General features: G+C 45.5%; 1 protein-coding gene across 1 annotated transcript; it reads left to right on the forward strand.

Annotated features, from left to right (window-relative positions):
- The first annotated feature begins 9911 nt into the window (after positions 1 to 9911).
- Positions 9912 to 55804, forward strand: LOC138666445 (oocyte zinc finger protein XlCOF6-like). Its single transcript, XM_069754668.1, has 7 exons — positions 9912 to 9962; positions 11893 to 12072; positions 12358 to 12446; positions 18559 to 18862; positions 20561 to 21377; positions 55227 to 55612; positions 55727 to 55804. Exons 1-7 carry the CDS (start codon positions 9912 to 9914, stop codon positions 55802 to 55804), a joined length of 1905 nt encoding a protein of 634 aa, XP_069610769.1.
- Positions 55805 to 72089: the final 16285 nt, after the last annotated feature.

Genomic DNA, 72089 nt, shown 5'->3' on the forward strand with positions numbered 1-72089 from the left:
CATCTTAACTCACAGTCATTATATGTGGGGGGCTGCCTTTTCCTTTGGGGAATTTCTCTGAGGCAAGGTAGGCTTATTTTTCTATCTTCAGGGCTAGCTAGTTTCTCAGGCTGTGCCGAGTTGCATAGGGAGCGTTAGGCGCAATCCACGGCTACCTCTAGTGTGGTTTGATAGGTTTAGGGATTGCGGTCAGCAGAGTTTCCACGTCTCAGAGCTCGTCCTATGTTTTTGATTATTGTCAGGTCACTTTGTGTGCTCTGTACTTCAAGGTCCATCGTGGTTCTGAATTACCTATTCATAACAATTAGGGTTAGGTTTGAGGTTAGGGTTGAGATTAGGATTAGGGGTGTGTTGGATTTGGGGTTTTGATTAGGGTTATGGTTAGGGTTGACATTAGGGTTGTTTTGGGGTAAGGGTTGTGATTATCGTTATGGTTAGTGATTAAGATTATTGATCGGGTTGGGATTAGGGTTAGGGGTGTGTTGGGGTTAGGGTTGAAGCTAGAATTGGGGGGTTTCCACTGTTTAGTTACATCAGGGGGTCTCCAAACACGACAGCCAATTTTGCGCTCAAAAAGTCAAATGGTGCTCCCTCCCTTCTGAGCTCTGCCGTGCGCCCAAACAGTGGTTTACCCCCACATATGGGGCATCAGCATACTCGGGATAAATTGGACAACAACTTTTGGGGTCCAATTTCTCCTGTTACCCTTGTGAAAATAAAAACTTGGGGGCTACAAAATCTTTTTTGTGGAAAAAAAAAATATTTTTTTATTTTCACGACTCTGCATTCTAAACTTCTGTGAAGCACTTGGGCATTCAAAGTTCTCACCACACATCTAGATAAGTTCCTTGGGGGGTCTAGTTTCCAAAATGGGGTCACTTGTGGGGGGGTTACTGCTGTTTAGGTACATCAGGGGCTCTGCAAACGCAACATAACGCCCACATACCATTCTATCTAAGTCTTCATTCCAAAACAGCACTCCTTCCCTTCCGAGCTCTGCCGTGCGCCCAAACAGTGGTTTACCCCCACATATGGGGCATCAGCATACTCGGGATAAATTGGACAACAACTTTTGGGGTCCAATTTCTCCTGTTACCCTTGTGAAAATAAAAATTTGGGGGCAAAAAGATCATTTTTGTAGAAAAAATGTTATTCTTTTATTTTCACGGCTCACGTTATAAACTTCTGTGAAGCACATGGGGGTTCAAAGTGGTCACCACACATCTAGATAAGTTTCTTAAGGGGTCTAGTTTCCAAAATGGTGTCACTTGTGGGGGGTTTCCACTGTTTAGGCACATCAGGGGCTCACCAAACGCGACATGGCGTCCGATCTCAATTCCAAACAATTCTACATTGAAAAAGTAAAACGGCGCTCCTTCACTTCCAAGCTCTGCGGTGCGCCCAAACAGTGGTTTACCCTCACATATGGGGTATCGACGTATTCAGGAGAAATCGCACAACAACTGTTGTGGTCTAATTTCTCCTGTTACCCTTGTGAAAATAAGAATTTGTGGGCGAAAAGATCATTTTTGTGTAAACAAATGCGATTTTTTATTTTCACGGCTCTACGTTCTAAACTTCTGTGAAGCTCTTGGGGGTTCAAAGTGCTCACCACACATCTAGATAAGTTCCTTAAGGGGTCTAGTTTACAAAATGGTGTCACCTGTGGGGGGTTTCCACTGTTTAGGCACATCAGGGGCTCTCTAAACATGACATGGCGTCCAATCTCAATTCCAGCCAATTCTGCATTGAAAAAGTCAAACGGCGCTCCTTCACTTCCAAGTTCTGTGGTGCGCCCAAACAGTGGTTTACCCCCACATATGGTGTATTGACGTATTCAGGAGAAATTGCATAACAAAATTTATGATTACATTTCTGCTTTTACACTTGTGAAAATAAAAAAAATGGTTCTGAATTAAGATGTTTGCAAAAAAAAGTTAAATGTTCATTTTTTCCTTCCACATTGTTTCAGTTCCTGTGAAGCACGTAAAGGGTTAATAAACTTCTTGAATGTGGTTTTGAGAACCTTGAGGGGTGTAGTTTTTAGAATGGTGTCACACTTCGTTATTTTCTATCATATAGACCCCTCAAAATGACTTCAAATGTGATGTGGTCCCTAAAAAAAAAAGGTGTTGTAAAAATGAGAAATTGCTGGTCAACTTTTAACCCTTATAACTCCCTAACAAAAAAAAATTTTGTTTCCAAAATTGTGCTGATGTAAAGTAGACATGTGGGAAATGTTATTTATTAACTACTTTTTGTGACATATCTCTCTGATTTAAGGGCATAAAAATACAAAGTTTTCGCCATATTTCCGTTTTTTTCATACATAATCGCAAGTAATATCGAAGAAATGTTACCACTAACATGAAGTACAATATGTCACGAAAAAACATTCTCAGAATCAGCGGGATCCGTTGAAGCGTTCCAGAGTTATAACCTCATAAAGTGACAGTGGTCAGAATTGCAAAATTTGGCTCGGTCATTAAGTACCAAATTGGCTCTGTCACTAAGGGGTTAATGCAATGTCGCGGCGACCAAAAAAACGTAATTTTGGCGTTTTGATTTTTTTTCTCGCTATGCCATTTAGCGGTCAGGTTAATCCTTTGTTTTTATTGATAGATCGGGCGATTCTGAACGCGGCGATACCAAATATGTGTATGTTTGATTTTTTTTTAATTGTTTTATTTTGATTGGGGCGAAAGGGGGGTGATTTGAACTTTTAGGGTATGTTAACACGTTCCTGATTTCCATCCTTTTTTTTTCAGGACTGAAACCGCAGCTCTTGGCAGAAAACGCAGGTCCTTTTTTTGGTCCTTTTTTTGTGCTTTTTTGGTGCGTTTTTTGATGCGTTTTTTTATCCTTTTTTTTATGCAGTTTTCTATGCAGAGTCTGTGTGTTTTCTAGGAAGTTTTTTAGGGTTAAAATGGCTGAAAATACCCTAACCCTACCCCTAACCCTAACCCTAACCCTACCCCTAACCCTACCCTAACCTTAGTGGAAAAAAAAAAAATTCTTAATTTTTTTATTGTCCCTACCTATGGGGGTGACAAAGGGAGGGGGGGTGTCATTTACAATTTTTTTTATTTTGATCACTGAGATATAACCTATCTCAGTGATCAAAATGCACTTTGGAACGAATCTGCCGGCCAGCAGATTCGGCGGGCGCACTGCGCATGCGCCCGCCATTTTGCAAGATGGCGGCGCCCAGGGAGAAGACGGCCGGACGGACACCAGGAGGCCGGGTAAGTATAAGGGGGGGAGATTAGGGCACGGGGGGGCATCGGAGCACGGGGGGGGGCATCGGAGCACGGGGGGGCATCGGAGCATGGGGGGGTGGGATCGGGGCAGCCACACTCCGCCCACGCACTTCCGCCCGCTTCCCCGCACTTCCTGCTGCAGCGGTTCGGCACCACAAACCGCAATAAAACCCACAGATATATTTTTGATCTGCGGGTTTTACTGCGGGTTTGACCTCACAATGGAGGTCTATGGGTGCAGAACCGCTGCGGCTCCGAAAAAAGAAGTGACATGCTCCTTCTTTTTTCCCGCAGCTATTCAGCGCGGCTTTTTTTTTTTAATTCAGGATCATGTGCACAGCGGTTCCTGTTTTCCATAGGGTACATTGTACTGTACCCTGCATGGAAAACAGCTGCGGAACCGCAGCGGCAAAAACGCTGCGGTTTCGCAGTAAAAAACGCACTGTGTGAACATGGCCTTATATATTTTTTTTTTATATATATATTTTTATTCACTTTTTTTTTTTAATTTTGGCATGCTTCAATAGCCTCCATAGGAGGCTAGAAGCATGCACAACTCAATCGCCTCTGCTACATAGAGGTGATGCACAGATCACCTCTATGTAGCAGAAATGCAGGGTTGCTTTGAACGCCGACCACAGGGTGGCGCTCAAAGCAATCGGCCATCAACAACCATAGAGGTCTCAAGGAGACCTCTGGTTGTTATGGCAATGCACTGCTGACCCCCGATCATGTGACAGGGGTCAGCAGTGCCAGCACTTCCGGCCACGCGGCCGGGAGCGCTAGTTAAATGCCGCTGTCAGCGCTTGACGGCGGCATTTAACTAGTTAATGGGCGCGGGCGGATCGCGATTCCGCTCGCGCTCATTGCGCGCATATGTCAGCTGTACAAAACAGCTGACATGTCGCGGCTTTGAGGTGGGCTCACCGCCGGAGCCCACCTCAAAGCAGGGGATCTGCCAGCTGACGTACTATTCCGTCAGCTGGCAGAAAGGGGTTAAATAAAAATGAACATTTAACTTTTTTTCACCAAAAATTTACTTCAGATCCAATTTGTTTTATTTTACCAAGGGTAACAGGAGAAAATGGACCCCAAAAGTTGTTGCACAATTTGTCCGGAGTATGCCGATACCCCATATGTGAGGGTGAACCACTGTTTGAGCGCATGGGAGAGCTCGGAAGGGAAGGAGCGCCGTTTGACTTTTCAATGCAAAATTGACTGGAATTGAGATGGGACACCATGTTGCATTTGGAGAGCCACTGATGTGCCTAAACATTGAAACCCCCCCACAAGTGACACCATTTTGGAAAGTAGACCCCCTAAGGAACTTATCTAGATGTGTTGTGAGAACTTTGACCCACCAAGGGCTTCACAGAAATTTATAATGCAGAGCCGTAAGAATAAAACAAAAAAATTTTCCCCAAAAAATTATTTTTTAGCCCCCAGTTTTGTATTTTCCCGAGGGTAACAGGAGAAATTGGACCCCAAAAGTTGTTGTCCAATTTGTCCTGAGTACGCTGATACCCCATATGTGGGGGGGAACCACCGTTTGGGCGCATGGGAGGGCTCGGAAGGGAAGGAGCACCATTTGAAATGCAGACTTAGATGGAGTGGTCTGCAGGCATCACATTGCATTTGCAGAGCCCCTAATGTACCTAAACAGTAGAAACCCCCCACAAGTGACACCATTTTGGAAAGGAGACCCCCTAAGGAACTTATCTAGATGTGTTGTGAGAACTTTGAGCCCTCAAGTGTTTCACTTCAGTTTATAACGCAGAGCCGTGAAAATAAACAATCTTTTTTTTCCCACAAAAATTATTTTTTAGCCCCCAGTTTTCTATTTTTCCAAGGGTAACAGGAGAAATTGGACCCCAAAAGTTCTTGTTCAATTTGTCCTGAGTACGCTGATACCCCATATGTTGGGGTAAACCCCTGTTTGGGCACACGGGAGAGCTCGGAAGGGAAGGAGCACTGTTTAACTTTTTCAACGCACAATTGGCTGGAATTAAGATCGGACGCCATGTCGCGTTTGGAGAACCCCTGATGTGCCTAAACAGTGGAAACCCCCCAATTATAACTGAAACCCTAATCCAAACACAACCCTAACCCTAATCCCAACGGTAACCCTAACCACACCTCTAACCCAGACACACCCCTAACCCTAATCCCAACCCTATTCCCAACCGTAAATGTAATCCTAACCCTAACTTTAGCCCCAACCCTAACCCTAACTTTAGCCCCAACCCTAACTGTAGCCTTAACGCTAGCCCCAACCCTAACCCTAACCCTAGCCCTAACCCCAATGGAAAAATGGAAATAAATACATTTTTTTAATTTTTTAATTTTTCCCTAACTAAGGGGGTAATGAAGGGGGGTTTGATTTACTTTTATAGCGGGTTTTTTAGCGGATTTTTATGACTGCCAGCCGTCACACACTGAAAGACGCTTTTTATTGCAAAAAATATTTTTTGCGTTACCACATTTTGAGAGCTATAATTTTTCCATATTTGAGTCCACAGAGTCATGTGAGGTCTTGTTTTTTGCAGGACGAGTTGACGTTTTTATTGGTAACATTTTTGGGCACCTGACATTTTTTGATCGCTTTTTATTCCGATTTTTGTGAGGCAGAATGACCAAAAACCAGCTATTCATGAATTTCTTTTGGGGGAGCCGTTTATACTGTTCCGCGTTTGGTAAAATTGATAAAGCAGTTTTATTCTTCGGGTCAGTACGATTACAGCAATACCTCATTTATATATTTTTTTTTATGTTTTGGCGCGTTTATACGATAAAAACTATTTTATAGAAAAAATAATTATTTTTGCATCGCTTTATTCTGAGGACTATAACTTTTTTATTTTTTTGATGATGATGCTGTATGGTGGCTCGTTTTTTGCGGGACAAGATGACGTTTTCAGCGGTACCATGGTTATTTATATCTGTCTTTTTGATCGTGTGTTATTCCACTTTTTGTGCGGCGGTATGATAATAAAGCGTTGTTTTTTGCCTTGTTTTTTTTTTTCTTACGGTGTTTACTGAAGGGGTTAACTAGTGGGACAGCTTTATAGGTTGGGTCGTTATGGACGCGGCGATATGTGTACTTTTATCGTTTGTTTTTTTATTTAGATAAAGAAATGTATTTATGGGAATAATATTTTTTTTTTCTTTATTTAGGAATTTTTTTTTATTTTTTTTTTTTACACATGTGGAAATTTTTTTTTTTTTACTTTGTCCCAGGGAGGACATCACAGATCGCTGATCTGACAGTTTGCACAGCACTCTATCAGATCAGCGATCTGACTAAGGGTACCGTCACACTGAAACGACGCTGCAGCGATACGACAACGATGCCGATCGCTGCAGCGTCGCTGTGTGGTCGCTGGAGAGCTGTCACACAGACAGCTCTCCAGCGACCAACGATCCCGAAGTCCCCGGGTAACCAGGGTAAACATCGGGTTACTAAGCGCAGGGCCGTGCTTAGTAACCCGATGTTTACCCTGGTTACCATCGTTAAAGTAAAAAAAACAAACACTACATACTTACCTACCGCTGTCTGTCCCCGGCGCTGTGCTTCTCTGCTCTGGCTGTGAGCGCCGGGCAGCCGGAAAGCACAGCGGTGACGTCACCGCTCTGCTTTCCGGCCGCTGTGCTCACAGCCAGAGCAGAGAAGCAGAGCGCCGGGGACAGACAGCGGTAGGTAAGTATGTAGTGTTTGTTTTTTTTACTTTAACGATGGTAACCAGGGTAAACATCGGGTTACTAAGCGCGGCCCTGCGCTTAGTAACCCGATGTTTACCCTGGTTACCAGTGAAGACATCGCTGAATCGGCGTCACACACGCTGATTCAGCTATGTCAGCGGGAGATCCAGCGACGAAATAAAGTTTCAAACGATCTGCTACGATGTACGATTCTCAGCGGGGTCCCTGATCGCTGCTGCGTGTCAGACACAACGAGATCGTAGGGATATCGCTGGAACGTCACGAATCGTACCGTCGTAGCGATTGAAATGCCACTGTGAGATGGTACCCTTACAGCACTGCAGGCTTACCAAGCGCCTGCTCTCAGCAGGCACTTGGTAAGCCACCTCCCTCCCTGCAGGACCCGGATGCCGCGGCCATTTTGGATCTGGGCCTGCTGCAGGGAGGAGAGGTAAGAGACCCTCGAAGCAACGCGATCACATCGCGTTGTTGCGGGGGTCTCAGGGAAGCCAGCAGGGAGCCCCCTCCCTGCGCAATGCTTCCCTATATCGCCGGCACACCGCGATCATGTTTGATCGCGGTGTGCTGAGGTTAATGTGCCGGGGGCAGTCCGTGACCGCTCCTGGCACATAGTGCCGGATGTCAGCTGCGATAGGCGGCTGACACCCGGCCGCGATCGGCCGCGCTCCCCCCGTGAGCGCGACCGATCGCGCTGGACGTACTATTCCATCCTTGGGAAGTAAGGCCCACCCTACATGGACGGAATAGTACGTCCAATGGCAGAAAGGGGTTAAGCTGCGAAAACAGAAAAAACCCATCCGAGAAATTGCTACAATATTAGAAGTGGCAAAATCTACAGTTTGGTACATCCTGAGAAAGAAAGAAAGCACTGGTGAACTTATCAATGCAAAAAGACCTGGGCGCCCACGGAAGACAACAGTGGTGGATGATCGCAGAATAATCTCCATGGTGAAGAGAAACCCCTTCACAACAGCCAACCAAGTGAACAACACCCTCCAGGAGGTAGGCGTGTCAATATCCAAATCTACCATAAAGAGAAGACTGCATGAAAGTAAATACAGAGGGTTCACTGCACGGTGCAAGCCACTCCTCACCAGCTCCTGCTGGCACTACCACAGCTCCTGCTGCAGTTACAAACCGCCAGCACCTCCGGGTGCTGATCACAAGCCGCTGCTGCTGCAACTGCAGCTCCTGCTGCTCCAGAACCTCTTGCTGCAAATGCAGCTCCTCTCCGCAAGGCTCTGCATGGCTCCGCACCGCAGACTTCATGGAGCCGCCAATCCACAGCAAACTTCGTAACCCCGCCGAGTTACAGCTAGATGCTTGTACTCTTCGTGACCCCACCAAGCCACAGCAAGCTGACTTGAGAAAAACAACTTTGTGACCCCGCCGAGCCACAACAAACACCTCACACGTGCTTTCTGAACCTTTGCCCGCAGTCTCGCACCAAATGTGGCGTTACACCTACTGTTTGTATTGGGGAACACTCCGTGGCAGCGGAGTCAGGCAAGGTTTTCACACAAAACAGTCCATACGGTTTATTTTAAACGTCATAAACCATACCGTAAGCCAGGTTACACATCAACGGCTTACACATAATCCATTACTTCATCAGTTATGGCTTTACAAAGCATTCACTAGTCAAGCCTTACTCTCTTCAGTCACCAGGTGACCGCGCAGTTCAGTAACTGTCCTTTGCCAGTGCACATAGTTCTTTCCCCATAGCCGGTGTTACCTTTCAGGAGCTCCTGCTCCACAGGTGGACTCCAGATCAGTCCAAGGTCCTCAACAGGATGGCGTCTTTCTCAGTGTGGGGCCGTCCAGGCTCTGCACACACATGTGGCCTGACCGGGTGTTATTCAGGACATTCCTCCAACACCCAGGCCACCAGTACCAAAACCCCACCATGTGCTATTCAGGGAGATAGCACTCCCAACACATAGGCTTCCGGGACCTTGCATATGGACCAAACAGATCCATACACTCCCCACCATGTGACCAAACCCTGGTCACATTATGTAGCTGTAACCACCCACATAGGTGGGAGGTGTATGTGTAGTTATCCAATTCCCGCTCAGCTCTTTGACTAACCCTATAAGCCTCCCTTATAAGTAAACACAGCAAACATTGGTGGAACTATAAGTCCCAGCATAACCATATCATTTTCGTCTTTCGTCTGCGACACATACCGGCCATTTACAATAATGCCAGTCCCTAATTCACCATCATAATTATGCCTCCAAGTGCATCCTGAAGCGCAAACACAGCGCCCCCTGGCTGTAATATGGGTTACTGCATCACAGAGGATAAAAGAAATAGAGGCAAGAGGTTCATGTTCAACAGGCCCTTTGACAACAAAAAACAACCCCAATGAAGGTGTTCCCCAAGTCAAAGGAAGGTTGGCTTACTTTCTCCCGGCCTGGGAAAAGATATACAGAAGTATGTGGATCTTGGATATAATAAAACTAGCTAAAGTTTCATTCTCCCCCACCCCCTTCCTTCATAATAAATCCACAAAGGTCAGCAAAGGATGAACAGTTAGCCTTGCAAAAAGAAATTCTAGGTCTAGTAGAGAAGAATGTGCTTCAAGAAGACCCCACCCAAGAAAGAGGCAAAGGGTTTTACTCCCCTCTTTTCTTGAGGAAGAAACCGGATGGGACATTCAGGGTAATCGTAAACTTAAAAAAGTTTAACAAATTTCTGGAAACTCAACCCTTCAAAATGGAAACAATAAAATCATCTGTAAGAATGCTATTCCAGCTTGTTTTATGACTGTGTTAGACTTGAAGGATGCCTACTACCATGTACCCATCCACAAGGACCATCGCAAGTTTCTCAGGGTGGCAGTCACAATTCAGGGGGAGTTAAAGCATTACCGGTTCAGAGCTCTCCCTCGGCTTGGCCATTGCCATGAGGGTATTTACCAAGATAATGGCGGAAGTTATGGCCCTCATACGAGAACAAAATGCTCTGGATGACCTGGTAATAGGTAATTCCCCTCATCACTGCAAAGAACAGCTAGACAAAGTTATGAGAACACTGACGAGTCTAGGCTGACTATTAAACTTACCCAAATCCCAAATCATACCGAGTCAGGTGCAAGAATACTTGGGAATAATTCTAGACTCAAACAAACAAGAACGTCATCTCCCACAGGGAAAAATTCAGAACATGATACAGCTGACGTCATGTATGAGAGACTTCCCTGTCACCACCTTACGGAGGGCAGTGTCACTGCTAGGATCAATGACAGCTTGTATTCGGGTGGTCCAGTGGGCTCAAAGGCATATCCAAGAACTACAATGGGAAATATATAACAGGAGAACATGAGCTCGTTATCTTATCTTACTGAGGGATGAATCACAACTCCTGCCCAGCAGCTGACAGCTCCTTTTCTGATAATTCTAATGGTACATTCCTCCTTGATGTTTCTGATATTCTGCCTGTACTTTTCTCCTGCATTTTATTTCCCTCAGCCGTCAATCTAGGATCTATTCTGCTGGAAGCAGTGCTGCTTATATTAGCAGATCTGAGGGCTCCATGAATATGGCAGCAGAATAGTGATGAGCGAGTATACTCATAGCTCGGGTGATCTTCGAGTATTTGTTAGTGTTCGGAGATTTAGTTTTCATTGCCTCAGCTGCATGATTTACGGCTTCTAGCCAGGCTGAATACATGTGGGAATTCCCTAACAAACAGGCTTTCCTCACATGTATTCAGCCTGGCTAGCAGTCGTAAATCATGCAGCTGAGGCGATGAAACCTAAATCTCCGAACACTAATAAATAATCGGAGATCACCCGAGCAGTGCTCTGGAAAACCCGAGCAACGAGTATACTCGCTCATCACTACAGCAGAACACTCCCACTACTGTGAATTGTGAAGCCCACAGAGGCGTGCCCAGTTCACAGCAGTGACAATTTTATTACAATAGATAGGGTCCGCATCAGTCTGTTCTCTCCTATGACCGTGGGATGCTGTATTATGACACTGAAAGTGTCGTTCTGCTACTGTGAAAGCAAGATGTCAGCCTCAAGTGCCTTCTTTAAACTCCTATAACACACAAAATATATTTCAAATGCAATCAAAACTTGGTTATAACAGCATGTTATGCTACATTACATTGATTTATTAATGATCTACAAACGCAGTACCTTCCCTTTAATATCTTTTTTTTCTGGTGTTTTTCTTGTAATATAGGAAATCCTAAGACCAGAAATAAACCCGACAAAACACTGTACTTGGAGACTTTGAGATCAGATAATATCTGTCCGTTGTGTTTGTGGAAACAAAAAAGCTTTTATAAAAGCCTCATCATGAAGTAGTTATTTCTCCTGTCACGTGTAATGAATATCTCCTTCAGTATTGCTAATGCCGATTCCAGTGTCGGTAAATGAGACGAGAATTAGCGTTATGGAAGATGAGTCTATGAGGAACGTATTCAGCTGCCGACTCCGAGGAAGAAACTGCTTGTTGTCTGTGGCCTAAAATATACAGGTTTTATTAGTAGATATAAAGAAGAAAACTAAATACTGTAAAATAATAAATCTCCTCATGTTTCCCTTATTATCTCCAGTAATTGTATTATTACACAGGATTTTTATGATGTTACATCTTCTCATCTTCTCATCCAGGTCTCTACAATATCGGATCCTCTCAGTGAAGATCTTCTATATAAAGGCATTTTCCTGATTTACCCAACAAGGATGGATATGGACAGAGACAAGATGGTAGAGAGGATATTACACCTCACCCTAGAGATCCTCTTCCGTCTTACTGGAGAGGTGAGAGATTCTGATGACGTCACATTACATCATTCTTATCTATGGGAATAACACATGGACAGAACTGGAGAGATGAGGACTCTGGAAATGTCTGTAGTGAGATTTATTAATGTGTCTTTCCATAACCAGGATTACACAGTAGTGAAGAAGACCTCTAGTGAGCGCTGTCAGAACCCTGTGTCTGAAGGATGCAGAAGACCCCTGAGCCCAATCACGGGGCCTCCACCTTACCCCCTGTTATATGAGGGCATCAATGGTCAGAAGATCCTAGAACTCACCTACAAGATGATTGAGCTGCTGACTGGAGAGGTGAGACTGCTGGGAATGCTGGGACATTATACAGTAACGCTATGAAGGGATCGGGGGGATGACGGTATCATTGTATGTGTCAGGTTCCTATAAGGTGTCAGGATGTCACAGTCTATTTCTCCATGGAGTAGTGGGAGTATTTAGAAGGACACAAAGATCTTTACAAGAACGTCATAATGGACATTCCCCAGCCCCTCACATCACCAGGTAATAGACAGGACTAAATACACATATAATTATCTGTATATAAAGAATGAATTCAGTCCCTGTTTCTATTTCCTCCAGATCTATCCAGTAAGAGGACAACACCAGAGAGATGTCCCCTTCCTCTTCCACAGGACTATAAACAAGATCCCAATGCTCATGATTGTCAGGTAGATGGAGAGAAGGTGTTATGCGATCTCCCCTTTGATGTGTAGACGGGAATGAAGGTCTTGTGCTCAGTTTTGTTTTATTCACCAGTATTATGTCTTAAGGCCCCTTCACATTAAGCGACGCTGCAGCGATACCGACAACGATCCGGATCGCTGCAGCGTCGCTGTTTGGTCGCTGGAGAGCTGTCACACAGACCGCTCTCCAGTGACCAACTATGCCGGTAACCAGGGTAAACATCGGGTAACTAAGCGCAGGGCCGCGCTTAGTAACCCGATGTTTACCCTGGTTACCATGCTAAAAGTAAAAAAAAAAACAAACACTAGATACTTACCTACCGCTGTCTGTCCTCCAGCGCTGCGCTCTGCTTCTCTGCTCTCCTCCTGTACTGTCTGTGAGCCGGAAAGCAGAGCGGTGACGTCACCGCTCTGCTTTCGGCTCACAGACAGTACAGGAGGAGTGCAGAGCACAGCGCTGGAGGACAGACAGCTGTAGGTAAGTATCTAGTGTTTGTTTGTTTTTACTTTTAGGATGGTAACCAGGGTAAACATCGGGTTACTAAGCGCGGCCCTGCGCTTAGTTACCCGATGTTTACCCTGGTTACCAGTGAAGACATCGCTGGATCGGTGTCACACACGCCGATCCAGCGATGTCTCCAGGGAGTCCAGCGACGAAATAAAGTTCTGGACTTTGTTCAGCGACCAACGATCTCCCAGCAGGGGCCTGATCGTTGGTCGCTGTCACACATAACGATTTCATTAACGATATCGTTGCTACGTCACAAATAGCAACGATATCGTTAACAATATCGTTATGTGTGAAGGTACCTTTATACTTGGGCAATGAGAGCAGTGGAGATGGCAGGATTAGATCTGATCATAGATGTGACTTCTCCATCTGTCTGTGACTTTTACAATATTTGTTTTAGAGTGAAGACCTGACCCATATTAATACTTTACAGACATATGTGAGGGGTGATGAGCAGTGTAAAGTGGAGATTCCTACATATGACTACCCAGGTGAGTAGTAACCACTAAATGCAGAGAAGTCACAGATTCTTCTCAGTCATCGGCTGTGGCTAGTGATGAGCGAATATACTCATTACTCGAGATTTCCCGAGCATGCTCGGGTGTCCTCCGACTATTTTTTTAGTGCTCGGAGATTTAGTTTTCCTCCCCTCAGCTGAATGATTTATATCTCTTAGCCAGCTTGATTACATGTGGCAACCCTGACATGTACTTATGCTGGCTAACAGATGTAAATCATTCAGCTGCGGCGATGAAAACTAAATCTCCGAGCACTAAAAAATACTCGGAGGTCACCCGAGTATGCTCGGGAAATCTCGAGTAACGAGTATATTTGCTCATCACTAGCTGTGGCTGCTTTATCGGTGGTGTAGTCCGGCCGTATCACAATCGTGCGATCACCATTTTGCCTCTAGACCACAACATTCTCCTCCACCCAAAACTGTTCAAATGACTTTGGGCATTGAAAGCCCTTTTATATATAGAACTTACCACCTGGAGGATTCACCTACCCCCTTATATTAGAAGATGCTGACCATTACCTGCCCAGATCTGTAAACTACAAAGCCAAATGACAAAGCACATAGAATGTGCTGATAAGTTAGAAAATCACTTGAAGAAAAGTATTATGGGCCTGTAAGAGAAAGCTCAGGGTAATTAAGCAGTTGGCTTCCTAGAACCCTGATATCTTATTGGATGAATCTACCTTCTCCCCCTCCTGTGCTGCTGAATGTGCTCATATGGTCTCTACAAGACCAGGTCCAGTCTTTCTGGCCAAACTTTGCTTTTATGATCGACAACATTAAATGTGCAGTGAGGCCAAGTGTGAATTTCTGTACAATCACAGCAGAGTTTATTTTTATCCTGACTTTTCAATTTGTATTAAAACTAATTTCAAGGAGGATTGTGATCAACTACAGGAAAAACATTACTCCTGTGCCATGATAAATCTCTAAGCTGTGCGTGGCTGATGGATGTAATATGCCTTTATTAACCCCTGCAGGAGATGTGTTGCCTCGAGCCCTGGTTTCATGGAATCACTCCACATCATAAATTACATTGTTTTCGATCATAAGTAATTCAGATTACTGCACAATCTCTCCTGAAATGTGGAGCAATATTATTTTCTCTAATCTTCTGGTCAGGACTCATAGTAGCTCCAATGGTCCGCCATAAATGAGTGCATCTCTGGTTTACTGTTGGAGTTCTCCCCTCGTACATACATTGTTGTTGGGGATGTAACATAGAATAAAACCTGTCTTTTTTTACCTGTTCATTCTGTATGATAGTTTGTGGTGGGATTGTTCTGCATCACTTAAGTGAGTCTGTAACTCCCTGATAGTCTTAAAGGGAACCTGTCACCTGAATTTGGCGGGACCAGTTTTGGGTCATATGGGCGGAGTTTTCGGGTGTTTGATTCACCCTTTCCTTACCTGCTGGCTGCATGCTGGCCGAAATATTGGATTGAAGTTCATTCTCTGTCCTCCATAGTACACGCCTGTGCAAGGTAAGATTACTTTGCGCAGGTGTGTACTACGGAGGACAGAGAATGAACTTCAATCCAATATTGCAGCCAGCATGCAGCCAGCAGGTAAGCAAAGGGTGAATCAAACACCCGAAAACTCCGCCCATATGACCCAAAACTGGTCCCGCCAAATTCAGGTGACAGGTTCCCTTTAAAAATAGCTCTTAATCTCCTCTTTCAAATGTCTAAGATCGAATTTTAAAGTGAACCTGTCATAAGCCAATACAGCTCCATATGTAATCAGAGCACCACATAAAGCCCTGCTCACAGGTCGCCCACAGCTCCACCCCGGAGCACGAGAATCTCAATAACTGAAAACTAAATACAGATTAAACAATAACCACTAGACAGATTTCATCAACCAAGGTATCATTGTAATCAGTATAACGGCGCCAACCTGTCACATTCTGTAGGTTACTGTGCACAATCCTGCTGACAGGTTCCCTTTAAGACATCTCGGCTCTGCACTATTATCCACCGTTCTCTTTAAATGTGTAATATTTCTTCTTGAAACTCATGACAGAAAATATTGGACCTTACGATAGTTTAGATTGTGAAGTCACCGAGACCCATAAGCTAATTACACCAGAGACTTTTCACCACTATCACCACTAGTTACTCATTTATTACTGATGAAGACTGTTGAGTTTGATCACTTCAGTAGATGTGTAATTGTCTATAGTCACAGTATTCGACTACAGTAGTGTCCAAAATACTCTGATTTAACCTCTTCCCGCAGCCAGTTTTGTGTTTTTAATCAGGCCCCATTTTTAAAATCTGACGTGTGACACTTTATGTGGTGATAACTGTTATGACCTGGTGGTTAGGAGCACCCGGAATGACCTGATAGTTAAACCACATACAGGACGAACTCTGGGATGTGGGAACTCTGCTGACCGCAAGCCCTAATCCTATCACACACACTAGAAATAGCCGTGGAGCGCTCCTGACCAGACCTAGGCGCCTCGTCACAGCCTAAGGGCTATCTAGCCCTAGAGAAGGAAAATAAAGCCTACCTTGCCTCAGAGAAATTCCCCAAAGGTAAAGGAAGCCCCCCACATATATTGACTGTGAGTAAAGATGAAAGTCACAAACGTAGAAATGAAACAGGTTTCAGCAAAGGGAGGCCAGACTAACTAAATAGACAGAGGATAGGAAAGGTAACTTTGCGATCAGCACAAAAACCTACAAAAGACCACGCAGAGTGTGCAAAAAGACCTCCGCACCGACTCACGGTGCGGAAGGGGCCACTCTGCATCCCAGAGCTTCCAGCTAGCAAGACAAAATCATGATAACCAGCTGGACAAGAAAACAGAGAACAAATAATGACTATCAGGAACTTAGCTTCTGCAGGAGAAGGCAGGTCACCAGAGAGATCCAGGAGCGAACTGAACAAATGCAAAAACATTGCCAGCAGGCCTGGAGTAACGATCTGAGAGGAGTTAAATAGCAGAGCCAACTAAAGGATAAACCACGTCACCTGTGTAAGGAACCTCAGAAGCCGCAGCTTCACTCATAGCCACCAGAGGGAGCCCATAGACGGAACTCGCCGAAGTACCATTCTCGACCACAGGAGGGAGCTTGACAACAGAATTCACAACAGACAACTTGGGAATTATTCACAAAGGATAATAGAAAACAAATGGATCTTACAAATTATTTTCCAACTTCGCACAATACCCTACATATGATTGTAGGCTACTGTCTGGGCAAATGGCAGTGTTCAGAAGGGAAGGAGCGCCATTTAGGCTGGTTTCACATTTGCATTGAGCAGAGCAGCGGAGGGCTGCGTAGTTCTTCCATTAAGACCCACCCACTGCTGCACCTCTTCCATTCAGCTCTGCTTACGTCGGCATGCGTCCTGCGTACCTGTCTTTAACATTGGGTATGCAAGCCATGCGAATGTAAGCGGATGCCTCCGAATGCGTCATTTTGATGCTGTGCCGACCGCAACAAAATGCAACATGTTGCGTTCTACGCAGTTCGGCGCAGCATCACAACGACGCATGCAGCGGCATCTGCATTCATTCGCATTGCCTGCATACCCAATGTGAAAGATAGGTGCACAGGAATTATGCTGACGTAGGCGGAGCTGAATGGAAGAGGTGAGGCAGTAGGTGGGGCTTAACAGAGGAACTACGCAGCCCTCCGCAGCTCTGCCCAACGCAAATGTGAAACCAGCCTTAGCTATTTGAATGCAGATCTAGCTGGAATAGTTTGCAGACATAATATATTGGGTCGCCTGGCAGCTCAAAAGATATCCACCATGAACATGCTTGGTACTATCTTCTCTGCTTTCCATATCCCAAGGATTGCCTTGCTCATCCCCCTTTAGCACCCTTACATGGATCTGGACTTACATTGGGACCCCTAGGCTTGGACCTTGGTGTTATCTGCTATTCTGTGGTGTTTGATGGCAAGAAGAATAGTCAGGTAGCTGGATCAGAACCAGAAGGACAGAATACAGAATGAGAAGACACAAGAGTAGTCAGTAAATGGGCCATGGTTACAACAGGAAACAAATACACAAGCCACATGTGAGCTGAGCACAGAGGATTGAACCAGAGGAGAGCAACGCTGTATCTGGCAGATTCTGGCAATGTGCTTTAAACTTTAGTAGGGTGTGGTAGTTTCCAATTGGCTGAAGTAGGGAGCAGATTACTCCAGCTGGACAGCAGGAACAGATCCCAGATGAGATTAGACACCCCATATGCAGAAGTCCTAATATAACTGAGAGAAAACCAGAATAGTCAAAATCCCGATAAAGTGATTCCATTTTATAAATTAATTCACTTAGGGTTATAATCTACATGAGGAGTGAATATTTTGACTCCACAGACGCTTTCTGGAAATTAACACACAGTGGATGTTGGTGAGTGAAAATTACACATTTTCCATTTTATTACCGAACACTTAGTGCCCAGATTGTGCTCCAGGAGACACACCATAAATTTAGTAGGTTCTTCTAACTATAATATTGCTAAATACAAGTATCCTAAATGTTCTTTGAGCACTCTGCAAGACTCAGAATTGAGAGTGGATTTTGCTGGATTGGTTTATAGAAACCTTGTTGCTGTTCAGCAGCTTTTGAGCCACTAATAGTGTAGGAGCCCCTGTTTTTCCATTGACAGATGATGGACCTGAGTGGGGACATTTTTGTGAGATGAGAATTGGTATTATTTTTTCCTAATTAACATTGATTGTTTTTCTTTATTCAATATTTGGGAGGTAGAATGAACAAACAGTTGAACAACACGCATTACTGGTTCATCCTATAAGGTTTTCTATTAGACTGTGAACTGTAATTGTCTTGGTAAATTAATTAAAATTTTTTACATGAACTGTCCATAAAAATGGCAAGCTAAGTAGAAATGTTTACAAATTTAAAACTCAAGGATATTTTATTAAAAAAAATAATTGTTTTTTTATCTTAGCAGATGACTGTATCAGGAGATCAGAGGGACAGCTGATATTTTCAATTTTTAAATCTGATGATCTTGAGATCCTACAAGATACAACTGAAGTGAATGCTATTACTCCGAATATACCATCATCCCTTCACAGCAAAGATCTGTCATCTGATGCTATGGAACAGGTGCCATCTTCTGATTCATTACCGACTACTAAGGAAAATCAAAGTCACAAAAGAGACATTAAAAAACAAACTACTCCTAAAGCAAAGAAGTCATTTTCATGTTCAGAATGTGGGAAACATTTTACACGAGAATCACATTTTGTTAACCACCAAAGAACTCACACAGGAGAGAAGCCTTTTTCCTGTTCAGAATGTGGGAAATGTTTTGAGCACAAATTAACTCTTGTAGATGACGAGGAAAAAGCTAACATATTAAACACCTTCTTCTCCACGGTATTCACGGTGGAAAATGAAATGCTAGGTGAAATCCCAAGAAACAATGAAAACCCTATATTAAGGGTCACCAATCTAACCCAAGAAGAGGTGCGAAACCGGCTAAATAAGATTAAAATAGATAAATCTCCGGGTCCGGATGGCATACACCCACGAGTACTAAGAGAACTAAGTAATGTAATAGATAAACCATTATTTCTTATTTTTAGTGACTCTATAGCGACAGGGTCTGTTCCGCAGGACTGGCGCATAGCAAATGTGGTGCCAATATTCAAAAAGGGCTCTAAAAGTGAACCTGGAAATTATAGGCCAGTAAGTCTAACCTCTATTGTTGGTAAAATATTTGAAGGGTTTCTGAGGGATGTTATTCTGGATTATCTCAATGAGAATAACTGTTTAACTCCATATCAGCATGGGTTTATGAGAAATCGCTCCTGTCAAACCAATCTAATCAGTTTTTATGAAGAGGTAAGCTATAGACTGGACCACGGTGAGTCATTGGACGTGGTATATCTCGATTTTTCCAAAGCGTTTGATACCGTGCCGCACAAGAGGTTGGTACACAAAATGAGAATGCTTGGTCTGGGGGAAAATGTGTGTAAATGGGTTAGTAACTGGCTTAGTGATAGAAAGCAGAGGGTGGTTATAAATGGTATAGTCTCTAACTGGGTCGCTGTGACCAGTGGGGTACCGCAGGGGTCAGTATTGGGACCTGTTCTCTTCAACATATTCATTAATGATCTGGTAGAAGGTTTACACAGTAAAATATCGATATTTGCAGATGATACAAAACTATGTAAAGCAGTTAATACAAGAGAAGATAGTATTCTGCTACAGATGGATCTGGATAAGTTGGAAACTTGGGCTGAAAGGTGGCAGATGAGGTTTAACAATGATAAATGTAAGGTTATACACATGGGAAGAGGGAATCAATATCACCATTACACACTGAACGGGAAACCACTGGGTAAATCTGACAGGGAGAAGGACTTGGGGATCCTAGTTAATGATAAACTTACCTGGAGCAGCCAGTGCCAGACAGCAGCTGCCAAGGCAAACAGGATCATGGGGTGCATTAAAAGAGGTCTGGATACACATGATGAGAGCATTATACTGCCTCTGTACAAATCCCTAGTTAGACCGCACATGGAGTACTGTGTCCAGTTTTGGGCACCGGTGCTCAGGAAGGATATAATGGAACTAGAGAGAGTACAAAGGAGGGCAACAAAATTAATAAAGGGGATGGGAGAACTACAATACCCAGATAGATTAGCGAAATTAGGATTATTTAGTCTAGAAAAAAGACGACTGAGGGGCGATCTAATAACCATGTATAAGTATATAAGGGGACAATACAAATATCTCGCTGAGGATCTGTTTATACCAAGGAAGGTGACGGGCACAAGGGGGCATTCTTTGCGTCTGGAGGAGAGAAGGTTTTTCCACCAACATAGAAGAGGATTCTTTACTGTTAGGGCAGTGAGAATCTGGAATTGCTTGCCTGAGGAGGTGGTGATGGCGAACTCAGTCGAGGGGTTCAAGAGAGGCCTGGATGTCTTCCTGGAGCAGAACAATATTGTATCATACAATTATTAGGTTCTGTAGAAGGACGTAGATCTGGGGATTTATTATGATGGAATATAGGCTGAACTGGATGGACAAATGTCTTTTTTCGGCCTTACTAACTATGTTACTATGTTACTATGTTACTATGATAACCACCAGAGAACTCACACAGGGGAGAAGCCTTTTTCCTGTTCAGAATGTGGGAAATGTTTTAACCAGAAATCGGTTTTTGATAGGCATCGGAGAACTCACACAGGGGAGAAGCCTTTTTCATGTTCAGAATGTGGGAAATGTTTTATCCAGAAATGCAGACTTGTTATACACGAAAGAATTCACACAGAGGATAAGCCGTATTCATGTTCAGAATGTGGGAAATGTTTTAAATGGAAAATAAGTCTTTATAGCCATCAGAGAACTCACACAGGGGAGAAACCTTTTTCATGTTCAGAATGTGGGAAAAGTTTTAAATGGAAAATAAATCTTGATCACCACCAGAGAACTCACACAGGGGAGAAGCCGTTTTCCTGTTCAGAATGTGGGAAATGTTTTAACTGGAAATCACATCTTGTTAGTCACCAGAGAACTCACACAGGGGAGAAGCCTTTTTCCTGTTCAGAATGTGGGAAATGTTTTAACCGGAAATCAGTTCTTGATTGCCACCAGAGAACTCACACAGGGGAGAAGCCTTTTTCCTGTTCAGAATGTGGGAAATGTTTTAACCAGAAATCAGTTCTTGATTGCCACCAGAGAACTCACACAGGTGAGAAGCCTTTTTCCTGTTCAGAATGTGGGAAATGTTTTAACCGGAAATCAGTTCTTGATTGCCACCAGAGAACTCACACAGGGGAGAAGCCTTTTTCCTGTTCTGAATGTGGGAAATGTTTTAACCAGAAAGCTCATCTTGTCATACACCAGAGAACTCACACAGGGGAGAAGCCTTCTTCATTTTCTTAATGTGGGAAATATTTTACTTGGAAATCAACTGTTAATAAACATCAGAGATGTCACTTAGGGGAGAAGCCTCATTTTTGTTCAGAATGTTGAAATCGTTTTAACCAAAATTGGATCTTCTTAAAGAGGTTGTCGAGTCATTCCTCATGTTTGCTGACAAAAGGATAAAACAAAACTTATTAATTCCAAATGTAAAACTATACCCATAATTCACCCCCTGAAGGTTAGTCAGAAGGTGACTAATCAAAAAACATATACCCCACGTTTCAGTGTATAGGGTGAGGTGACGTATACACACTGACTGTCCAAGCATCTAATTTCTATGGGTTTCGTCATCCTCACCAAAGGCGACTCATCAGGAGACTTTATTTAATATTGACCTATATTCAAGTGAGAGTGGACAAAAGAAAACTTAAAATCATGTATCATGTTATCTAAAACAGTCAGAAAACTAGCCACATATAGGCAGATCCCAGATCTCAAACTATACTTAGTAAGTTTATAAGTCACTTCAGTGGCTGTCAGTGAGGAATAGAAAGTATATGAAAATACAGTATAATTATTGTGTTTTTCCTCCTATAGGGACTGCCCTAGTTTGGTATTGTAACAGCTGTCAATTAGTAGTGCAGACAAATTGTCCTAGACTAAACCTATTTTTCAGACGGCCCAATATATACCACTCAGGGAAAATTTACCTGCTCCAAAGATCATTTGCAGATTCTAACTAATGGCCATGCTGCAGTCTGTCAAGGAATGAGTGCAATATCATTATAAAGACTAGGGATATGTGCAACCATAATGTGTGGGAGATCTGTGCAATTATTTAGTATGAATATGGAAATTATCTCTGGAAGTTAAGCGTTCCCTGAGCAGTATATACTGTATTTTCACATACTATCTATTCCTGACACTGGAGTGACTTATAAACTTATGAAGTATATACCGTATTTTCCGGCGTATAAGACGACTGGGCGTATAAGACGACCCCCAACTTTTCCAGTTAAAATATAAAATCTTCTCAAAAGTCGGGGGTTGTCTTATATGCCGGGTGTCGTCTTATAGGGTGGGTGCGAAGCAATCTGCGGTCGACGTATATAGTGGGGGGGAGTGGTCCCGATGACGAGGTGAGGGAGCGCCTCACCGGGAAGGTGTAAGTGAAGCAAACTGTCAGCTTCTGGGATGCCAGGGGTATGCAAAAAAGAGAGAGAGAGCGATGCTGTGCCTAGAAAAACACTCCTTTTTCACTCATCTGGCTCGCCCTTGTATCCTATTTTCTCCTTCTCTGCCTCTGCTTCACTTACACCTTCCCGGTGAGGCGCCCCCTCACCTCGTCATTGGGACCGCTCCCCCCCACAATATGCGGCGAGCACAGATTACTCCGCATCTGCCCTATAAGACGACATCTGGCGTATAAGACGACACCCGACTTTTGAGAAGATTTTCAGGGGTTAAAAAGTAGTCTTATACGCCAGAAAATACAGTAGTTTGAAGTCTGGGATCTACCAATATGTGTCTAGTTTTCTGACTGTTTCGCATAACATGATACATGATTTTAGGGTTTTCTTCGTCTAGTCTTACTTGAATATAGGTCAATATTAAATAGTCTCCTGATAAGTCGTCATTGGTGAGGATGATGAAACCCATAGAAATGAGAGGTTTGGAGAGCGAGTGTGTATACATCACCTCACCCTATATACTGAGATGTGGGGTATATGTTTTTCTAGTAGCCACCTTCTGACTAACCTTCAGGGGAGAATTATGGGTATAGTTTTACATTTGGAATTAATAAAGTTTAGTTTTATCCTCTTGTCAGTGAATCTTCTAATCGAGGGATAATTTTATATAGAATTATATATACAATTATAGAATTGGAAGGAACTTCCTGGGTCATCTGGTCCAACCCCATGCTCAAAGCAGGATTCACTAAATCATCCCAGACAGATGTCTGTCCAGCCTCTGAAGACTTCCATGGAAGGAGAACTCGCCACCTCTTGTGGCAGACTGTTCTACTCATTGATCACCCTGTCAAAAAGTTTTTTCTAATATCTAATCTGTCTTCTCCCATTCAGTTTCAACCCATTGCTTCTAGTCTTTTCTTGGGCAAATGAGAATAAAGATTATCCTTTTACATAGTGACAGCCCTTGAGATATTTGTAGATAGCTAAATATTCCCAAATCTTGTAACTTGACAAAGACCTATTGGTGGTCGAAACGTTCCTTCACTATGGCAGAATACATTTCTCGTTTTAACCACTACACCTGGATGGAGCACTGTTCATCTATTTGCTTAATAGTTTGCAGACACGTCACTATTCTGGTCGCTCTTCTTTGGACTTGTTCCAGTTTGTTGATGTCTTTTTTTAAAATGTGGTGCCCAAAACTGGTCACAGTATACCAGATGAGGTCTGACCAAAGAGGAGTAGAGCACAATAATGACTTCATGTGATCTAGATTGTATGCTTCTGTTAATGCAGCCCAGAATTGCATTTGCCTTTTTTGCTGCTGCATCACACTGTTGACTCATGTTCAGTTTATGATCTATTAGTATACTCAAGTCTTTTTCACATGTGCTGTTGATTAGCTATATTCCTCCCATTCTGTATATGCTTTTTCATTTTTATTTCCCAGATGTAGTACTTTGTATTTTTCCCTGTTAAAAACAATTCTGTTAGTTGCTGCCCACTGCTCCAGTTTACTTATATCTTTTTGATTCCTCTCTCTCTAGTATTAGCTATTCCTCCCTAGCTTTGTGTCATCAGCAAATTTAATCAATGTACCCTCAATTCCTTCATCTAAGTCATTGATAAAGATGTTGAACAATACAGGGCCCTGGACAGTACCTGTGGTACAAAAAGAGAAATGATCCAGCTGGAGGTGGAGGCAGTTCAGACTTTGTGAGACTTTATTAGACAACTAAAGCGATAAAAAGTTCTTCAACAAGAAAAATCTTTACATAGCAAACACCTGGCACACCAGTGAGGAGGATCAACGCGTTTCAACTATGAAGTCTTACTCATGATCTTTTAGCAACAATTTTTTTATTTTCCCAAGGGTAAAAAAAGAAATTGGACCCCAAAGGTTATTGAACAATTTATCCTGAGTACGCCGATACCTCATATGTGGGGGGGAACCACTGTCTGGGTGCACGACAGGGCTCGGAAGGGAAGTAGCGCCATTTGACTTTTTCAATGAAAAATTGGCTCCAATCTTTAGCGGACACCATGTCGTGTTTGGAGAGCCCCTGTGTGCCTAAACATTGGAGCTCCACCACAAGTGACCCTATTTTGGAAACTAGACCCCCCAAGGAGCTTATCTAGATGCATAGTGAGTACTTTGAACCCCCAGGTGCTTCACAAATTGATCCGTAAAATGAAAAAGTACTTTTTTTTCACAAAAAAATTATTTTAGCCTCAATTTTTTCATTTTCACAAAGCCAACAGGATAAAATGGATCCTAAAATGTGTTGGGCAATTTCTCCTGAGTACACTGATACCTCATATGTGGTCACAAACCACTGTTTGTGCACACGGCAAGGTTCAGAAGGGAAGGAGCGCCATTTGACTTTTGAATGAAAAATTAGCTCCAATCATTAACGGACACCATGTCGCGTTTGGAGAGCCCCTGTGTGCCTATACATTGGAGCTCCCCCACATGTGACCCCATTTTGGAAACTGGACCCCCAAAGGAACTTATCTAGATGCATAGTGAGCACTTTGAACCCCCAGGTGCTTCACAAATTGATCCAAAAAATAAAAAAGTACTTTTTTTCACAAAAAATTTCATTTAGCCTCAATTTGTTCATTTCCACATGGGCAACAGGATAGAATGGATCCTAAAATATATTGGGCAATTTCTCCTGAGTACACTGATACCTCACAACCACTGGTTGGGCACATGGCAGGGCTCGGAAGGGATGGAGCGCCATTTGACTTTTTGAATGAAAAATTAGCTCCAATCGTTAGCGGACACCATGTCGCGTTTGGAGAGCCCCTGTGTGCCTAAACATTGGAGCTCCCCCACATGTGACCCCATTTTGGAAACTAGAGCTCCCATGGAACTAATCTAGATGTGCGGTGACCACTTTAAACCCCAAGTGCTTCACAGAAGTTTATAACGCAGAGCCGTGAAAATAAATATGTGAAAATTATTTTTTAGTCTGCAATTTTTTATTTTCAGAAGTGTAACAGGAGAAATTAAACCCCAAAAGTTGTTGTCCAGTTTGTCCTGAGTACGCTGATGCCCCATATGTGGGGGGGAACTACTGTTTGAGCACACGTCGGGGCTCGGAAGGGAAGTAGTGACTTTTGAAATGCAGACTTTGATGGAATGGTCTGCGGGTGTCATGTTGCATTTGCAGAGCCCCTGATGTGCCCAAACAGTAGAAACCCCCCACAAGTGACCCCATTTTGGAAACTAGACCCCCCAGGGAACTTATCTAGATATGTGGTAAGCACTTTGAACCCCCAAGTGCTTCACAGACGTTCACAACGCAGAGCCGTGAAAATAAAAAATCATTTTACTTTCCTCAAAAATTATGTTTTAGCAAGCAATTTTTTATTTTCACAAGGGTAACAGGAGAAATTGGACCCCAATATTTGTTTGTCCTGAGTACGCTGGTACCCCATATGTGGGGGTAAACCACTGTTTAGGCGCACGCTAGGGCTTGGAAGGGAGGGAACACCGTTTGACTTTTTGAACGCAGGATTGGCTGGAATCAATGGTGGCGCCATGTTGCGTTTGGAGACCCCTGATGTGCCTAAACAGTGGAAACCCCTCAATTCTAACTCCAACACCCCAACACACCCCTAAACCTAATCCCAACTGTAGCCATAACCCTAATCACAACCCTAACCCCAACACACCCCTAACCACAACACACCCATAATCCCAACCATAACCCTAATCCCAACCCTAACCACAACTTTAACCCCAACACACCCCTAACCCTAACCACAAGCCTAATCTTAACCCTATTTCCAGCCCTAGCCCTAATTCCAACCTTTACTCTAATTCCAACCCTAAGGCTATGTGCCCACGTTGCGGATTCGTGTGAGATTTTTCCGCACGATTTTTGAAAAATCCGCAGGTAAAAGGCACTGCGTTTTACCTGCGGATTTACCGTGGATTTCAAGTGTTTTTTTGTGCGGATTTCACCTGTGGATTCCTATTGAGGAACAGGTGTAAAACGCTGCGGAATCCGCACAAAGAATTGACATGCTGCGGAAAATACAACACAGCGTTTCCGTGCTGTATTTTCCGCACCATGGGCACAGCGGATTTGGTTTTCCAAAGGTTTACATGGTACTGTAAACCTGATGGAAAACTGCTACGCATCCGCAGCGGCCAATCCGCTGCGGATCCGCGGCCAATCTGCTGCAGATCCGCAGCCAAATCCGCACTGTGTGCACATAGCCTAATTCTAACCCTAGCCCTAACCCTAAATCCTAACCCTAGTTCTAACCTAACCCTAGTGGAAAAAAATATATATATTTTCTTTATTTTCTTATTGTCCCTACCTATGGGGGTGATAAAGGGGGGGGTCATTTACTTACTGGGAAAATATTCAGAAAAGTTCCCACGCTTGAGGTCATATGAGGACATCCAGCAGAGGGCGCATCACCGCGAATGAAGGTAACTACAGGTCATTGACCTACATTCCATTCATTCCCCGGGGTTTTACAGGCACGAGCACAGCTGCATTATAGCAGAGCTCCTGCCTGTAAAATAATTTAACCCCTTCAGATGGATTTACATCATGGGACATATCGACGGAAGGTATGAGATATTGTTGTTTTTTTTTTTTCAATTTGTTACAGGTCGAGGGTCTTCAGGTGGATTGAGAGTGGGATAAATTATTACAACAACCTGTGTGTTTATTTCATTAAAATACTTTGCAATATTGTGTGTGTGTTTTTTTTAACCATTTCATGCTATTGGATTAATAATGGATAGGTGTCATAATTGACGCCTCTCCATTATTAATCTGGCTTAATGTCACCTTACAATAGCAAGGTGACATTAACCCTTCATTACCCCATATCCCACCGCTACACGGGAATGGGAAGAGAGTGGCCAAGTGCCAGAATAGGCGCATTTTCCAGATGTGCCTTTTCTGGGGTGGCTGGGGGCAGATGTTTTTAGCCAAGGGGGGCCAATAACCATGGACCCTCTCCAGGCTATTAATATCTGCCCTCAGTCACTGGCTTTACCACTCTGGCGGAGAAAATTGCGCGGGAGCCCATGTCAATTTTTTCCCGCGATTTAACCCTTTAATTTAATAGCTAGAGCGCCCAAATTTTGCACATACACACTACTAACATTAGTAGTGTGGAATATGCAAAAAAATGGGGATATGACTGTTGTACTGTACTGTATGTAAACCATGTCTCATATCATGTCGGGTTTGGGAAGGAGATAGCAAAAGCCGGCAATTGAATTACCGGCTTTTAAGATATCTCGCGCTGGATGAAATATTTATATATATATATATATATATATATATATATAGACTCGCCCACCATTCCTAAGAGTAAGAAGCACTGAACATGAGCTCCTGAATTTCCATCACGTTATACCTTGTAATGAGGCAACTGTAAGACAAAACCTGGAAAAACTCAACTACGTGGAACATAAAAGTGATCTGGACTGAACTGGACTTTACTTTTTATGAAAAAAAGGAAGAATCGGAGGATTTAAAGGACAAAACAAGAATCTCCTTGAGGACACACACTGGAAGCAGCCGACATCATACATCTGACATCCTGATACCTGGACCTATAGAAGGTAGGAGAATTCTTTAACTACAACACAACCTATAGACTTGCTACAAATTAATCTTCTTAGAAACAAGGATTATAACTAACATATAACTACAAAATGGAAAACACAAATTTAGAACAAGTAAATGAACAAAGCCCAGAGCCAGAGACACAGGAATTCTGGGGGCCAGATCAGGAGATAACACAGGGGGGCAATAAATCCAAGAAGGACCTTATTAGAGAGAATCCAGAGACTCTTTATGCAGATTTCACAAAGGAAGAACCAAAAAGAAAAACCAATGTATTATTCTATACAGACCAACTCTCAGCCTGGCACACTGCGCTGTGCAAACAATATAAACATGTATCTAAATCCAACACTAAGAATGCCCAGCAGATTAAAATTACCAGCCAAGCAGATGATGACACCAATGCGCTCACCATAAGCCTATACAAAAATGGCACAGTCATGGCGCAGGGGAATGAGGAGATTCTGCAGCAATTTGAAAATTGTTTTTCTGATATCAAAGAGTAGGCACAAACCTATAAAGGACTACAAGCCCCAGCAGCTACCACTAATGCTCACATAGAGATTCCCAAACAGAGCTGCCTAACCCCCGACACTTCACACCTGTCGCCTGATAACATCAGAGACTTCTTATCTCAGCTAGAAAGTGACTTGGTCCAACTGAAATTAGAATGTGAAAGAAACTCACAAAGCAATGCAAATAACCAAGCAACAAATGACACAGCCATACAGAAAATAAGGGCCAAAATGTGTGAACTGAAATGTCAACACAAGGCAGCACTACAGGAAATGGGGGAGCTGAAAAAAGACAATGATCAACTCCGAAAGGAGATTACAGAATTAAAAGCCCATAGCCCTGGACATCTGAACCAGCAGGGGGCAATGGGAACAAGCGAGAGAGCAGACAACATGGCCACCACTGAACAGAATGTAGAGACACCAAACAGCATTAAAATAATAACCAACAATATGATGGAAGAGAGAAGAGAACCAGCGACCAGCAAAGCCAGCACCACAGACCCCCATCAGCAGCACCGTAGCCCACCCAAGACATCGCAAAGTCCTGATATTGTCCTAATAATGGACTCAAATCCTGAAACCACAGAGATGGAAGAGAGAAGAGAACCAGCCACCAGCAAAGCCAGCATCACAGACCCCCATCAGCAGCACCGTAGCCCACCCAAGACATCACAAAGTCCCGATATTGTCCTAATAATGGACTCAAATCCTGAAACCACAGCGATGGAAGAGAGAAGAGAACCAGCCACCAGCAAAGCCAGCATCACAGACCCCCATCAGCAGCACCGTAGCCCACCCAAGACATCGCAAAGTCCCGATATTGTCCTAATAATGGACTCAAATGGGAAGTACCTAAATACACAGCGGCTATTCCCAGGAAAACAGGTCCGTACAATCCGCTGTGCAAATATTGAACAAGTGACAGAGGTCATCAGTAAACCACGGTTTACCAACCCAAAGCACATTATTATACACACGGGTACAAACAATCTGCCAGACCAGCAGATCGCAGAACAACTGATCAAACTGGCAAAGAGGGCAAACCTAAAATTCCCGGACAGTAAAATCCTTCTGTCATCGCTGCTCCCAAGAAAGGACATATGCAGGCAAACCACCCAAGCCATCAATGCAGAACTGACTGAAAAGATCAAGACTGTGCCAAACGTGACCCTGGCACAACACCTCTCCATAAACAACAGTCACCTGCACGATGATAAACACCTCAACAAACAAGGGGTCAGCCTCCTGGCCAAAGAGCTGAAGGACATCGTGCTAAACAGGGACCCCGGGCCTGGATTCAACAGTGGCCATAATCACACTGGAAGACCCCCGAGAACGATAAAGCAGAAAACCCCAAGGCTACCTCCTGAAGCTGGAAACAAAGCTCTTCACCCAGTGTCAGACCATCAGAGGTGGAGACCTCCACGGAGGGGACCACCGAGCCCACACAGACACATGCAGAGCAGAGATAGGAATGAGATAAAGAACCTGCTCAAGGAACTGCGCAGAATACTAATGTGACTGGATGGAACCAAGCACCGCTATAAAACGGTCAGAAATCCAATTTGTCCCACACAGCCATACTCATTACAAGGTATATACACACAAACCACACAGAAGAATGTCTTCACTTACAATCAGCAGCTGGAATATCCAGGGTCTCAACGCCTCAACCTTCGGATCTAAAACAAAGGACCCTGATTTTATACAAAGTCTGAAAAATATAGACATTCAGATCCTCCTGGAAACATGGACCAGAGCCGAAAATGAATCCCTGGTGCCTATTGGATACAAGGATTTCTTGGTCCATGCCCAGAAAAATAAAAACATCAAACAGGGCCGGGGCTCAGGAGGAGTAGCGATCTGGTATAAAGAGGAGCTCCATCAGTACATCAAATCGGTGAAGAAAGGAGGCAGCCAGATATGGATCAGAATCAGCAGCTCCATCCTCACCTGTCAGTCTGATGTCCACCTCTGTGCCACCCATATACCACCACCAGAGTCCCCCTACTTCAATCCAGACTGCTTCGAGATCATACAAAGAGAAGCCACTCATTATCAGGCCCTGGGCAAAGTTCTCATCTTTGGAGACCTCAATGCAAGAACAGGGAGAGAGAGAGACTTCCTGACCACGGATGGAAACATCTACATACTTGGAGCAGAGAATGACGGCCAAGACCCTGTACACACTGAGAGAAACAGCTATGACAGTACAGTCAACAAAAGTGGCAGAAAGCTCCTGAACGTATGTAAAAGTTTAGGACTTCATATCCTTAATGGACGAAGCAAGGGTGACTCCTTAGGAAGGTATACACTAAACTCCCATGTAGGGAGGAGTGTAGTAGATTACGCCATTACAGATCTGAACCCGGCAGATGTCAGCGCCCTCATAGTCACCCCACAAACGCACCTGTCAGACCACAGCCAACTTCTGTACATGAAATCTACAGAGAAACCATCCACTCAGAAGCCACAGCAGAGCGGCCTCTTCACCCGGCCTCCATCCTATAAATGGTCCAAAATGTCGGCACTAAAATATAAAGAAGCTTCCAGCAGACCAGAAATACAGCGGATGCTCCACCACTTCTACAACCTCGAGTACATGCCAAACCCAGAGGGAGTGAGCCAAGCCGCAAAGGACCTCAACAATATATTCTACGCAATGGCCAGACTGTCCGACCTTAAAAAAGTCGACTACAAGAGACCAAAAGAAACAGGTCAATGGATGGTTTGACAAAGAATGTAAAGCTGTACGGAAGACCCTGAGAACAGCCTCCAACAAGAAACACAGAGACCCCAACCACCTGGGTCTGAGGGAAGCCTATGACTCCATACAAAAGCAGTACAAAACCATCCTCAGGAGGAAGAAGCAGAGTTACATCTCTACCAAGCTTAACCAACTCCAAGACGCCCTCCAAGACAACTCCTTCTGAGATCTATGGAACCACATGGGCACCAAAGACAAGAAAAACAACAACCATATCCAAAATGGCAACCTCTGGCTCCAATACTTCAGAGACCTCTATAAAGACATTCCAAAGGAAGGACTAAGCCAAGAACAGGAAAACATAATGGCGAAACTAAAAGCAATGGAGGAAAAACTCAAAAACTTCCAAAACCCGGTGGATACACCTATAACACTACAGGAAGTAACCGAGAGACTCTCCTCCATAAAATGTAGAAAAGCCGGTGGCCTGGATGGAATCCTACCAGAAATGCTGAAGTACAGCCCACCAGAAATACAGGCTGCAATGGTTAAACTCTTCAATATTGTACTGAGTGCCGGCTACTTCCCTCGTACCTGGAACCAAGGCCTCATCACACCCATCCACAAGAGTGGGGACAGGTATGACCCAGCCAACTACAGAGGCATATGTGTCAGCAGCAACCTGGGAAAACTGTTCAACAGTATCCTGAACAAGAGGATCCTCACCTTCCTCACCGAGCACAACGTCCTCAGCAAGAGCCAAGCAGGGTTCATGCCGAACCACCGCACCACTGACCACATCTATACTCTGCACAGCCTCATTCAGAAACACGTCTACAATACAAAGAATGGGAAGATATACGCCTGCTTTGTGGACTTTAAAAAGGCCTTTGATTCAGTGTGGCACCCGGGCTTATTCCTGAAACTGCTGGAGAGTGGAATAGGAGGAAAGACCTACGATGTCATCAAAAGCTCCTACACCGAGAACCGCTGCAGCATGAGTGTGAACGGCAAAAGAATGGCTTATTTCCAGCAGAGCCGCGGAGTCAGACAAGGCTGCAGCCTAAGTCCAACGCTCTTCAACATCTACATCAACGAGCTGGCTACCGCCCTGGAATCTTCCTCAGCTCCAGGACTCACCCTCCACGACGCCCAGGTGAAATTCCTGCTGTATGCAGATGACCTGCTGCTGCTGTCACCAACCGAGAAAGGCCTCCAGGACAACCTGAAAATCCTAGAGAAATTCAGCTCCACCTGGGCTCTACCGGTCAACCTAAAGAAAACCAACACCATGGTGTTCCAGAGGAGAAAGAGAAGATCAGACCAGCACCCGTCATTTATCCTCAACAACTGCGACCTCACAGGAACGGACAAATATACTTACCTGGGCCTAGAGATTCAACGGTCAGGGAGCTTCAAACAAGCCATAGAGACCCTGAAAGACAAGGTCTGCAAAACCTTCTATGCCATCCGAAGGAAACTCTACCATCTGAAGCCACCAGTGAGGGTCTGGCTAAAAATCTTCGACTCCATCATCGCCCCAATCCTCCTGTATGGCAGCGAAGTCTGGGGTCCTCACACCTACCCAGACTGGTCAAAGTGGGATTCCAGCCCAACAGAAATATTCCACCTGGAATTCTGCAAGCACCTTCTCCAGGTCCATCGGAGCACCTCCAACAGTGCTTGTCGGGCCGAGCTGGGCAGATTCCCTCTACACCTAACAGTTCTAAAGAGGGCGCTGTCATTCCGGACTCACATGCATAGGAGCAATCCAAGCTCCCATCACCATAAAGCCCTGATACATGTAAGTGAAACAGAAAAACCAGAACCCTCGAAACAGCCCAGCCAAACCCAACCGGACCAGAACACCAATCACAACAACCTGACAAAAGCCGGAATTAGGAAGATGGCAGACGAAGGCCAGGAGAGGTATGTTAATGACTGGAAGAATGATATCATCAGCTCACAGAAACTGACCATGTACCGGAGCCTACAGAGAGACTACAGACTGGCCCCATATCTGGAGAAACTCCCGGACCCCAGAGACCGCCAGATCCTGAGCCGATATAGACTCAGTGCCCACAGTCTGGCAATCGAATGTGGCCGACACAGGCAGAGCTACAAGCCCAGGGAGGAAAGACTGTGCCAACACTGTGATCAGGAGGCCATAGAGGACGAAACCCACTTCCTGCTACATTGCTCCAAATACTCAGCAGTGAGGGACACTCACTTCAGGAGACTCTCACATCTCTTCCCAGACTTCATCACCATGAAGGAGGAAGAGAAAACATATATCCTGCTGGGAGAAGAAGAGAGCGCAGTGGAGATAGCAGCGCGGTATGTGAGCGAATGTCATAGACTGCGAGAAAGAGAACTATGATGCCATGGACTATAGCCCCCACCCTGGATCTGCCCCATCCACCTCCCCTATGCCATGGACTATAGCCCCCACCCTGGATCTGCCCCATCCACCTCCCCTATGCCATGGACTATAGCCCCCACCCTGGATCTGCCCCATCCACCTCCCCTATACCATTGACTATAGCCCCCACCCTGGATCTGCCCCATCCACCTCCCCTATGCCATGGACTATAGCCCCCACAATGGATCTGCCCCCATCCACCCTCCCTACAGCTCCTACCCAACATCCCCACAGTCCCTACCCATATTGCCTTTATACACTTGCTTTGGCAAAACTGATGTGTATTTGGTCCTGCCAATAAAGCTTCTTTGAATCTTGAATCTTGAATCTATATATATGTGTGTCTCACTGACATATATATATATATATATATATATATATATATACCGTACATATGTTTTTGGGAGCACATGGATCCATTGTATGTCCGTATGTCGGTTTTGCAAGCCTGCGAGAAAATCTCGCAGTACGGATGCCATACAGATTACATACGGAGGATGCCATGCGCAAAATACGCTGACACACCCTGCCTACGGAGGAGATATGGACCACTATTTTGGGGACTTTTCTGCGTATTACGGCCGTAAATTATGGACCGTATTTTTATACGCTGAGTGTGACGCCGGCCTGATACTGTAACAAGGGTTACTGCTGCCTTTCCAGGCTCTCCCTTTGTAGCCAACACTGGTCAGCGGCGAGCAGGCTATTCTGGGGCTAAGTCCTGCTTTGCACACACTGAACATGCTCACGGGAGGACCTTTCATTGGAGGTCGGGGGTCACACGCTCAGGCCCTGTAGCAGCTCCTATTGGTCCTCTAGGAAGGTCCTGAAAGAGCTGCAACTATAAAAGGTTTGCTTGGCCGCACGGCCATGCGCTAGTATCAAATGTATTTGGCTTATGCCAGTGGATACTTTACAAATCTATATATATATATATATATGTGGTGTGAGACTGTAGCGCTGGGACTGTACACCCAGGCAGGCAGTTAGCATCAGTGGGGGCAATTAGCCATTGACTTGCTTGCAAGCACAACCCTAGTTAGGGCAATAATTTTGTATACAGCACGACTCTGTGCGGCAACAGAGATAACTTTCAGTTCACACGGGGTGAAGCTTAGCCCACGTGTGAGCTCAGAGTTTATCCGCCATTACTTTGTAGCAGATATCTCTGCACGGTGGACCCCAAATTGTTGCTTCCTACCTATACTCGGTACGTTCCGCTAGCCCTAACATGCATACCCATAAAGTAGCTCTCTCCACCCCCCACCCCCCACCCCCCCTTCATCTCTCATCATTCCTCACCACAGCGAGACATTACCAAGATTGTTGGTCCAACCACTCAGCTTTTGCCAAACCCTTAGGGTAGCCGAGTTTTCAGACCAGGAAAAGTGGCATTAACACTCGCAGAGATGAGCACCCCACCACACTTCCATTTTAAGTTCTCAATAGTTTCCATTGTTCCTCAAAAGGAGCAGGAACCAAGATGTCTGCACTGCATATATAGGACAAACCTATCATATGAATATATATCACGATAGTCCCAGGGAAAAAAAAAACATTCAGAGGGGGGAAGATAGGACAACATCTAATTAATCAATATATTGACATTTCAACAAAGCTACATGGGAGCAAGCAGTATTAAAAATATACTAAGTAATCATTTCAATTACCTAACCTGGTACATACACAATTATGTAGTATAAATTAATAATGAAAAGTATAAAGGTTCAATCAGCAATCACCATCTGAAATATGATGTTCAGCGCACATCCTACAATGAACCGTGCAATATTAACATGTATTATCATCACTACTTTTGGCGCCTTTATCTCTTGGAGATCCATTCCTCTGCCTCCGCCGGGTTCTGAAAAAAAGTTACCCTGTCGCCATCCACCACTCTCAATCTAGCTGGGTACGCCATCGAATAAATGACATTAGAGTTCTTCAGACGTCTCTTGACTGAAGTAAAAGAAGCTCTCCGTTTCTGTAAATCCGCCGAAAGGTCCGGGAACAACATCACAGTGGTATTTTCATATTTAATTGTTTGGGCTTTCCTTGCCAACTGTAGAATATAATCTCTGTCCTTCCAGTTGAGGAATCTGGCGGGTAGAGGTCTAGGAGGAGCCCCAGGAGGATTCAGTTTTCCAGACACCTGATGCGCTCGCTCCACATGCATAGGAAGCAGAGAAGGCAGCCCCCAGGAACAGATCACGCATCCATTTTTCTACAAAGCCAATAGGATTGTTCCCTTCCGCCCTCTCCGGCAATCCGATTATACGAATATTGTTTCTCCTCAATCTATTTTCCAGGTCATCATGTTTCTGGATACACATTTCCAATTTTTGCTCTATGACTCTGAAACGTTCTGGCAAAGGTGATGTTTGGTCCTCCAGAGTCGAAATTCTATCTTCCGCCTGTCTAACCTTCTCTCCCAAATTAGGCATATCATTTCGGAGGAGACCCAAGCCAGTCTTTACCTCTTCGATTTTCCCAGTCAATAAGGCTGTGCTACTCTGAATGGCGACCAGTAGTTGTGCGGAGACCTGCTTTAGGGTGGGTTCTGGCTCCATATCCTCGGACTCCTGCAGGAGTGATGTCTCCTCTTGATTTGATTTATTTAAGGATTTTTTAGTTGTTGTTGAGCCAGTCCCCCTAGCGTAGGTTCTCAAGTTTTCCACTGCGGAGTGTGGATAAGAGGACTCATAGTACGTCTCCAAGATATGCACATAATCTGAGATCAATTATTCTTATTAGTTGTATAGTATGCTTTTTCAGAATAAATTGGTGATCCGGAAATTCATTTCAAACGGGCTACAGAGTCATGTGTCTATTCCATTTCTATTCTTATGTTCATTTAGCACAATACATAAAAAGGACACAAGGTGGCAGCAGAGAGCTGCAATCTGCAAGTTCACCAGATCTGTACGCGCTGGCCGGGAATCTTTATACATAATTGTCTAAGGGTCACTTCCGTCTGTCTGTCTGTCCTTCTGTCACGGTTATTCGTTCGCTGATTGGTCTCGGCAGCTGCCTGTCATGGCTGCCGCGACCAATCAGCGACGGGCACAGTCCGATTAGTCCCTCCCCTACTCCCCTTCACTCACTGCCTGGCGCCCGCTCCGTAATCCCCTCCACTCACCGCTCACACAGGATTAATGGCAGCGGTAACGGCCCACGGTGTAACGCACTCCGTTACTGCTGCTATTAACCCTGTGTGTCCCCAACTATTTACTATTGATGCTGCCTATGAGGCATCAATAGTAAAAATGTCATGTTAAAAATAATTTAAAAAAAAACAAAAACCTGCTTTACTCACCCTCCGCCGCCTTTCTCGCTCCTCTCCATGCTCCCTGGATCGCTGCATTGCAAGCGGCAGGTTCCGCTCCTGTCCCAGGGCTGGTGTGGGACAAGGACCTGCCGTGACGTCACGGTCGGTCATGTGACCGCGACGTCATCATAGGTCCTGCTCACACCAGCGCTGGGACAGGACCGCAAGCTGCAGCTTGCAATGGAGCGGTCCCGGGAGCGTGGAGAGGAGCGAGAAAGGCGGCGGAGGGTAAGTATAGCAGGACTTCAACGGGCTATAGGTGAGTATATGTTTTTTGGTTTTTTTTTACGTCTCTATACTACGTGGCTCTGTGCTGGGCAATATACTACGTGGCTCTGCTATATACTATGTGGCTGGGCAATACGTGGCTGGGCAATATACTACGATGCTGGGCAATATACTATGTGACTGGGCAATATACTACGTCACTGGGCAATATACTACGTGGCTGGGCAATATACTACGTGACTCTGTGCTGGGCAATATACTACGTGGCTGGGCAATATACTACGTGACTGGGCAATATACTACGTGACTGGGCAATATACTACGTATCTGGGCAATATACTACGTGGCTGCGCAATATACTACGTGACTGGGCAATATACTACGTGGCTCTGCTGGGCAATATACTACGTGGCTCTGTGCTGGGCAATATACTACGTGACTGGGTAATATACTACGTGGCTGGGCAATATACTACGTGGCTGGGCAATATACTATGTGGCTGGGCAATGTACTAACGTGGACATGCATATTCTAGAATACCCGATGCGTTAGAATCGGGCCACCATTTAGTGTAATAATAAGGGTTTTAGGAAGTTTTGCCCCCAGCAGTTCGCCCCCAGCATTTCGCCCCCAGCAGTTAGCCCCCGGATGTTTTGCCCCCGGATGTTTCGACCCTAGCAGTTCGACCCCGCACATTTCGCCCCCGGATGTTTGGCCCCCAGCAGTTCTCCCCTGGATGTTTCGCCCCCAGATGTTTCGCCCCCAGCAGTTCGCCCCCGGATGTTTCGCCCCCAGCAGTTCGGCCCCGCACATTTCCGGAAGTTTCAACCCCGGATTTTTCACCCCGGATGTTTCGCCCCGGATGTTTCGCCCCCAGATGTTTCGCCCCCAGCAGTTCGTCCCTGGATGTTTCGCGCCCAGCAGTTCGCCCCCAGCAGTTCGCCCCCGGATGTTTCGCCCCCGGATGTTTCGCCCCCAGCAGTTCGCCCTCGGATGTTTCGAACCCAGCAGTTCGCCTCCAGCAGTTCGAGCCCGGATGTTTCACCCACGGATGTTTTGCCCCCAGCAGTTCGCCCCCGCACATTTCGCCCCCTGGATGTTTCACCCCAGCAGCTCACCCCCGGATGTTTTGCACCTGGATGTTTCGCCCCCAGCAGTTCGCCCCTGGATGTTTCACTCCCAGCAGTTCGCCCCAAGCAGTTTGCACCCAGCAGTTCGCCCCCAGCAGTTCGCCCCTGGGTACATTTCGCCCCCGCACATTTCGTCCCCAGCATTTGGCCCCCAGGATGTTTCGCCCCCACACATTTCACCCCCGCACATTTTGCCCCCAGCAGTTTGCCACTGGGTACATTTCGCCACGTACATTTTGTCCCCAGCATTTGGCCCCTGGATGTTTTGCCCCCAGCAGTCCGCCCCCAGACGTTTGTACCCTTGTGGTTCATGAATTTCCATCAGTCATCAATGTTTCTCCCCCAGCAGTTCGCACCCGGATGCTTGTACCCTTGTGGTTCATGAATTCCTGTCTGTCATCAGTTTCACCCCCGGCAGTTCACCCCCGGATGTTTGTACTTTTGTGGTTCATGAATTCCCATCCGTCATCAATGTTTCGCCCCAGCAGTTTGCCCCCGGATGTTTCACCCCCGAATGTTTCTCCTACAGCATTTTGTCCCTGGATGTGTCGCCATCTTATGTTTTGCACCTAACATTTTGACCCCAGATGTTTCACCCTCAAATTTTGGGGTCAACATGCAGGGATCAAAACATCTAGGGGGATCTGAACATACCTGGGGGTAAAATATACAGGACCCCAATTGCTGGAGATTCCTGAGGCTGCCTTTTCAGCAGCTCACCCAGTGTCTCTTCTGGTTGGCCTTAAAGGAGTAGTATCTCCCTAGAACAAAAAAAATGGACATACTTAGTCGCAGCTGCAGCCCCTTGGGTCACTGAGTGTAGTATAGCTGTTCCCCGTGATGTCTTCTCCTGCTTCTGGCTGTCTTTTCATCTTCCCTGGATCACTGATCCATGAAGCATGATGAATGCCGCAGCAGTGAGGCCGAATGTCTCCAGTCCGCTCACTGACATGACGTCACTGCTGCCCCATTCATCAGTCAATTCAGGGGGCATGATGCCTCTCCTGTCACCATGGAATTGCATATATAGATCAATAGTTGGCGGTTTGTAAGTAGAGCACTGGCAGTAGTCCCAGGAAGGGGAAGATAGACAGCCGGGTCCCTGCAGCTCCAGCCGGGCACCCCCAATAGAGGATATAATAACAGGTTATAGAATTAAAAGCCGGTCCTAGGAGCGCAGAAAAAAGGACTCTGACACTAGGTTGAGTTGAGCCACAATGCGTTTCATTGGCATACACCGTCTTCTTCAAATGGTCCACCTGAAGAAGATGGTGTATGCCATTGAAACGTGTTGTGGCTCAACTCAACCTGGTGTCAGAGTCCTTTTTTCTGCACTCCTAGGACCGGCTTTTCTTCTATCTCCTGTCAGCAAGACTCATGGTGGCCTCTGGATCCAGTACGGCCATCGCCAGCCCACACAACCCGGAGAAGATTAGGCAAAGATGAGCAGAAGACCTCTAGGTAAGTACCAGGAGGGTAAGATCGTCAGCATGCTTACTGCAACATGATTGCTTAACCCCTTAGCGACCGCCGATACGCCTTTTAACGGCGGCCGCTAAGGGTACTTAAACCACAGCGCCGTTAATTAACGGCGCTGTGGAAAAAGTCCATAGCGCCCCCCAGAGGCCAATTTTCTCCGGGGTCTCGGCTGCCGAGGGTAGCCGAGACCCCAGGGAACATGATTCGGGGGGTTTTTAACCCTCCCCGCATTTGCGATCGCCGGTAATTAACCGTTTACCGGCGATCGCAAAAAAAAAAGCGATCTCTCTTTAATTTCTCTGTCCTCCGATGTGATCGCACATCGGAGGACAGAGAAAAGGGGTCCCAGGTGGCCCCCCAATACTCACCTAGCTCCCCCGATGCTCCTCGTGTCTCCCGGTGGGCGCCGCCATCTTCAAAATGGCGGGCGCATGCGCAGTGCGCCCGCCGGCCGGCACCGGGAGAATCTTTGGGGTCTCGGCTGCCGGGGGTAGCCGAGACCCCAAAGAGCATGATCGGGGTCGGTATTACCGACCCCTGTTTTGCGATCGCCGGTAATTAACTGTTTACCGGCGACCGCAAAAAAAAAAAAAAGTAAAGTGTAATTCTCTGTCATCTGATGTGATCGCACATCAGAGGACAGAGAAATAGGGGGATTCGGGGACCCTAGCATACTCACCTTGGTCCCTGGATCCTCTTGCTGCTCCTCCTGGCCGCCGGCAGAAGAACATGGCGGACGCATGCCCAGTGCGCCCGCCATCTGTCTCCATCTGCCGGCCGGCAGGAGAACAGCAGTTGGGGCTAAAATTAGGGGTAGGGTTAGGGGTAGGGTTAGGGGTAGGGTTAGGGGTAGGGGTAGGGTTAGGGGTAGGGTTAGGGGTAGGGTTAGGGTTAGGGGTAGGGTTAGGGGTAGGGTTAGGGGTAGGGTTAGGGGTAGGGTTAGGGTTAGGGTTGGGGCTAAATTTAGGGTTAGGGTTGGGGCTAAATTTAGGGTTAGGGTTGGGGCTAAATTTAGGGTTAGGCTTCTTTCACACTTACGTCGGTACGGGGCCGTCGCAATGCGTCGGCCCGACATACCGACGCACGTTGTGAAAATTGTGCACAACGTGGGCAGCAGCTGTAGTTTTTCAACGCATCCGCTGCCCAATCTATGTCCTGGGGAGGAGGGGGCGGAGTTACGGCCACGCATGCACGGTCAGAAATGGCGGATGCGACGTACAAAAAAAGTTTCATTGAACGTTTTTTTGTGCCGACGCTCCGCCAAAACACAACTGATCCAGTGCACGACGGACGCGACGTGTGGCCATCCGTCACGATCCGTCGGCAATACAAGTCTATGGGCAAAAAACGCATCCTGCGGGCACATTTGCAGGATCCGTTTCTTGTCCAAAACGACGGATTGCGACGGAATGCCAAACGACGCAAGTGTGAAAGTAGCCTTAGGGCTAGGGTTAGGGTTGGGGCTAAAGTTAGGGCTAGGGTTGGGGCTAAAGTTAGGGTTAGAGCTGGGATTAGGGTTAGGGTTTGGATTAGGGTTGGTATTAGGGTTAGGGTTGGCATTAGGGTTACGCTTGGGATTAGGGTTAGGTTTGGGATTAGGGTTAAGGTTAGGGTTGTGATTGGGGGTGTATTGGGATTAGGGTTAGGTTTGAGGTTAGGGTTGAGATTAGGATTAGGGGTGTGTTGGATTTAGGGTTTTGATTAGGGTTATGGTTAGGGTTGACATTAGGGTTGTTTTGGGGTAAGGGTTGTGATTATGGTTAGGGTTAGGGATTAGGATTATGGATCAGGTTGGGATTAGGGTTAGGGGTGTGTTGGGGTTAGGGTTGGAGCTAGAATTGGGGGGTTTCCACTGTTTAGGTACATCAGGGGGTCTCCAAACACGACAGCCAATTTTGCGCTCAAAAAGTCAAATGGTGCTCCCTCCCTTCTGAGCTCTGCCGTGTGCCCAAACAGTGGGTTACCCCCACATATGGGGCATCAGCGTACTCGGGATAAATTGGACAACAACTTCTGGGGTCCAATTTCTCTTGTTACCCTTGTGAAAATAAAAACTTGGGGGCTACAAAATCTTTTTTGTGAAAAAAAAAATATTTTTTATTTTCACGACTCTGCATTCTAAACTTCTGTGAAGCAATTGGGCATTCAAAGTTCTCACCACACATCTAGATAGGTTCCTTGGGGGGTCTAGTTTCCAAAATGGGGTCACTTGTGGGGGGTTACTACAGTTTAGGTACATCAGGGGCTCTGCAATCGCAACATAATGCCCACAGACCATTCTATCAAAGTCTGCATTCCAAAAAGGCACTCCTTCCCTTCCGAGCTCTGCCGTGCGCCCAAACAGTGGTTTACCCCCACATATGGGGCATCAGCGTACTCGGGATAAATTGGACAACAACTTCTGGGGTCCAATTTCTCTTGTTACCCTTGTGAAAATAAAAACTTGGGGGCTACAATATCTTTTTTGTGAAAAAAAAAATATTTTTTATTTTCACGACTCTGCATTCTAAACTTCTGTGAAGCACTTGGGCATTCAAAGTTCTCACCACACATCTAGATAGGTTCCTTGGGGGGTCTAGTTTCCAAAATGGGGTCACTTGTGGAGGGTTTCTACTGGTTAGGTACATCAGGGGCTCTGCAAACGCAACATAATACCCGCAGACCATTCTATCAAAGTCTGCATTCCAAAACGGCGCTCCTTCCTTCCGATCTCTGCCGTGCGCCCAAACAGTGGTTTACCCCCACATATGGGGTACCAGCATACTCAGGACAAATTGGACAACAACTTTTGGGGTCCAATTTCTCTTGTTACCCTAGTGAAAATAAAAACTTGGGGGCTAAAAAATCTTTTTTGTGGAAAAAAAAAATATTTTTTATTTTCACGGCTCTGCATTATAAACTTCTGTGAAGCACTTGGGCATTCAAGGTTCTCACCACACATCTACATAAGTTCCATGGGGGGTCTAGTTTCCAAAATGGGGTCACTTGTGGGGGATTTCTACTGTTTAGGCACATCAGGGGCTCTCCAAACACGACATGGCGTCCGATCTCAATTCCAGCCAATTCTACATTGAAAAAGTAAAACGGCACTCTTTCTCTTCCAAGCTCTGCGGTGCGCCCAAACAGTGGTTTATCCCCACATATTGGGTATCGATGTACTCAGGAGAAATTGCACAACAACTTTAGTGGTCTAATTTCTCCTGTTACCCTTGTGAAAATAAGAATTTGTGGGCGAAAAGATCATTTTTGTGTAAAAAGCGATTTTTTATTTTCACGGCTCTACGTTATAAACTTCTGTGAAGCACTTGGGGGTTCAAAGTGCTCACCACACATCTAGATAAGTTCCTTAAGGGGTCTAGTTTCCAAAATGGTGTCACTTGTGGGGAGTTTCCACTGTTTAGGCACATCAGGGGCTCTCTAAACGTGACATGGCGTCCGATCTCAATTCCAGCCAATTCTGCATTGAAAAAGTCAAACGGCGCTCCTCCACTTCTAAGTTCTGCGGTGCGCCCTAACAGTGGTTTACCCCCACATATGGGGTATTGGCGTATTCAGGAGAAATTGCATAACAAAATTTATGGTTACATTTCTGTCTTTACACTTGTGAAAATAAAAAAAATGGTTCTGAATTAAGATGTTTGCAAAAAAAAGTTAAATGTTCATTTTTTCCTTCCACATTGTTTCAGTTCCTGTGAAGCACGTAAAGGGTTAATAAACTTCTTGAATGTGGTTTTGAGAACCTTGAGGGGTGTAGTTTTTAGAATGGTGTCACACTTCATTATTTTCTATCATATAGACCCCTCAAAATGACTTCAAATGTGATGTGGTCCCTAAAAAAAAATGGTGTTGTAAAAATGAGAAATTGCTGGTCAACTTTTAACCCTTATAACTCCCTAACAAAAAAAAATTTTGTTTCCAAAATTGTGCTGATGTAAAGTAGACATGTGGGAAATGTTATTTATTAACTATTTTTCGTGACATAGCTCTCTGATTTAAGGGCATAAAAATACAAAGTTTGAAAATTGCAAAATTTTAAAAATTTTCGCCATATTTCCATTTTTTTCATAAATAATCGCAAGTAATATCGAAGAAATGTTACCACTAACATGAAGTACAATATGTCACGAAAAAACAATCTCAGAATCAGCGGGATCCGTTGAAGCGTTCCAGAGTTATAACCTCATAAAGTGACATTGGTCAGAATTGTAAAAATTGGCCTGGTCATTAAGTACCAAATTGGCTCTGTCACTAAGGGGTTAATCATGCTGCCTTATTTTGATTTTGCAATCCGGCATGAGAATACCCCTTTAATGCAGGCTATGTATGGAAGCATGGGGATTGATGACTGACTACAGGGTTAATCCCACCAACCATCTCTGCAGAATTGAGATATTGGCTTTGCTGAACTAAAGTGGTGGTTAACCAGCTTCCACAGAACCTCTTTATCAGGTCTTCAGATGGGGGGGGGGGGGGTTGGGATTAGCCCTCACAAAACACTCTGCCAGTATACAAAAGAATGGAGCAGCAGATAAAAGTTGTATTCTCACTTCAGGATCCGTTTTTCTATAGATACCCATTCCTCAGATTAGGCCAAGAATAGGGTGCAGTTGTATTCTGCATTGAACCAGCTGTTTATCAGCAACTTTCAGCACCAACGACAATGACAAGTGACTGTAAGCTGCAGCCATAGCTCTCCATGATTTCAGTGAGATCCAGGGAAGATGTGCCTGGCAAAGAGCTGATCCACCGTGCCATGCCTTATGCAGGGGCATGCACTGCTCTGTACAGAGAAATGCATGTTCTGGATGGGACTCAGTTGTGTGCATTCGGTCTTTCAGCAACAAATGGCCCTTTGGGGACAACCATTAAATTGGTGTGGCCCTTGGTGAATATGAGTTTGACACCCTTGATCTAAGACAAGTGACCATCATTTTACTGTCATGTACTAGTGGTGTTACACTTAATGGCTTCTTTTTGTCATCCATTACATATCATACTGTACCTAGTGATGAGCAAACCCGATCTGGAAATTACTTCTTTTCCCTTTTGCTGAGGTCCCGACCTGTGTGGAGAGTCACGATAATGTATAAAATGTAATATGATTATTAGTTTTCCCTGTTAGCACACCGTATATTCTGACCTTTTTTCACAATTTTACATTGTATTCAGGGCCGTATTTGTCACTAGGCACTTGAGGACACGTGCCTAGGGCGGGGACAGGCGAGGGGGCGGCACCTCAGCAAGGTTTTTTCTTTTTTTTCCCTTTTTGTTTTTTAATATACTAGTCCTGTGCGTCCCTTCCTGAAGACAGGGGCCGGCAGAGCGGCAGCCAGAACACGTGGTGCTGGTGCCGACTCTCCCTACTTCCCCTGCTGAGACACAGTGACCCCCTGCTCACAGCCTCACTGGTGCCCGGCGGAATGTGACTGCTGATGTGGAGCAGCGGCGCCCTGTGTCCCGATCCTGGGTCCTGTCCTGGACTCACATTGCCTGCCTGGAGGACTCGCAGTAGAGCAGTACATACACAGTAAGTAGTGTACTGTCTCTGTAATGATCTCCCTCCTGGCTCCTGCCCGCGCGCTGCCTGCTGGAATGCATGGCTCTGTCTGTGACTCACCTCACGTTCCTCACCCCTTTCCTCACATTCCTCAGCCTCCTCTCTGACAGTAGTGCCTGAGGCTGGAGGAGCCGTGCAAACACACAGCAGCCCTTGAATGTTTGATCTTTGCTCCCGGCAGACGGAGCCAGAGAGTGAGTGGTGGGGGTGGGGTATAATACACCCCCACTCTATCTGGGTCCTAGGCGCAAACATTGCCAGTGCTGGTGTGTGTGTGCCTGTGTGTGTGTGTGTGTGTGTGTGTGTGTGTGCAGGCAGCAGAGCTGTATGTGTGTGCGGGCAGCAGAGCTGTATGTTTGTGTGTGCAGCAGAGCTGTATGTGTGTGTGTGCAGCAGAGCTGTATGTGTGTGCGGGCAGCAGAGCTGTATGTTTGTGTGTGCAGCAGAGCTGTATGTGTGTGTGTGCAGCAGAGCTGTATGTGTGTGCGGGCAGCAGAGCTGTATGTTTGTGTGTGCAGCAGAGCTGTATGTGTGTGTATGTGCAGCAGAGCTGTATGTGTGTGCGGGCAGCAGAGCTGTATGTTTGTGTGTGCAGCAGAGCTGTATGTGTGTGTGTGCAGCAGAGCTGTATGTGTGTGCGGGCAGCAGAGCTGTATGTTTGTGTGTGCAGCAGAGCTGTATGTGTGTGTGTGCAGCAGAGCTGTATGTGTGTGCGGGCAGCAGAGCTGTATGTGTGTGCGGGCAGCAGAGCTGTATGTGTGTGTGTGCAGCAGAGCTGTATGTGTGTGTGTGCAGCAGAGCTGTATGTGTGTGCGAGCAGCAGAGCTGTATGTGTGTGCGGGCAGCAGAGCTGTATGTGTGTGTGTGCAGCAGAGCTGTATGTGTGTGTGTGCAGCAGAGCTGTATGTGTGTGCGGGCAGCAGAGCTGTATGTGTGTGTGTGCAGCAGAGCTGTATGTGTGTGCGGGCAGCAGAGCTATATGTGTGTGCGGGCAGCAGAGCTATATGTGTGTGCGGGCAGCAGAGCTGTATGTGTGTGCGGGCAGCAGAGCTGTATGTGTGTGCGGGCAGCAGAGCTGTATGTGTGTGCGGGCAGCAGAGCTGTATGTGTGTGTGTGCGGGCAGCAGAGCTGTATGTGTGAGTGTGCGCGCGGACCTGTATGAATGTGTGTGTCTGTGTGGGGTGCTGTATGTGTGTGTGTGTGTGCGGGCAGCAGAGCTGTATGTGTGTGCGTGCACGGGCAGCGGAGCCGTATGTGTATGTGTGCGCGCGGAGCTGTATGTATGTGTGTATCTGTGCGGTGCTGTGTGTGTGTGTGTGCGGGCAGCAGAGCTGTATGTGTGTGCGCGCGCGGAGCTGTATGAATGTGTGTGTCTGCGGTGCTGTATGTGTGTGTATGCGGGCAGCAGAGCTGTATGTGTGTGCGTGCACGGGCAGCGGAGCTGTATGTGTGTGTCTGTGCGGTGCTGTATGTGTGTGTGTGCGGGCAGCAGAGCTGTATGTGTCTGCGTGCACGGGCAGCGAAGCTGTTAGTGTGTGTGCGTGGGCAGCGGAACTGTATGTATGCTTGTGGAGCTGTGTGTGTATGCGGAGCTGTATGTATGTGTGTGTGTGTGTGTGTGTGTGTGTGTGTGTGTGTGTGTGTGTGGAGCTCTATGTGTGTGCGGAGCTGTCAGTGCCAGTGTGTCGCCCCATCCCGGACCAACTTTTTACTATTGATGCTGCCTATGCAGCATCAATAGTAAAAAGATAAAATGTTAAAAATAATTACAAAAAATAGTGCTATTCTCACCTTTCTCCGTCCACCGATGCGCGATGCTGCCACCAGCTCCCGTTCCCAGTGATGCATTGCGAAAGTACCCAGATGACTTAGCGGTCTAGACCGCTAAGTCATATGGGTAATTTCGCAATACATCACTGGGAACGGAAGCTGGCGGCAGACCGCTAAGTCTTCTGGGTAATTTCGCAATGCATCACTGGGAACGGAATCTGGCGGCAGCATCGTGCGCATCGGTACAGCTTCGGTGGACGCCGGGGGGTGAGTATATAACTATTTTTTATTTTAATTCTTTTTTTAACAGGGATATGGTGCCCACACTGCTATATACTACGTGGGCTGTGTTGTATTCAGCGTGGGCTGTGTTATATACTGCCTGGCTGCTATATACTACGTGGGCAGTGTTATCTACTGCGTGGGCTGTGTTATCTACTGCGTGGGCTGTGTTATATACTGCGTGGGCTGTGTTATATACTGCGTGGGCTTTGTTATATACTGCGTGGGCTGTGCTATATATTACGTGGGCTGAGTTATATACTGCGTGGGCTGTGCTATATACTCTGTGGCTGCTATATACTACGTGGCTGCTGTATACTACGTGGCTGTGCTATGTACTATATGGCTGTGTTATATACTATATAATATGGTACTTAAAGGGTATAGAGCTGGAGTAACAGATCTACTCCCTCATTTGTATGCAAACCGATTTCAGATGAATTGACTGAACATGTAAAAATATTGCTGGAATTGTCTTTGAAAGAGCTACATGGGCATATACATAGATTTGGACCCCTTACTGATTCCCTATGGGACTTGCGAACATGTGCAGCACTTGCGGTTTTACTGCTAGCAGCGTTTTTTTTCCGTTGCTGCAAGTACCGCATTTACCGGATCGGGGCAAAACCGCAAGTGCGGCACATGTCTACAAGTCCCACAGGGAATGAATGAGGCCGAACGCAGTGTTGCCGTAAGTGATGCGTTACATGGCAGATGCAGAAAAACTGCCCGATCTGCCGCGAATGGTAAATATCGCTGATGTGAAAGTAGCCTAAGTCACTGCTGACAGTGTCTGCATTAGGGTACCGTCACACTAAGCGACGCTGCAGCGATACCGACAACGATGTTGATCGCTGCAGCGTCGCTGTTTGGTCGCTGGAGAGCTGTCACACAGACCGCTCTCCAGCGACCAACGATCCCGAAGTCCCCTGGTAACCAGGGTAAACATTGGGTTACTAAGCGCAGGGCCGCGCTTAGTAACCCGATGTTTACCCTGGTTACCAGCGTAAACGTAAAAAAAAAAAAACACTACATACTTACCTTCCGTGTCTGTCCTCCGGCGCTCTGCTTTCCTCTGCACTGTCAGCGCCGGTCAGCCGGAAAGCAGAGCGGTGATGTCACCGCTGTGCTTTCCGGCTGGCCGGCGCTCACAGTGCAGAGAAGCACAGCGCCGGTGGACAGACACGGTAGGTAAGTATGTAGTGTTTGGTTTTTTTACATTTACGCTGGTAACCAGGGTAAACATCGGGTTACTAAGCGCGGCCCTGCGCTTAGTAACCCTATATTTACCCTGGTTACCAGTGAAGACATCGCTGGATCGGTGTCACACACGCCAATTCAGCGATGTCTGCAGGAGATCCAGCGACGAAATAAAGTGCTGGACTTTCCCCAGCGACCAACGATCTCCCAGCAGGGGCCTGATCGTTTGTCGCTGTCACACATAACGATTTCCTTAACGATATCGTTGCTACGTCACAAAAAGCAACGATATCGTTAACGATATCGTTATGTGTGACGGTACCTTTAGTCATAGTCACCAATGGGGGAGGCAGCACGAAAAGTGCCTAGGGCAGCAAAAACTCTAAATACGGCCCTGATTGTATTCCATCACTATGTGAGCTGCTGCTAGTTTACAAGTGGTATTTACATTTGCACAGCACTATACACTTTATTTATACATTGTAGTAGGATATATGCAGCAGTCTAAACATAGGAGCATTGTTATGTTCATATTCTAATTAGTTCAGGCTACCTCCCTTTTTTGGCCCTAAAATGATTCATTGCACGATGTGCAGCGCCCCAGAGATCTGGTCGTTGCAGTATGACACTCTGCCGCTAAGGGGAGTGATGGTACGTCTGATGGCACTAAAGGAGTTCTGACCAGGTATCACAAACACACATGACACTTCACACTCCGGCCACCAGGGAGAGTGGTTCTATCTAGTAGGCCACTCTTCACACTCTGGTAAAACTAGGGGTTGGACAGGAAGTTAGACAGAAAGAGCCTGGGAGAGTTCGGGAGAGGACCTGTCAGGGGTGGGATCCTGACAGCGGTCTAGAAAGAGAACAGATCGTTACGGAGCCGCGCCTGCACTACCTTGCGGCGGTATTCTAAGAAAGGACACGAAGCGAAGTTGATTGTGGAGAAGTGAGAAGCAGGATCACAGTGTAAAGGAGATAGAGCCAGTAGGAGTCGTGCCGTGAGACCGAGGCAACATCCTTCTGAGACGCATAGCGGTGGCCGGAGCACCGAGAAAGTAAGAGACTTTACGCATTACTTCAACACGGCAGGACAGTTAATTATAGGTTGGCTGTCTCACCTAAATCACCTAAGCAGACAAGGGAGGCAACTGTGGGAGAGGGGCGTCTCTAGGGTCCCAGAATAACTCCAGGTCTACCCATCATACGGGTGCGTCCTAACCATATCATCTGGGGGACGAAGAGAGAGAGAAAGAACAACGAACACAGACACAACAGTTGTGAGGACTATCCCGTTGTTCTCAGCAGGGAAGGACTACAACACACAGGCGCTAGTGGGTAGGCACTGATTTCCACCTGCAAAGGAAACTCTGGATGTGCCTTCGGACCGGCCGGTCTCAGCCAGCCCTGTTAGCAGTGCTCTGGATTGCGGATCCCAAAGCCTTCAGTAAAGAGGTAAAGAGACTGCAACCCTGTGTCCTTGTTATTCATCGCGCCTCGCACCACGCATCACACCATCACCTTTAATTGGGCGCCCCTTAGCAGGGTCACGGACCGGGTCTAGCCACCGTGACGACCCCAATACAGAGACTAAGGGGCCCGGTATCGAGAACACGTGGCCCTGTGTCTGGGGACGCTCCAGATGCACTTTACTTAATGGGCTATAAGGGGTTTGAGGCGTGGACTTATTTATATTTATATATTTTTTAAAATATTTTTTTGAACCTTTTTGGTGTCATACCCACAGTGTTTTTTAATTCTTGCATTTTTTGTTACCATCAGTTATATCTTCATGAAACTTCCTTGTCTTGTTTTATGTATTATTTTATGAAATTGATAATAAAAAATATACATTTTATTCATATCTGCCCAAGCCTCTGTGTTTCACCAGTAATGTACCTGGTAGATATGTGTTTATTGTATTGATTGGAGGTGGCTATTCCACTATTGGACCTTTTTTGGTAAGTTATAATAAAAAAGGTATAAAAATATGGTAATAAAGAGACATACAAATATGCAAAACTGTTATAAAAATAACAGGAGAATACTTACAGAAAATAACTAACTTTGTAGTCTGCTTTCTGCTCCCTGAGGGTAGGATGAATATGGACTGGAGCACATCTGCTAGGCTGACCCCCAATATGTGAACAACTTTGTACTCGTGCAAGCCTAATTTATAGTGTTACTCTGGAGGTCAAATTTCTAGACCAGCCTCTCGGGTAAATATTATACTTGCTTGTTTTTGATTGGACCACGGCCGCTCCCCCAATGAATATATTATTTCGTCTGAGATTCCCTGTGCAAAATTATCTCATGGATAGATAGTGTCAGGCTGTAAATGACATCTCTCTTCAAAGAGCTAGGAGGTGTCAAATGTTTCTCTTTCTTCTTGGTTCCCAGCACGACCCCCTGGTGAGATTTGGAGACAGTAGGCCACCTTCTCAGATACATATGTTGTGACCTTTGTGAGGTCTGCAAGTCTCAGGACAGATGCTAAACTACTGCTGGTTACACATATAAACCTATGCATATTTCGCTACACACATATATACCTATACATATTTTGCCACAGTCAGTTTTGTGTTCCTAATTAGGTCCCATTTTTAAAATCTGACGTGTGTCACTTTATGTGGTGATAAGTTTGGAATTATTCACAAAGGATAATAGAAAACAAATGGACCTTACAAATTATTTTCCAACTTCGCACAATACTCTATATACTGTTGTACACTAATGTCTAGGCACATTGTATTAACATGAAATTGCCCACTCGTTAAACAAACATTATGATTTGGACCGAGATCTCAATTAGAACTTAAATATACCAAAAAGAGAACCAGAGTATATTCCAAAATATTCAATTTTTATTAATAACAGTCGCATAGTAGTATCAAAACAATTCAATCAAGCGGCTGTCCAGCAACACTGAATGGAACGGGAATGCACCAGCTAAATAATAAAATGCATACAGTGTCAAGTGCCGTTAAATGTAAACAAAACTTTGTACTATAATGCAAATAGTTAAGACAGTATGCCTTATAAAACTACAATTATCTTGGGCAAAAAAAGTTAAATGCCCTAATGTCTGCAGTATGGTGTAATATTATTATAAATGGTATGTACCTTTAAGAAAATTTCTTTAAGCTTACACACTAATGCCAATAAGACCCTTATTTTAAAAAATATCCTGGTATTAAACCAATGAACTAAATATAACTAGTAGAGGACATTGCCAATTGGGAAAACCTAGAATGCAGACATTAAAGTGTGAAGGAAACTTGCAAATAAGCCAGTGCAATTGCAGTCACCCCAACGCGCGTTTCGTGGTTACTTCATCAGGAGGTGTGTGATGATATATTATATTAGAATATTTCACCGGGCACATGGCAGTGTTCAGAAGGGAAGGAGCACCATTTAGCTATTTGAATGCAGATCTAGCTGGAATAGTTTGCAGACACAATGTATTGGGTCACCTGGCAGCTCATAAGATATCCACCATGAACATGCATGGTACTATCTTCTCTGCTTTCCATATCCCAAGGATTGCCTTGCTCATCACCCTTTAACACCCTTACATGGATCTGGATTTACACTGGGACCTCTAGGCTTGGACCATGGTGTTACCTGCTATTCTGTGGTGTTAGATGGAAAGAAGAATAGTCAGGTAGCTGGGTCAGAACCAGAAGGACATAATACAGAATCAGAAGAAACAATTGTAGTCAGTAAATGGGCCACGGTCACAACAGGAAACAAAAACACAAGCCTAGAACTGAGCACAGAGGACTAAACCGGAGGAGAACAACACTGTATCTGGCAGATTCCGGCAATATGTTTTGAGCTTTAGTAGGGTGTGGTACTTTCCAGTTGGCTGAAGTAGGGAGCAGATTACTCCAGCTAGACAGCAGAAACAGATCCCAGATGAGATTGGACAAATTCCATTTTATAAATTAATTCACTGAGGGTTATAATCTATAGGAAAAGTGAATATTTTGACTCCACAGTCACTTTCCGAAAATTAACAAGCAGTGGATGTTTGTGTGTGAAAATAACACATTTGCCATTTTATTACCCAACACATAGTGCCCGGATTGTGCTCCAGGAGGCACACACCGTAAATTAAGTGGATTCTTCTCACTATAATATTGCTAAATAAAGGGATCCTAAATGTTGTTTGAGCACCCTGCAAGTCAGAACTGAGATTGGATTTTTCTGCATTGGTTTATGGAAACCTTGTTGCTTTTCAATAGCCTTTGAGCCACTAATAGTGTGCGAACCTCTGTGTTCCCATTGATGGATGATCGACCTGAATGGAGACTTGTTTTTTGTGAGATGAGAATTGGTGTTATTTTTGCCTACATAACATTGGGGTTTTTTTTATTCGGTATTTGTGAGGCTGAATGAACAAACACGCACTACTGGTTCATCCAATAAGTTTTTCTAGTCGACTGTGAACTGTCATTGTCTTGTTAAATAATTAAAGTTTTTTTGTACATTGCTTACCATTTTTATGGACAGTTTATGTAGAAATGTTCAAAAATATAAAACTCAAGGATATTTTATTAAAAAAGTATATACAGGTCCTTCTCAAAAAATTAGCATATAGTGTTAAATTTCATTATTTACCATAATGTAATGATTACAATAAAACTTTCATATATTATAGATTCATTATCCACCAACTGAAATTTGTCAGGTCTTTTATTGTTTTAATACTGATGATTTTGGCATACAACTCCTGATAACCCAAAAAACCTGTCTCAATAAATTAGCATATCAAGAAAAGGTTCTCTAAACGACCTATTACCCTAATCTTCTGAATCAACTAATTAACTCTAAACACATGCAAAAGATACCTGAGGCTTTTATAAACTCCCTGCCTGGTTCATTACTCAAAACCCCCATCATGGGTAAGACTAGCAACCTGACAGATGTCAAGAAGGCCATCATTGACACCCTCAAGCAAGAGGGTAAGACCCAGAAAGAAATTTCTCAACAAATAGGCTGTTCCCAGAGTGCTGTATCAAGGCACCTCAATGGTAAGTCTGTTGGAAGGAAACAATGTGGCAGAAAACGCTGTACAACGAGAAGAGGAGACCGGACCCTGAGGAAGATTGTGGAGAAGGACCGATTCCAGACCTTGGGGAACCTGAGGAAGCAGTGGACTGAGTCTGGTGTGGAAACATCCAGAGCCACCGTGCACAGGCGTGTGCAGGAAATGGGCTACAGGTGCCGCATTCCCCAGGTAAAGCCACTTTTGAACCATAAACAGCGGCAGAGGCGCCTGACCTGGGCTACAGAGAAGCAGCACTGGACTGTTGCTAAGTGGTCCCAAGTACTTTTTTCTGATGAAAGCAAATTTTGCATGTCATTCGGAAATCAAGGTGCCAGAGTCTGGAGGAAGACTGGGGAGAAGGAAATGCCAAAATGCCTGAAGTCCAGTGTCAAGTACCCACAGTCAGTGATGGTGTGGGGTGCCATGTCAGCTGCTGGTGTTGGTCCACTGTGTTTCATCAAGGGCAGGGTCAATGCAGCTAGCTATCAGGAGATTTTGGAGCACTTCATGCTTCCATCGGCTGAAATGCTTTATGGAGATGAAGATTTCATTTTTCAGCACGACCTGGCACCTGCTCACAGTGCCAAAACCACTGGTAAATGGTTTACTGACCATGGTATTACTGTGCTCAATTGGCCTGCCAACTCTCCTGACCTGAACCCCATAGAGAATCTGTGGGATATTGTGAAGAGAAAGTTGAGAGACGCAAGACCCAACACTCTGGATGAGCTTAAGGCCGCTATTGAAGCATCCTGGGCCTCCATAACATCTCAGCAGTGTCACAGGCTGATTGCCTCCATGCCACGCCGCATTGAAGCAGTCATTTCTGCCAAAGGATTCCCGACCAAGTATTGAGTGCATAACTGAACATTATTATTTGATGTTTTTTTTGTTTGTTATTAAAAAACACTTTTATTTGATTGGATGGGTGAAATATGCTAATTTATTGAGACAGGTTTTTTGGGTTATCAGGAGTTGTATGCCAAAATCATCAGTATTAAAACAATAAAAGACCTGACAAATTTCAGTTGGTGGATAATGAATCTATAATATATGTAAGTTTTATTGTAATCATTACATTATGGTAAATAATGAAATTTAACACTATATGCTAATTTTTTGAGAAGGACCTGTATATTTTTTTATCTTAGCAGATGACTGTACCAGGAGATCAGAGGGACAGCTGACATCTTCAATTTTTAAATCTGATGATCTTGAGATCCTACAAGATACAACTGAACTGATTGCTATTACTCCAAATATACCATCATCTATTCACAGCAAAGATCTGTCATCTGATCCTATGAAACAGGTCCCATCTTCTGATTCATTACTGACTACTAAGGAAAATCAAAGTCACAAAAGAGGCATTAAAAAACAAACAGCTCCTAAAGCAAAGAAGTCATTTTCATGTTCAGAATATAGGAAATATTTTACACTGAAATCATATTTTGTTAACCACCAAAGAACGCACACAGGGGATAAGCCTTTTTCCTGCTCAGAATGTGGAAAATGTTTTAACCGGAAATCGGTTCTTGTTAGGCACCAGAGAGCTCACACAGGAGAGAAACCTTTTTCTTGTTCAGAATGTGGGAAATGTTTTAACTGGAAATCGGTTCTTGTTAGGCACCAGAGAACCCACACAGTGGAGAATCCTTTTCCCTGTTCAGAATGTGGGAAATGTTTTAACCTGAAATCGGTTCTTGATAACCACCAGAGAACTCACACAGGGGAGAAGCCTTTTTCCTGTTCAGAATGTGGGAAATGTTTTAACCGGAAATCGGTTTTTGATAGCCACCAGAGAACTCACACAAGGAAAAAGCCTTTTTCCTGTGCAGAATGTGGAAAATATTTTGACCGGAAATCGGTTCTTGATAACCACCAGAGAACTCACACAGGGGATAAGCCTTTTTCCTGTTCAGAATGTGGGAAATGTTTTAACTATGCATCAGATTGTGTTTAACACCAGAGAATCCACACAGGGGAGAAGCCTTTTTCCTGTTCAGAATGTGGAAAAAATTTTAACCGGAAAGCGCATCTTATTAGACATCAGAGCAGTCACACAGAAGAGAAGCCTTTTTCATTTTCTTAACGTGCAAAATATTTTACTTGGAAATCAGCTGTTAATAAACATCAGAGATGTCACATAGGGGAGAAGCCTTTATGTTCAGAATGTTGGAATCAATTTAACCAAAATTGGATCTTCTTAAAGGGGTTGTCTCTTGTCATTCCTCATGTTTGCTGACAAAAGGTTAAAACTAAACTTTATTAATTTCAAATGTAAAACTATACCTATAATTCACCCCCTGAAGGTTAGTCAGAAGATGACTAATAAAAAAACCATATACCCCACATTTCAGAATATAAGGTGAGGTCACGTATTGTATACACACTCACTCTCCAAACCTCTCATTTCTACGGGTTTCATCTTCCTCACCAACGGCGACTCATCAGGAGACTTTATTTAATATCTATAATATAATGCTGGGAGCGTCACTCTGTCCGTAGCCTTTATAGACTATAAAGGCTATAAAATGGAAGCTACGCTGCTGTAACTATTGGCGTGCACATCGCGCTTATACAGTTACATTCTGCGGCAGAGCAGGAAGAATCAATGTCCCTGCTCTGCCTCTCGGCCACTATGGGCCCCTGAGCAGGGGGGGGGCAGTGCCATCAGTGGGCCCCCCGCCTGTCATCGCAGGGTCAGCTGTATCGACATCTTGCCGATGCACCTGACAGCATTAATGAGGGAAGGAGCGCTAAGCTCCTTCTCCCATCACCACCTGTCAGCATCTGACGTCGCCGACCCTGACGGCGCGATGACATCACTGCACGGTGTCCACGGTCCGAAGGTGAGCGGGAGCAGTGCAGGAACCAGAAAGAGAGGTGTGCCTGTGGGGGGTGCTGCCTTATACTACAGAGTCTGCCTGTGTGGGGGTGTTGCCTTATACTACAGTGTCTGCCTGTGGGGGTGCTGCCTTATACTACAGTGTCTGCCTGTGTGGGGGTGCTGCCTTATACTACAGAGTCTGCCTGTGAAGAGGGGTGCTGCCTTATACTACAGGGTCTGCCTGTGTGGCGGTGCTGCCTTATACTAGTGTCTGCCTGTGGGGGGGTGCTGCCTTATACTACAGAGTCTGCCTGTGAAGGGGGGTGCTGCCTTATACTGCAGAGTCTGCCTGTGGTCGGGGTGCTGCCATATACTACAGAGTCTGCCTGTGGGGTGTGGGGGGCTGCCTTATAGTATAGTCTGCCTGTGGGGGGTGCTGCCTTTTACTAAATAGTCTGCCTTTCGGGACTGCCTTATACTAGAGTCTGCATGTGGGGGATGCTGCCTTATACCACATAGTCTGTCTTTGGGGGATGCCTTGTACTACAGAGTCTGCCTGTGGGGGGTGCTGCCTTATACTACATAGTCTGCTTTTGGGGGGCTGCCTTATACTACAGAGTCTGCCTTTGTGGGGGTGCTTCCTTAAAGTGTAGAGTCTGCCTGGGGGGGTTCTGCTTTATACTAGATAGTCTGCCTTTGGGGGGGCTGCCTTATACTACAGAGAATGCCTGTGGGGGGTGCTGCCTTATAGTACAGAGTCTGCCTATGGGGGCTGCCTTATACTACAGTGTCTGCCTGTGGGGGGTGCTGCCTTATACTACAGTGTCTGCCTGTGGATGGGGGTGCTGCCTTATACTACAAAGTCTGTGTGTGTGGAGGTGCTGCCTTAAACTACAGAGACTGCCTGTGGGGGGGTGCTGCCTTATACTACAGAGTCTGCCTGTGTGTGTGTGGGGGGGTGCTGCCTTATGCTGCAGAGTCTGCCTGTGGGGGGTGCTGCCTTATGCTACAGGGTCTGCCTAGAGGTTGCTGCCTTATACTACAGGGTCTGCCTATGTGTTGCTGTCTTATACTACAGGGTCTGCCTGTGGGGTGCTGCCTTATACTACAGGGTCTGCATATATAAAATACATCAGCGGAGCAATCCAGCCACTTTCTACTGAATATATATGGAAAATATGTCAGCGCAGCAAGCCAGTGACTTTTTACTGCACATGACAGAATAGGGGGCAGGATGGGAGCAGCACATGGCAGAATGGGGGTACAGGATGGGAGCAGCACATGACAAGATGGGGGTGCAGGATGAGAGCACCACATGACAGGATGGGGATGCAGGATGAGAGCACCACATAACAGGATGGGGGCACAGAATTGGAGTAGCACACCAGAATGGGGGCGCAGGATGGGAGCAGCACATGACAAGATGGTGGTGCAGGATGGGAGCAGCACATGACAGGATGGGGGCGCAGGATGGCAGTAGCACATTACAGAATGGGGGTGCAGGATGGGAGCACATGACAGGATGTGAGCACCGCATGACAGGATGGGGATGCAGGATGAGAGCACCACATGACAGGATGGGGGCGCAGAATTGGAGTAGCACATATCAGAATGGGTACACAGGATGGGAGCAGCGTATGACAAGATGGGGGCGCAGGATGGGAGCAGCACATTACAGAATGGGGGCCAGAATGGGAGCACATGACAGGATGTGAGCACTACATGACAGGATGGGGATGCAGGATGAGAGCACCACATGACAGGGTGGGGGCGCAAAATTGGAGTAGCACATTCCAGGATGGGGCAGCACATACCAGAATTGGTGCGTGGGATGGGAGTAGCACAAGACAGCATGTGGGTGCAGGATGGGAACACCACATGACAGGAGGGGGGCGAGGATGGAAGCACCATATGACAGGATTGGGGTGCATTGTGGGAGCACATGACAGGATGAGGGCACAGGAAGAGTAGCACATGACAAGATGGAGGCGCACAAAACAGGATAAGGGTGCAGGATGGGGGCTGCACATGACAGGAAGGGGGCGCAGGATGGGAGCAGCATATGACGGGACAGGGGCACAAGATGGTAGCAGCACATGAGAAAGGTTAGGGCGCAGGATGGAAGCAGCACATACCAGGATGGAGACCATATACCAATATAAATGCTCGCCACCTGGGCATAGAACGGGTTCAATAGCTAGTTGACCTATATTCAAGCGAGACTAGACAAAAAAAAATAAAATCATGTTATCTGAAACAGCAGAAAACTAGCCATATATAGGCTGATCCCAGACTTCAAACTATATACTAGTACGTTTATAAGCCACTCCAGTGGCAGTCAGTCAGGAATAGAAAGTATGTGAAAATAATTATTGTGTTTTTTCTCTTATGAGGACTGCCATAGTTTGGTATTGTAACAGCTGTCTATTAGCAGTGCAAATTGTCCTAGACTAGACTCAGTTTTCAGACAGCCCAATATATACCACATCTATTCCTGACACTGGAGTGGCTTATAAACTCACGAAGTATATAGTTTGAAGTCTGCAGTCTGCCAATATGTGGCTAGTTTTCTGACTGTTTCAGATAACTTGATAAAATGATTTTACGGTTTTCTTTGTCTAGTCTCCCTTGAATATAGGTCAAAATTAAATAGTCTCTTGGTGAGTCGACTTTGGTGAGGACGACGCAACCCATAGAAATGAAAGGCATGGAGAGTGTGTATACGTCACCTTACCCTATATACTGAGACGTGGGGTATATGTTTTATCTATTAGTCACCTTCTGACTAACCTTCAGGGGGTGAAATATGGGTATAGTTTTACATTTGGAATTAATAAAGTTTAGTTTTATCCTTTTGTCAGTGAATCTAATCAAGGGATAAACTTTTATATATACAGTGGGGGGTATTTAGTCAGCGACCAATTGTGCAAGTTCTCCCACTTAAAAAGATGAGAGAGGCCAGTAATTGACATCATAGGTAGACCACAACTATGACAGTCAAAATGAGAAAACAAATCCAGAAAATCACCTTGTCTAATTTGGCAAGATTTATTTTGCAAATTATGTTGGAAGATAAGTATTTATTCACATAAAAACATGCAAGATTTCTGGCTCTCTCAGACCTGTAACTTCTTCCTCTGTCCTCCACTCATTGCCTGTAGTAATAGCACCTGTTTGAACTTATCAGTATAAAAGACACCTGTCCACAACTTCGAACAGTCACATTCTAAACTTCACTATGGTGAAGACTAAAGAGCTGTCGAAGGACACCAGAAACAAAATTGTAGCCCTGCACCAGGCTGGGAAGACTGAATCTGCAATAGCCAAGCAGCTTGGTGTGATGAAATCAACTGTGGGAGCAATAATAAGAAAATGGAAGACATACAAGACCACTGATAATCTCCCTCAATCTGGGGCTCCACTTAAGAGCTCACCCCGTGGGGTCAAAATGATCACAAGAAAGGTGAGCAAAAATCCAAGAACCACACGGGGGGACCTAGTGAATGACCTGCATAGAGCTGGGACTACCATAACAAAGGCTACCGTCCGTAACACACTACGCCGCCAGGGACTCAGATCCTGCAGTGCCAGACTTGTCCCCCTGCTTAAGCCAGTGCATGTCCTGGCCCTTCTGAAGTTTGCTAGAGAGCATTAGATTATCCAGAAGAGTATTGGGAGCATGTCATATGGTCTGATGAAACCAAAGTAGAACTGTTTGGTAGAAACAAAACTCGTCGTGTTTGGAGGAGACAGAATGCTGAGTTGCATCCAAAGAACACCATACCTACTGTGAATCATGGGGGTCACAACATCATGCTTTCGGGATGTTTCTCTGCAAAGGGACCAGGATGACTGATCCATGTAGAACCACACTGCCAGGGCAACGAAGGAGTGGCTTCGTAAGAAGCATATGAATGTTCTGGAGTGGCCTAGCCAGTCTCCCGATCTCAACCCCATAGAAAACCTTTGGAGGGAGTCCATGTTGGCCAGCGACAGGCCCATAACATCTACTGTAGAGGAGATCTGCATGGAGGAATGGGCCAACCTTGTGAAGACTTACAGGAAACGTTTGACCACTATCATTGCCAACAAAGGATATATAACAAAATATTGAGATGAACTTTTGTTAATGATCAAATACTTATTTTCCAACATAATTTGCAAAAAAAATTTTGCCAAATCGGATAAGGTGATTTTCTGGATTTGTTTTCTCATTTTGACTCTCATAGTTGTGGTCTACCTATGATGTCAATAACAGGGCTCTCTCATCTTTTTAAGTGGGAGAACTTACACAATTGGTCACTGACTAAATACATTTTTCCCCACTGTATGTATGTGTATATAACATATATATATTTTTTTCTTCAGTGCACTCAGTCTTCATGTTTAGCCTTATTAAAATAAAAACACTGTTACTCTGCTAGCGTGCCGGCTCCACTTCAATAGTGTCGAGACTCGCTTTCCCAGGTCTTATATGAGTTTGTTACACCACACGAGCCCTGCGCCCAATCAGCGGCAGCTTCACTGTCTCTGCCTTCAGACTTATTGAACATCAACAGGAAGCCAGGGCCGCGGCTGGGCTCTGACTGCCTCATGACGCTCTATTTGTCAGAAAGTGGGGACAGCGACACCAGCGCTAATTGGGCACAGGGCAAACAAGAACGCAAGTGCCAATACCACTGAAATGTTGCCAGCATGGGAGGTTTGTATAAGTGTTTTTGTTTTAACAGAACCAAACATCAGGAATGAGAAGGTGTTGTCCAAGTAGTGGACATCTCTATAAAGGGAAGGTGCCACCAGTTTTCTTGTAGTTTGTTTTTTTGTGAAATTAAGCTTAAAATAGTAATTAAAATGCATTAATGCACTGTTTGCATTACGAGGAACACAGATTTATCATTCTATATGAAACAACCTAAGGGTTTTCAGCCTTGGTTGGAAGAATACAGATCTGCTCCATTAACCATCGCTGAACCATGGATACGCTTGGAGAAGCCAGGTTGGGATCCTCGGATCAACTGGCCTTGTATGAACTGAATGGAATGTCATCTTCCCACACTTGTTGGCACCTCCTATGTATGTGTGTGCCACAGGTGGAGTAACTGACTCTGGAAGATCTGAAGTCACGGCGGCTAGTATCCCGGTGAGTCAGTGGAAAGGGGAGACTTTGTGATGTGCACCATTTGCTGGGACTATTCTATGTGTTACTTGTTATGAACAGGTGATTCAGAACCACAATGGACCTAGTGGTTAAGAGCACACAAAGTGACCTGATAGTTACTAACATAGGACGAGCTCTGAGACGTGGGAACTCTGCTGACCGCAATCCCTAATCCTATCATACCACACTAGAAGTAGCCGTGGATTGCGCCTAACGCTCCCTATGCAACTCGGCACAGCCTGAGAAACTAGCTAGCCCTGAAGACAGAAAAATAAGCCTACCTTGCCTCAGAGAAATTCCCCAAAGGAAAAGGCAGCCCCCCACATATAATGACTGTGAGTTAAGATGAAAATACAAACACAGAGATGAAATAGATTTTAGCAAAGTGAGGCCCGACTTACTGAATAGACCGAGGATAGGAAAGATAGCTTTGCAGTCAGCACAAAAACCTACAAACAACCACGCAGAGGGGGCAAAAAGACCCTCCGCACCGACTAACGGTATGGAGGTGCTCCCTCTGCGTCTCAGAGCTTCCAGCAAGCAAGAAAAACCAATATAGCAAGCTGGACAGAAAATATAGCAAACAAAAGTAACACAAGCAAAACTTAGTTTATGCAGGGCAGACAGGCCACAAGAACGATCCAGGAGAAAGCAAGACCAATACTGGTACATTGACTGGAGGCCAGGAACAAAGAACTAGGTGGAGTTAAATAGAGCAGCACCTAACGACTTAACCTCGTCACCTGAGGAAGGAAACTCAGAAGCCGCAGCCCCACTCACATCCACCAGAGGAAGCTCATAGACAGAACCAGCCGAAGTACCACTCATGACCACAGGAGGGAGCTTGACCACAGAATTCACAACAGTACCCCCCTCTTTAGGAGGGGTCACCGAACCCTCACCAGAGCCCCCAGGCCGACCAGGATGAGCCAAATAAAAGGCACGAACCAGATCGGCAGCATGAACATCAGAGGCAAAGACCCAGGAATTATCTTCCTGACCATAACCCTTCCACTTAACCAGGTACTGGAGTTTCCGTCTTGAAATACGAGAATCCAAAATCTTCTCCACTATATACTCCAACTCCCCCTCAACCAAAACCGGAGCAGGAGGATCAACGGATGGAACCACAGGTGCCACGTATCTCCGCAACAATGACCTATGGAATACGTTATGGATGGAAAAAGAAGTTGGAAGGGTCAAACGAAAAGACACAGGATTAAGAACCTCAGAAATCCTATACGGACCAATGAAACGAGGCTTAAACTTAGGAGAGGACAACCAAACCAAATCCCCAACACAAAGTCGGGGACCCACACAGCGCCTGTGGTTAGCGAAACGTTGAGCCTTCTCCTGAGACAATGTCAAATTGTCCACCACATGAGTCCAAATCTGCTGCAACCTATCCACCACAGTATCCACACCAGGACAGTCAGAAGACTCAACCTGCCCTGAAGAGAAACAAGGATGGAAACCAGAATTGCAGAAAAACGGCGAAACCAAAGTAGCCGAGCTGGCCCGATTATTAAGGGCGAACTCAGCCAAAGGCAAAAAGGACACCCAGTCATCCTGATCGGCAGAAACAAAACATCTCAGATATGTTTCCAAGGTCTGATTGGTTCGTTCAGTCTGGCCATTTGTCTGAGGATGGAAAGCCGAGGAAAAAGACAAATCAATGCCCATCCTAGCACAAAAGGCTCGCCAAAACCTCGAAACAAACTGGGAACCTCTGTCAGAAACGATGTTCTCCGGAATGCCATGTAAACAAACCACATGCTGGAAGAACAATGGCACCAAATCAGAGGAGGAAGGCAATTTAGACAAGGGTACCAAATGGACCATCTTAGAGAAGCGATCACAAACCACCCAAATGACCGACATTTTTTGAGAGATGGGGAGATCCGAAATAAAATCCATAGAGATATGTGTCCAGGGCCTCTTCAGGACTGGCAAGGGCAAAAGCAACCCACTGGCACGAGAACAGCAGGGCTTAGCCCGAGCACAAATCCCACAGGACTGCACAAACGAACGCACATCCCGCGACAGAGACGGCCACCAAAAGGATCTAGCCACCAAATCTCTGGTACCAAAGATTCCAGGATGACCAGCCAATACCGAACAATGAACCTCAGAGATAACTCTACTCGTCCATTTATCAGGGACAAACAGTTTCTCCGCTGGGCAACGGTCAGGTCTATTAGCCTGAAATTTTTGCAGCACCCGCCGCAAATCAGGGGAGATGGCAGACAAAATTACCCCCTCTTTGAGAATACCCGCCGGCTCAGACAAACCCGGAGAGTCGGGCACAAAACTCCTAGACAGGGCATCCGCCTTCACATTATTAGAGCCCGGAAGGTACGAAACCACAAAGTCAAAACGGGAGAAAAACAGCGACCAACGAGCCTGTCTAGGATTCAACCGTTTGGTAGACTCGAGATAAGTCAAGTTCTTGTGATCAGTCAAGACCACCACGCGATGCTTAGCTCCTTCAAGCCAATGACGCCACTCCTCGAATGCCCACTTCATGGCCAGCAACTCTCGATTGCCAACATCATAATTACGCTCAGCAGGCGAAAACTTCCTGGAAAAGAAGGTGCATGGTTTCATCACCGAGCCATCAGAACTTCTTTGCGACAAAACAGCCCCTGCTCCAATCTCAGAAGCATCAACCTCGACCTGGAACGGGAGCGAAACATCTGGTTGGCACAACACAGAGGCAGACGAAAAACGATGCTTCAACTCTTGAAAAGCTTCCACAGCAGCAGAAGACCAATTGACCACATCAGCACCCTTCTTGGTTAACTCAGTCAACGGTTTAGCAATACTAGAAAAATTATTGATGAAGCGACGATAAAAATTAGCAAAGCCCAGGAACTTTTGCAGACTCTTCAGAGATGTCAGCTGAGTCCAATCATAAATGGCCTGAACTTTAACAGGGTCCATCTCGATAGTAGAAGGGGAAAAAATGAACCCCAAAAATGAAACCTTCTGAACACCAAAGAGACCCTTTGATCCCTTCACAAACAAAGAATTTGCACGCAGAACCTGGAACACCATTCTGACCTGCTTCACGTGAGACTCCCAATCATCCGAGAAGACCAAAATATCATCCAAGTATACAATCAGGAATTTATCCAGGTACTCTCGGAAGATGTCATGCATAAAGGACTGAAACACTGATGGAGCATTAGAAAGCCCGAATGGCATAACCAGGTACTCAAAATGGCCCTCGGGCGTATTAAATGCTGTTTTCCATTCATCGCCCTGTTTAATACGCACAAGATTATACGCATCACGAAGATCTATCTTGGTGAACCAACTAGCCCCCTTAATCCGAGCAAACAAATCAGACAGCAGCGGCAAGGGTACTGAAACTTGACCGTGATTTTATTTAGAAGGTGGTAATCAATACAAGGTCTCAGCGAACCATCCTTCTTGGCCACAAAAAAGAACCCTGCTCCCAATGGCGACGACGACGGGCGAATATGACCCTTCTCCAAGGATTCCTTTACGTAACTCCGCATAGCAGCGTGCTCAGGCACAGACAAATTAAACAGTCGACCCTTAGGAAACTTACTACCAGGAATCAAATCGATAGCACAATCACAATCCCTATGCGGAGGTAGGGCACTGGACTTGGGCTCATCAAATACATCCTGGTAATCTGACAAGAACTCTGGGACCTCAGAAGGGGTGGATGATGAAATAGACATAAAAGGAACATCACCATGTACCCCCTGACAACCCCAGCTGGACACATACATTGATTTCCAATCCAATACCGGGTTATGGACTTGTAGCCATGGCAACCCCAACACGACCACATCATGCAGATTATGCAACACCAAAAAGCGAATATCCTCCTGATGCGCAGGAGCCATGCACATGGTCAGCTGGGTCCAGTACTGAGGCTTATTCTTGGCCAAAAGCGTAGCATCAATTCCTCTCAATGGAATAGGATACTGCAAGGGCTCCAAGAAAAACCCACAGCGCCTAGCATACTCCAAGTCCATCAAATTCAGGGCAGCGCCTGAATCCACAAATGCCATGACAGAATAGGATGACAAAGAGCAGATCAAAGTAACAGACAAAAGAAATTTCGACTGTACCGTACCAATGGTGGCAGACCTAGCGAACCGCTTAGTGCGCTTAGGACAATCGGAGATAGCATGAGTGGAATCACCACAGTAAAAACACAGCCCATTCTGACGTCTGTGTTCTTGCCGTTCAGCTCTGGTCAAAGTCCTATCGCACTGCATAGGCTCAGGTCCATGCTCAGATAATACCGCCAAATGGTGCACAGTTTCACGCTCACGCAAGCGTCGACCGATCTGAATGGCCAAAGACATAGACTCATTCAGACCAGCAGGCATAGGAAATCCCACCATGACATCCTTAAGGGCTTCAGAGAGACCTTTTCTGAAAATTGCTGCCAGCGCACATTCATTCCATTGAGTGAGCACAGACCACTTCCTAAACTTCTGACAATATATCTCTACCTCATCCTGACCCTGAGACAGAGCCAGCAAATTTTTCTCTGCCTGATCCACTGAATTAGGTTCATCATACAGCAATCCGAGCGCCAGAAAAAACGCATCAATATTACATAATGCAGGATCTCCTGGCGCAAGGGAAAATGCCCAGTCTTGAGGGTCGCCACGTAATAAAGAAATAATGATCTTAACTTGTTGAACTGGGTCACCAGAGGGGCGGGGTTTCAAAGCCAGAAACAGTTTACAATTATTCTTAAAACTCAGAAACTTAGCTCTATCTCCAGAAAACAAATCAGGAATAGGAATTCTTGGCTCTAACATAGAATTCTGAACCACAAAGTCTTGAATATTTTGTACTCTTGCAGTGAGATTATCCACACAAGAAGACAGATCTTTAATGTCCATCATTACACCTGTGTCCTGAACCACCCAAATGTCTAGGGGAAAAGAAAGACAAAACACAGTACAGAGAAAAAAAAATGGTCTCAGAACTTCTCTTTTCCCTCTATTGAGAAGCATTAGTACTTTCGGCCTCCAGTACTGTTATTAACAGGTGATTCAGAACCACAATGGTTAAGAGCACACAAAGTGACCTGATAGTTACTAACATAGGACGAGCTCTGAGACGTGGGAACTCTGCTGACCGCAATCCCTAATCCTATCATACCACACTAGAGGTAGCCGTGGATTGCGCCTAACGCTCCCTATGCAACTCGGCACAGCCTGAGAAACTAGCCAGCCCTGAAGACAGAAAAATAAGCCTACCTTGCCTCAGAGAAATTCCCCAAAGGAAAAGGCAGCCCCCCACATATAATGACTGTGAGTTAAGATGAAAATACAAACACAGAGATGAAATAGATTTTAGCAAAGTGAGGCCCGACTTACTGAATAGACCGAGGATAGGAAAGATAGCTTTGCAGTCAGCACAAAAACCTACAAACAACCACGCAGAGGGGGCAAAAAGACCCTCCGCACCGACTAACAGTACGGAGGTGCTCCCTCTGCGTCTCAGAGCTTCCAGCAAGCAAGAAAAACCAATATAGCAAGCTGGACAGAAAATATAGCAAACAAAAGTAACACAAGCAAAACTTAGCTTATGCAGGGCAGACAGGCCACAAGAACGATTCAGCAGAAAGCAAGACCAATACTTGAACATTGACTGGAGGCCAGGAACAAAGAACTAGGTGGAGTTAAATAGAGCAGCACCTAACGACTTAACCTCGTCACCTGAGGAAGGAAACTCAGAAGCCGCAGCCCCACTCACATCCACCAGAGGAAGCTCATAGACAGAACCAGCCGAAGTACCACTCATGACCACAGGAGGGAGCTTGACCACAGAATTCACAACAGTTACCTACCTGTTTTGTGGTTCAATAAAGCATTTCCACACTGTTTTACCCTCAACCTGTGTTGTCTTTGCCTATCTTAAATGGAGAGCATAAGTTCGGCGGCACGATCCCTGGTCAATGTGGTTTTGGCTAGCTGGCGGCGCTCATAGCAATCCAGCAGTGACAACCATAGAGGTCTATTGGAGACCTCTGGTTGTCATGCCAACCCATTAGTGACCTGCGATCATGTGACGGGGTCACCATTTGGCGGGATTTCTGTCGCGCTTGCCGGATGTGAGCGTTAAATGCCGTTGTTAGGGGCACATGTCAGCTGTTCAAAACAGCTGAGATGTGCTGGAAAAAATGTGGGCTCAGCGCCAGAGCACACATTAAAGGGAGGGAGCCCGACATCGGCGTACATTTATGCCTGATGTCGGAAAGGGGTTAAAGGGGATTGTTTTTACAGAGACTTCACTTCCCTACCTGTGCGTGTATCTGCAGAGCATCACTTCCCTACGTGTGCGTGTAACTGCAGAGCATCACTTCTCTACCTGTGCATCTATATGCAGCGCATCACTTTCCTTCGTGTGCGTGTTTCTGCAGAGCATCTCTCTGTTGCTGAAAAGCATTATATAGTGCAATGCCTTGGACAATGTATGAAAACAGTAGATATTTCACAAAAACCTAAGAGTGATCATCATACTGTGAAGAGATTTGTGAAAAAAACAGAGCACAGACAGAGTTCATGCAGATAAAGGCATAATGAGGAAGGTTTCTGCCAGACAAATTCATGGGATTAAGAGAGCAGCTGCCAAAATACCATTACAAAGCAGCAAGCAGTTATTTGAAGCTGCTGGTGCCTCTGGAGTCCCTCGAACCTCAAGGTGTAGGATCCTTCAAAGGCTTGCAGTGGTGCATAAACCTACTATTTGGCCACCCCTAAACAGTGTTCACAAGCAGAAACGGTTGCAGTGGGCCCAGACATACACAAAGACTAATTTTCAAACAGTCTTGTTAAGGCTATGTACCCACGTTGCGGATTCATGTGGATTTTTCCGCACCGTGTGTTTGCAAAATCCGCAGGATTTACCACAGATTTCCTGCGGTTTTTGTGCAGATTCCACCTGCGGTTTTACACCTGCGGATTCCTATTGAGGAGCAGGTGTAAAACGCTGCGGAATCCGCACAAAGAATTGATATGCTGCAGAAAATACAACGCAGCGTTTCCGCACGGTATTTTCCGCACCATGGGCACTGTGGATTTGGTTTTCAATAGATTTACATGGTACTGTAAACCACATGGAAAACAGCTACGGATCCGCAGCGGCCAATCTGCTGCAGATCCGCAGCGGCCAATCCGCTGCGGATCTGCAGCCCAATCTGCAACATGTACATATACCCTTACTGATGAGTGTTGAGCAACCCTGCATGGTCCAGATGGAGTAGTGGATGGTTGGTGGATGGCCACCATGTCCCAGCAAGACTGCGACGTCAGCAAGGAGGTGGAGGGGTCATGTTAAGTCATGTAAAGAATCTAAATAGATTCTAAATCTCTAGACATGTAAGGTTTCAGGAGCTGGGAGCTCTCATCCAGATCCCCTTACAAAGCGACTAAAAAAGCATTTTTTGAGACAAAAAAAGAAGATTTTTAGGTATTTTCCATTTGGCCATCCAACAGGCTTTAATTTGAGATCGAGAAAAGCTTCCTACAGAGCATATAACTAAAGTTCCCGAAGAAGACACCTTCTCTACCTGCTGAGGGAGAGTGGACCCGCCATCTTAGATTATGATCTACGGGCAGTCTGTGTCCCTCCTGCAGCGGAAGATTTAAACACTGCAACTAATCAGGAGCCAGTGATAATCATCCGAGTGCTAGACTGCCCCGGGCTCCCTTCCCTGCTGGGAGATTTCCTCCCTCACAGCATCTCCGGCCGCCTGGATTCCTACCAAATCCGCCATCTTGTAAAAGAAGCGATGTGGTACTCACCAAGTGCTAAGCTGCCCAGAGCCTCCTTCTTCCTCTGCCTGGGTCCCCGGCGGAGCCGCTAACCAGAGGTACACATCAGAAGAGGAATTCACCTCCGAACGCTGACTGCAGAGAAAAGACCGGCTTCTAACACCATTTCTCTAAGCCCGGCTTCACTTCATCCATCGCGCCTCCTGCACTATCGCTGGGACTGCCTTGAAGAGGAGATCACCCACAGTGCGAGTTATTCCTCCATCGCCAACAGCTGGTAGGACCGGCAATCAACTTTCCATCTCTGGATCCAGCGACCCTCACCTGGCACAGCAGCAGAGAAATCAGCGATACTTAACTGGCGTCGGTCTGCCCGGAGCCTCCGTTCCACTGGGAGTCGCATCCCTTCATCACACCAGCTGCCGCCCGGACAGTGCCAGAACCTTCGTGGACTTCCGTGGGGAGTCATTCTTCTGGCACTGCTGCGGTAAAATCCGGATCACAACACCGCTCCCCAGTGCCTGTCATCTCTCTCCAGTGATCCTGCATCAACATCGCAGAGCTGACTTCGTGTGTGAAATCATCACTATAAACATATGTCTGTTCACAAATTCTGCAGCTATATCTACTACTGCAGGACTGCCTTATTATACCCCAGAGTCTAATACAGGACACATACTAATTTGGTTCAGCTGTGCTGCGATTTGTGTATTCCTGACCTGGTCATGATTAAGGGAGCTTAGTCTCCAGAAACGCGTTGAGATTTTTACCCATATGGTTTGTGCTGAAGTCTGTATCCTCTATGTTTAAAGTTTGTGAATAAAGAAAACTCTTTTTACGGATTCGGTGAAGCTGGACATTCTCTTCTTTTTTTGGAACTTTATATGCCTGGACACAGCGGGTCCGTGCTCCCGAGGTTTGGTTTATGCATCACGGGTGAGCTGGTTTATATTCCTTATTCCTGACTAATACACAGCCATTTTTACTCTATGTTGAAATTTAAAGGAACAGCTCACATACCACCCAGAGTTCTCATATTAACAAAATAACCCCCTCAGACAGCTTTTATTGAGAACTCTTTGCCAAATCACCAAACAACTAATAATTTACTATTCAAGTTGTTACGGAACCCCGCCGCACCCAGAATATGTTGTGCAGTTATATATATGTATAATAGGTTCCAGGTGAGATGCATGTCCCTAATGCATCAGCCCACAGCCTGCGCCCTTGGGCAGAGAGGACAAGATATTCCCCATTGACCTTCCCCATCTTTGTAATTCCCACAGTAAATATCGGCAGCCTCCGGCCACCTGCGGCTATGGTAATGTATGTCTGGTCTGCCGCTTTTCAATTGGCCCGCCCTCTGTATCTGTGTGAGATATATTCTGTGTCGTGTGAGTAAAGTGTTGTCATACTGGAAATATGTGGAGACGCAGTGATCTTTTATATGCGCCCATGTAATCAAGGAATTCCAGCCAGCGTCCTTCATTCCGACTCCAGCCAAAGCAGAGTGGACCTCCTGAAACACGGGGTGGTACTGAAAGAGGTACTCCAGCACGGGAGACCCCGTTACACAAGTACTTTCTCAATGCCCTGAATCTCTTGAAACAATTTTGGTGTATATTTAGACGACTCCTTGAGAGATGACATTTTGAATACTCACCCTGCCAGTCTAAGAAGGCACAGAGAACTATATTAAGCAAAGCTTAACATCATTGCCAATATGGTCAAGACTTAAACAAATTCTTAAAAAAGCACTCTTTATCCTCAGCAGTGGCTGAACCTAATAGCATAACAGGTTCTACACGGGGAGGTGACACAGACTCTGACATGGAGAGTGACTCCGACATGGGATCAAGTTCCAGGGAACAACCTGTTACTCGCTCCTTTATTAAGCGCATCTTATCAAAAGCGCTCGAGCCCATAGGGAAAGAACTTATAGACATCAAACATGATCTTGCCCAACAAGGACAAAGGCTTGAAGCCCTAGAATCAACTCAATCTTCACATACACACCAAGCAAATGCTATGCTGACCTGCCTCAAATCACAAGAAGAGCTAATTCACTTTATTCACTCTTCATTAGAAGACCATGAGAACCAAGAACAAAGAAATAATATAAGGATTAAAAGGCTACCGGAATCAGTGGCGTTTGAGGCGCTAAAAGGAGCTGCTATGGAGATCTTCCGAGGTCTTCATCTTGAACAAGACCCTCAAAACAATGAAATAATTCGGATCCACAGAGCTCTCCGTCCTAAACCTAGACAAGGAGTCCCACCTAGGAATGACCACACAATGAGGCTATAATAACCTCCCAGAATCCCAGAGCGAGGCTGTCCAGATTAACCTCTGAACTACCTAATCCCACAAGCTAAGCAGATCATGACAACAGGGAACACTATGTGGTAATAAGCCTACAAAAGTTAGAGTGGCACTGTAAGTGCGGAGTCCAATGTTATGTAGAGTAACTATAATGTACACA

The sequence above is a fragment of the Ranitomeya imitator genome, chromosome 2 (assembly GCF_032444005.1).
Source record: "Ranitomeya imitator isolate aRanImi1 chromosome 2, aRanImi1.pri, whole genome shotgun sequence".
NCBI lineage: Eukaryota > Metazoa > Chordata > Amphibia > Anura > Dendrobatidae > Ranitomeya > Ranitomeya imitator.

Coding starts and splice junctions, on each gene's coding strand:
- LOC138666445 (XM_069754668.1), top strand. CDS start 9,912: ATGGCGGAAGTTATGGCCCTCATACGAGAACAAAATGCTCTGGATGAC. Junction 12,073..12,357: donor TTGAGCTGCTGACTGGAGAG/GTGAGACTGCTG, acceptor TATTTCCTCCAG/ATCTATCCAGTAAGAGGACA. Junction 55,613..55,726: donor CAGAATGTGGGAAATGTTTT/AACCGGAAATCG, acceptor GATAACCACCAG/AGAACTCACACAGGGGATAA.